At 36.8% G+C, this 59115-nt stretch overlaps 1 protein-coding gene across 1 annotated transcript; it reads right to left on the bottom strand.

The window, feature by feature from the left end:
* Positions 1-24033: 24033 nt before the first annotated feature.
* Positions 24034-58526, bottom strand: LOC148845042 (PHD-finger and DNA binding domain-containing protein). The gene is made up of 9 exons (XM_088955756.1): positions 56530-58526; positions 55799-56407; positions 40253-41498; positions 39843-40128; positions 39618-39742; positions 39045-39508; positions 36521-36549; positions 25176-26006; positions 24034-25035 (listed from the first exon to the last, which is right to left on the bottom strand). Exons 1-9 carry the CDS (start codon positions 58107-58109, stop codon positions 24335-24337), a joined length of 5871 nt encoding a protein of 1956 aa, XP_088811882.1. The 5' UTR covers positions 58110-58526; the 3' UTR covers positions 24034-24334.
* Positions 58527-59115: the final 589 nt, after the last annotated feature.

Genomic DNA, 59115 nt, shown 5'->3' with positions numbered 1-59115 from the left:
TATATGGGTGGTTTAAAAAATACCTGTTTTTCTTATAAAAAAACTGTTTAATTTGTCTTAAGTGACATATGCCATACATATATCGTCATGAAATTAGAGATACTGTAATACAATTCTGATGCCTTTGTATTTTCTCCCAATCTTAAAAAAAAAAAAATCATCTAATCACCCGTTTAATGACCCCAAGAACCAAATTGGTGGTATTCAACAAAGTTTTTTGTTTCATAAATAGCCATGTATGTGCATTTTAGAGTTAAACGCTATTTGGTTGAGTTTGCAGTAGTTTTAATGGGCCAACCATGTATCCTTCTTATTTGATGGAGGCCCATCACAAGAAAGCCCATCTCACCCCTAGGGGCGGCAGCTCTATGATAAGGATAAGGTAAGAAGTCAAGATAATGTTAAGTCCAAGAATTCAAGATAAGCAAGAATTGATCCAATATTAGCAAGATAAAACAAGACTCTTCGAAAATTATAAAGAAATACTCTAAGAAGCATCAAGATTAGCAAGATAATCCAAGATTCATGCATCTAGGGAGATCGGACGAAGGAGATTTCGATCCTATCAGATCAGATATTTGGATCTATCCTAGTTGTTGTTTCTTAGTTCTTTTCAATTTCCAAATGTATTATAAATACTGCTATTTTCCCAAAATTAGAAATCAATTCATACTTCATATTTTTTTCAGATTTTCTTGAGTTCTCTTCTTTTAGCTTTCGCCACCTTTTTTCTCTCCTAAAGAAATCGGTGTTATTCGCTAGGTGCTAGCAAATGTCCGATGCTTGCATAGCCAGTTCCAGTTTCCATTGCTTCCATGCTACATCATTATTCAATTGACTATGCATGTATTTAAAGATTTTGATTGAAAGAGGGAAGTAAATATTGGAAGAGTGTGTGTTTGTAGTAATTTTAATAGGTCCCACTATGTATGTTTCTTATCCTGTTGAGCATGCATCTATTAATTTGAAGATCTTGAAGTAGTGATTTTAGTTAACCACTTATGCATGTTTTTAAGAATGGATAGAGTTTCTTTAATGGGAGCTTCTTACTTTTCACGTATTTTTAAAGAAGTGTTATTGAATATGAGACACTTGCTTTAGAGAGCCACATATCTTAATGTTTCAAAAATTTAAATTTAAATAGAATTAGAGCAGGATTCTAGCTTGACGACATTCCTTCTATCTATCTATGGGCATTTGAATTATATATTTCTGTAAATTATTATTTAATGACATATTTATCATTTATGGAAACAAAAATATATCATTTACAAAATTAACGGTACTTTGATATTTTTTAAGAAGTTAGGTACATACCCATTAGCAAAAATAGTGAAATATAAATAATTAATTTAGTAACTAAAATATATTAATTGAATATGATATGTTTCTTGGACGCTTGGATGTATGGATATATATTCTGTAAATTAATTATATATTTATATCTTTATAAATTAATGAATTAATTAAATAAATAATAACATATTATTGACTTTGTACATGCTGCAAAGCTGTTTTATGATATCCACATATCCTATCATGTTGGTTGTAACTTATATCTTTTCTATAATATTACATTATTTGTAATTTATGTGTGTAACCCAATCAAGACTGGTTTGTCGGTTCTGAAAATTGGATTCAAATGCCCATGGAAAGGGATCCTGAGCAACAAATGAGGGTGAAACTTGAAATCAATTAAGCTCATTGATATGGTCTAGTTGGTCACTTGGTTGTAGTTGGGACATGGGTTCAAAGTGTGCCACTAACTCGGGGGGTTATGGGTTTGCTAGATGGGCTACCCAGCTACCCTCCAATCTCCATTGTGTAGCCCATTCGAATTCACCATCTCCTTCTCTCTGTTTAATTAATATTCTCATGTTCTTTTTCTCACTTCTCTTATTTGCAGTAAGTTAAATGTAAGTCGGGCATATAACTATACATAGAGCTATGTAGAGGAAAGGACCAACTTGAACAGGATGTATTCACACTGGCTCTCCATATAATGTGTCCCATAGAATATCCCTACCATGCATTGAGAATATATCTCCTTATGACAAATTGGGAGATGTTCCTAATGTATACTGAGATGTGCATGTGGGGTATACATACTACTCTGCGGAGCCCCCACCCTAACTCGGATAGGATTAACACACCATTACTGTAAACTCTAGGTTTTCATATCTAGAATCTTCTCCAATAAGGAGAAATTTGTTTCAGACTTTGGTGAAAGCGTCTCTAAAATTTGCATGAAGTGAAAAGGCATAAATTAAAAGAGGTATTAAATTGCAGTTAACTCGGTATAAGGGGCCAAGATGGTGTAGTGCCTAATTAATTATTAAGCAGTTCTACTTCAATAAAATAAAATAGACCCATAATCAAACTTATTAATGAGATATTTGGGTCTAACCCAATTATATATACTTGACCTTAATTATTATTTTGAACTTTATTTTTGATAATATAATTTTAATAAAAACAACAATGAATAGTAAATTATGTATATGTTAATAAAACAAGTGTTTTAACCAAAATTATTATTAATTATCATTTTAAACAAAATATAATAAATAGGGTTGGACTATGATATGAAAAAGATATTGATATCTGAAAAATGTCTGATTAATCAACTAGAATCATAAAGCCTGGTAGTCAATCAGATGTTATTTATCAAAATTCAAGGGTGGTGGTTTTGATTGGTCAAAAATCTTTTGATACCATGTTTTCCCGCATCATAGATTTTCTCTAATAATTGCAAGAAAAGTGACAACTATTATATATTATTACTAGGCGTAAAAAAAAAATTGGCATAACTAATTTAGTCGATTTTAAATTTTTTAATCCTCAAAATTTACTCGAGATGGAGGGGAGAGTTGATCCAATTACTGTAAGGGGCTATTTGTTTACGGTTTGAGACACCAGCTTTTATTTCCAATTGAGAGGATTCTGTGATTCAATGGCCATTCTTTAAGTATGCTTTGTGGTTTCATCCTTTATGCGGAGTGAATAGGAGAAATGCTTATCACACTTTGCACTCTTTCATGGTTGTAACAAATGAAACTGCGTTAATGTAAACAAATGTAGTTGTAACAAATAAAGTTAACAAGTTTAATTGATGATTTGGTTTCTAATACAACATTTATTCATTTATTGATTAGGGTAACCTTTCATCATCATGGAACGGTGTAACCTGAAATAGAAAAATAGCAAAACAATGAGCAACCAACTAATTATGAAACATCTAATATAAAACAATGAAAACTAATACCGATTAATTTCTAAAAGAATATTATATTTAACAAATAAAAAAAATACATAAATATCATTAATTGTTATCAAGGTTTAACCAAAAGTGTTACTTAGGCAACCAGTGCCCTTTGCCATGGGCATTTCTAGGGGTGCAATTTGGGCAGACTCAAATTGGTATTTTGTCAAAATTTGAATGGATCAAAATTAAATCCCAAATTCAAACTATATCCATACGTTTTATTTGAATATCAATGCTTATCAATATTATTATTAAAAGTGTCAATGAGAGTGTAAAAGTTTTGTTTGATTAAAATACCCTAATCTTTGCATTTGTTCATTCACACAAATATAATTTGAACATTCATTTTTCTTTGCATTCAAATCTCTTTTATTACTTCTTATATTTAAGATATTAACTCCAGTTAATATTTATTGATACTTTTTTTTTACTAAAACACCCCTATAAAACGGACACAGTTCCAAACATATATCCCCTTATTGGTTGATGATATGTAATACAAGGCCAGCAATAACTAGTTTATATTCACACCTTGCTTTTCAATTTTCCCAAATCACGAGACATTTGTATCCCTGCATGCATGAGTTTTGGAATATGAAGAGAAAGGCAAATCAGAATTGTTAATAGAGTTGCACGGTTGGGTGGTGTTAATTGCTACCATTAATTAATTGTACACAAAATTGAATTGATTGTAATTACTAGTTGGAGTTGGTTTTTTTCTTTGATAAGAATAATTGGACCGAGTTGGTTATTCTAGTTGGCTTTAGGAGTGGGGACGTACAAGTGGAGGTTCTAGGCAGGTTTAAAGCATATATTGGCTGAAGAAATAATTGCAATTAAAGCAACAATTAATTTCAGTTTCTGCACTAAATTATCAAAAACAATGAAATGAACTTTTGTGATGAACACAGATACATAAAGCAAATGTATAAAAACAAACATGCGTTGTGTTGATATCCTTTTTATTGTAGAAAGGTTCAACTATGATGCCAGCAGTAAAATATGATACCAGAAACTTATAACCAATTAACCAGCATCATAAAATTATTAACCAATCAAATTGTTCTCAAGATGAACTTTGCTGCTAGAAAGTTGAGAAAAACATGCAAGAGGTAAAGACAAAATATTTATAAAGCAGACCAATAAAATGCTAGTTAATTACCAGAACAAAATTTGGAGGAAAGGAGAGAGAAGGGGTTAAGTGTCACTACCCCAAAGTATAAAGTGGCTGTCTATAGTTCACTAAAAAGAAAATTTTAATGTTCAACTTGTCCAATTCAAAGAACGCATTGAGTTAGATGCTGAAGGAGACAGCCCCTTTCTGTGTGGATCTCACCTCAGAAAGCAAGAAGCCGCTGAGCACTAAAAGACAATTAGCTTTTGGGTCTATCACCAAAAGCTGACATACAATTTAGGGCAATTTTCTTACACAACTATCCCTACTGTTTGTAAAATTGATTAATTATAATCTTATTGTCTTAAACTATCTTTATTGTTTCTAAAAGTTGACATTTCCATTAAATGTCAAATTTCTCATTCATTATTCTTCAAATTTCAAAATAAAACCCAACTAATCAATACTTCTGATGATGATGCCTGATCCCTTCTTCTGTCAAACTATGTTTCTGGCCGCCGGAGTGAAGACAGTGGTGTTCCCCTACCCCAGATGTGCAATACTACCAGAACGCCACTGGAATTTCTCAGAATTCAGTTATTGTTCCCAGATGATGGATCCCCTATCCCAGGTATCAAGGTACCCCAATCCACATCGAGTTGAGGTCCAAGTGGGAGTTGATGGCAAGCTAAAGAACCCAGGGCAAAGGGTCACGCATGGACGTGACCACATCGTTGGTGGAGTTGGAACCCAAAAGCCGGTTGAGTGATGGGTTGTTCGGCGACAAGGGTGGCAAGTCGGATGGTGGGGACATCGGAGGAGATATCAGGGTCGATGTAAGGACGATATCATCGTATTCTTCTGAAAGTAAGAATTAAGAGCCTGACTAAGCGGTGATCTGTCATAAGACTCAGGCGACACCGAAGTTCTCGGACTTTGCTGGGGTAACACTCATAACTGCTCCAGTGTGTGGGCGAAAAAACAGACGCAATGGCGGGAAACTGGTCGGCCGTCGAGAATTTGGATTGATCGTCGGTGGCCCAAAGCATCGGTACTTGACTTTTGTAGACACCAAGAGGATAAGGAGAAACGATGAGGGGGAAGATGAAACCCACCTCACACAACACTGATCAATACCCACCCATTTACCGCAACAGATCTGAACGCCTGTCTGGATTTCCAACGCCCCGAGAAATTGGTCGAGATAGATGAATCAGCGTCCTCGAAAGTCATAATCAATAAAGCTCAATGGATTTCCAACGCCTCTAAATTTCCAACCTAATCGATAAAGTTCCATGTAAACATAATCATGAAAGTCATAATCTTTTCTTCTTCATCATGAATCAGCGTCCTTGAATCCTCGAAAATCAAAGGAGAAAAAAAGGCAGGTATGGAAGTCTGGAAGATTCCCGTTGACTCGAAGATCCAACCCCACTCCCACGGTTCTTACTCTCTCTCTCTCTCACTCTCACCTAACCAACGGTAATGACATGCTGAAACAGCCATTTTCTGGTGAGTTCGAAATGCCCCTAGGCCAGGGTTCTGATACGGGCTACGAGCTACGGCAACTGGTTGAAATGCCCCCTTTTCGTAGTGAAAGATGAGGAGTGGAACGGTTGCGCCACCGACAGCCGTCGGGGAGTGGTTCGATATAGTTGCCACTGGGGAGAGGGACAAAGAGATTGGGTTTTAATGAAAATTTATTCGTCACATGGTATCTCGTGTGTATAGATTTCGACTGAACAATATTAATGGATATTAACGGCTAGAAATAGTCAATTATCAAATTATAATTATATAACTAATCAATTGTTAGAAATAGTAAAATTATAGTAAGGATACAGTTAATTAATTAACTAAACAGTAAAGATAGTTTAAAAAATTTGCCCTACAATTTAATTCAACTATCTAATTGGACGATATTACAGTCGGCCATTGAAAATGCAACAGACTCATCCATTTCAATACATGATTGTCCAATAGCAAGAAACATAATATTTACACTCGGCAAGGATGCATCAGTGCTTTAAATAATATAATTTTAATTTTTTTAGTTTTCTTAAATTTATTTTTATAAATATTTTAATGTTATTTAATAAATAAAATAAATGAATTCCTAAAAACACCTTTAAATAATAAGTATCGATACTTAGAACTGAGTGAGTGTCGTTGAGGAGTAAGATGGAGCATACTCATCCCACCGGTGGATTGCTTATATATAATACATTTAGCCCACTTAAATATCCAACTCTGGTTGAATGAAAATAAAAAAAATGAGAAGTATAGATTAATGAGTGTGGGTACATAGAACAAACGATTGTTTCTCTTACAAAATCAAAGTTTCGAAACAGCCTGCCCACTTCATTTATTAAGACTACAAATTAATAGCTCCCTTTATTCCTTGCACTTCTCTCATCAACTCCATACATGCCTTTGGAAATGTGTAATTAACCCGAAACCAATAATGAACCAAAGTAATTGTTACAGACATATCATGAAAAATATTTACAAGTCATGGAGAATTGGATTAAAGAGATTGAGTCTTACTACTTCCACATTGGCTTCCTTGGGGAATCGGATTGCCACGGTACTTGGTGACGTAGAAAAACTTATCTATGCTTATCATCTGCTCCACCTCCTCGGTGATGTGTTGACATACACATGGAATATTAGCCTTCTTCACAGCATCACAACAAGCTTGCGATGGTGGAACCTGTGGCCCCTGCTTTTGAACGAATTGGTCACATTAATTGTTTCACCGGACCCTCAAGATCACCTTCGCAACCCTGTGCAGAGACCTGGTGCCGGAAATTACAACTCCGACAACCAACAACACTGCCAAGGCCAAGCAACCACTCTTAGAACCTGCCATTATCTCTTTCTCTCTTTCCTTTCCTCAATCTCTCACTCGATCGCTCTTTCTCTCTAAGTTTGGTTTTGGTGCAATCGTTGGGCTGCTCATGGCCGCCATATATAGAGCTTGGAAAGAGGACGTGGGTCAATTTTTCTGTTGGGCACGCACTGCCACGTTGTTATTTCACCATGAAATTGGCTCCACCTTAGTGAAACTTGTAATCATTGCATGTGACTAACAAGGCTAGTATTTGAGGGTTGGCATTGTTAGACTGAAAGGGAATGAGATTTCATTCCCAAGGGAAGGAAAGGGGTAAATTGAAATAATTACTGTTTTTAAAATATTGAAAACAGTAATTATTTTTGTAATTAAATTTATGGATACAATTACAGATACTTTTTGGAAATGTATGGATACGAACGGAAGATATAGAAATGCTTGGATACGCTAGTGAAATGCATACAAATCAAATAAATACATTAATAATACTAAACCAAAAGTTGAACTATCTATGAATAAGATATAAAGACATGAGAAATGAATGCTTCAATAGGTTATATGAAGAGAAATATTACAATAAACAATACCGGGACTCTAGAACATTCAAACATTGTACAATAATTATCATTCTTTCAATTTTATAATTATAATTTTCGATTTTTATTAATTTTTGGGAATATTTATTAATTTAGTATTTTAAATAGTAAATATGTTTTTATTTTTAACATATAATGTTTTTATTTTACACATAATTGTAAAATAAAACAGATAAATCATTTAAGGTAGATAAAATAAATTATAATTAATTTTCAGTTTTTATTAAATCTTTTGGGAAATTAAATCTTAAATTATTCGTTTCAGTTTTTATAATTATAATTTTCTGTTTTCCATTAATTTTGTTGGGCAAACTATTTATTTAGTATTTTTATATAATAACTATTTTTTCAAATAATAACTATGTTTTCATTTTTAACATATAATTATGTGTAAATATATATATATATATATATATATATATATATATATATATATATATATATATATATATATATATCATCCAAGGTAGATGAAATATATTATTTTTATAATTTTTAGTTTTTATTAATTTTTTTAGAAAAATTAAATCTTAAATTATTTATTTCAGTTTTCATAATACTATTTTTTAACTTGTATTAAAGATGAAAAACAATCCAAAAGTACTCAATCTACAATTTTGTCAAACTAGACACGGATTCACCTCCGCATCGATGTGCATCAGACCGTATCCACCGATACAAAGTGATACGACCCGATGCGGAGCCATATCGTACGGATACGCATGACTCATGAAATACATATATATATATCCAGACATAGCATATCCTATATCCATGGTCATGGATACGGATACGATACGCTCCGTATCGGGAATATTAGGAGTATCGTATCGATACCTTAATCCTTGAAAAATTCTAATGGATCTGATATATTTTAAATTAAAATTATATATTTCTGTAAATTATTATTTAATAATTTGATTTACACTAATTTATGACATATTTATTATTTAAGAAGTTATATACCCATTAGCACAAATAATGAAATATAAAGAATTGATTTAGTAACTAAAATATATTAGTTGAATATGATTGGTGTCTTGGATACTTGGATGTATGGATCTTCTACATTCTAATGGATCCAATATATTTTATAAATTAATTATATATTTATATCTTTGTTAATTTATAATTTAATTTAAATAAATAATAACATATTAATGACTTTATACATGAGTTGTTATATGATATCTACTCATCATGTTGGTTGTAATTTACATCTTCAGTATTTGTTATTTGTGTGTAAGCCAATCAGGTAAATTAAGATTGGTTTGTGGGTTCTAAAAGTTGGATTCAAATGCCGAATACGATGTCTATTGAAAGGGTTCAGAGCATCAAATGAGAGTGAAAATGTTTTTGAAAGCTAAGATTGGTTTATGGGTTCTAGAATATTCCTAGGAAACTGTTAGTAATAACTTTGGTCGCTTAAGGTAAAGAACCGGGTTCAAGGGGGACCAAGTACTAACCTGCATGGTTTTCCCATCTCCTTCACGATCCCACCGCATAGCATGATCTGAGTTCCTATACTTTTCACACACAAACTACTATTTTGTCTGGACTTGATCAGAGGTTGTATTTGGACGAATTATAATGCTCTAAATGGCAATGCCATGACAATCAATATATTTATTGTCTTAAAATGTATTTATACCTCCTAATCATTTCAAGCTTAGATTAGCTTAGATTTATTAACATAGGATTCGACTATGATGCCGGAAAGTTGTGATATCCAAAAACTTTGATTGGTCAAAACTCTTTCGATTTTCTGAGAGTTTTCTTAATATTTTAACATGCATCTAGGTCTTTGTCCTGTATCCATACATATCCAAAGGCCAAAACATTTTGAGATACCAATATTTTGAACATTGACTATTTGGCTATGAATTAACCAAATCCCGTAACTTCGTATTCAGACAGCAAATTCATAGATTGATCACTAGATGGAAATATTTATTTTGATTTATGATCCATGATGAGCGCCTAACGTCAGGCTAAAACAAATTTCGATTGCAGTAAATGGGGCGAAGCTAAAATGGTGATTCCGATTAATCAAATACTAGTTGTCAGAATGGGTCATTCATTTTTTTATTTTTTTAATTAAAAACCGTTCAGACAATTAGTTCCATTTTACCCCAATTATGGTCCCTAGCTAAAAATCATTGAATCGGTCAATGACCCATTGACCCAAGTGGTTGAACTGTCAACCAGTTGACCCGTTCAATGGTTTTTGGACCTTTTTTTTTTTAATTTTTGTTGTCAAAACGGGCTGGCCGTTCAAACCAAATGGTCAAACCTTCGACCCAAAAACCAGTGGCCAAAACGGTTTCATTTTCGAGTCATATGAGTCACACGCTCGAATAACATAACATCATGGTTTTTAAAGCTGACCCGAAGACCGAACCGGTCAGGGGTCCAGTTACAAGGTCAACGGTCGACCTGTTTTGACCAAAAAAAATAAAAAACAATCAAAACCGTTTGAACAGTTCAATATCTAGTTATTGACAATATTTATAATAACTATTATATATTTATATAATTAAATAATTATATATCTAATTATCTAACAATATTTATATAATTAATAGAAAATACTCTCACGTGGGAATCTATTCACACGAATAAATTCCATTTCCTGCAAGGAGAGAGCACCCCAATCCTATATATATATATATATATATATATATATAAAAGATTATATCGTACCCTTGGGAATTTGACCTCTCAAAGGTTACAGAACCTGGACGAACAGGGTTTTCGCAAATCCTTAGAATAATAATGGTTTTATCCCTAGACATCAGGAAGAGAACTTGCTTCAATACTTTCTGGTTTCTCTATTTATCTCGAGGGTGAATAAAAAAGAAAACCAGGCCTAAAATAATGTGGGATGAAATACAGATGGAAGACCTGATATCTACAGATTCAACATAACACAGCGTTGATGGATGATAGGATGCAAAAACAGGATTTGATAGCTGACCCCCAGAGGCTTTGTTGAGTCAATTTTGAATTGATCTAAAATTAAGATCATTTTTTGGTATTTAATCATACGGCCGAATCCCTATAGGGGACGTTTTTCTTCTTTTTTGAATAGCACAGCAACACATTACTAACTCTCCAAATTTGGTGGTAGTGCGAATTGAATCCACATCTCCGCTGGAACAAACCAGCCAACGTACCAACCGAGCTATCCCTCAGTTAAATTAAGATCATCGAGACCATTACATTGGCTACTAGTCCTACCACAAGTATCCTCCTATACTTTCATTCACCAACTTAGAAAGCCTTGACTTCACCTGGAGGTGTGAACTAAGATCACTGCGACTGTTGTATTATATACATCAAATATTTCCCCTTTCATGACCCAACTTGAAAGCCTTGGCCCTACATTCATTCAATGTTTCCTTCTCCTAACCTGCATACAACGCAAAGAAATGTTATTAGCATTTCCAATAAGAGACTTCATTGTATAAAAGCTCTGAGCGTATCCCAGATGCTGGCAATGTATTTTCAGCATCAGAGGTAGAGCATGAAAGATTTTGAAAAACACGGAGGAGACACTTATCCACTCCCTTGGATCTCAAAAGACAGTTGTCTCTGTACCAAGATTTTCTGATAGTCACCCATGTCATTTATGTTCTTGTGGTCTAACTTTTGAAAGATAGGTTCATGGTATGCCAAGTTCATCTGGTAGAATTTCTTCTAAAAGTGTAGCTTGGCCCAGTCTTCAGATAATGGCTTTACGACTGCTCACTTCCCTCAGCTTAGTAATTCCTGACCGCAAACAGCATAATCATTTTTCATAGGGATACAAATCATTCCATATACATATTATAAAATCGATCTATATACAACACCTAAGGATTAATGCTTTTTTATGGTCATCAAAGCATAATGCTATTCCTTTCATTTTTCACACCATATTATTGGGGAAACAACAATACTACTACTATGTGATTAACTTCATAAAATGTTGGCTTTTCTAAACTAAATTCCATACCTATGTAGCAAGAAAGAGTTTAAAAATGGTTGATGCAACTGAAGTTGGTGGCTTGGATTCCTTACTCCAGATGAAATAAGGTAATCACATTCTCCAATAATGGCTGGGCATCTATCAGTAAGTGCTTGAGAACTTCAACCCCTTCTCATAATTCTTTGTGTAGGGTATAGAATAAGGACCACAGTAACCTAATTCACCCATAGTATTTCTAACTTGCAACTTGGTTCAATTCAAACCAAAAGGCATCTAAAAGATAAATCATATACCTTATCAATTGGAACATAAAGACTCATTTGAAAATCCCAGTTAATCCAAAACTCTTGTTTAGCCTAGGTAAAATCAAGTCCTAAAAGGTCAATCCTATGTTACCTAGTACATCCCTATGGTTCCCACCTATTCCATGACTTCAATAGGTTCCTACCTATTGATAAATCACCATTTTAGCACAATTAAAATTTTTATTACATATCCATATTTTCAAGTATGTGACTTCTAATAAGCCACATATGTAATACCATATGAAGTGAAGCATCAGTCAAACAGACATCAACTATAATGTATCAATATTACTAGAGAAGGCTACCACCACTAAACCATCCAGGCAAACCAAAACTTGAACCAAGAGAATCAACGAACTAGGTACCTATGACAAGGATGCAGATGAATGTGAAGTCTCTGAAACAGCTATTTCAGGAAAAATAAAAGTAGATTTACACTGACAGTTTTGCTTTATTTAATACATTCTTCAAGATATATTTCTAAAAGACTTAGTCTATGTAAATGTGATAAAAGAAATGCATTTGGTATAGATAAATCACATAAAAGGTATTTAAGCAATAATAAGCATAAATTAGAGAGGCACATGACAGAAAATTTAGATATCCGTTTATGGTCTATTACTTCATTCCGTACATTCTAGTAAGATATATTTCGTAAGTATTTAGTCCATGTATTTTCCAAATGTAAAGAAATATATTTAGTATTGCATGAATGAAGATGCAGAAGAAAAACAGTCCAAAAGAATGAGAGGACTGATTTTAAAGTGTGAAAAAGGTTAGATATCAGCAGCAAAGAGAGAAGAGAAAAAGAACAAGAAGTCGGCTGCAATAGGGTTTTTGGAGATGAGTTGTTCGAACCTCACTCCCTTCCCTAATCTTTTCATTAAAAATAATTTACAAAGTTTCTATATTTACAAGGAGGCCCTTAATTGGGCGATTAACTTAATAAACATAAAACATAAAGAAGCATAAAGGCCCATTAGTAAAGGTCCATTAACAAATAGGAATACAAATCAGTGTTTTAAAAGGCGTGGGAGGCGTATGCCTGGCGGCACTCCCAAAACGCCCTGAGGCGTATGCCAGAGGCGCTAACACCTCTTAGGCATATGCCTTAGGTGCAAGAGGCGTACGCCTCATGCGCTTTTTTCATGAGGCGTGCTAGAGGCGAACGCCTCGTGCACATCTTATATAAAAAGATAGAAAGAAAAAAGAAAAAAGAAAAAAGGAAAAAAGGAAAGGAAATGAAAGGGAAGGGAAAGAAAAAGAAAGAGAAGAAAAAAAGAGAAAAGGAAAGAAAAGGAAAGGGAAGGGAAAATAAGATAAGGGGAAAGAAAGTGGTTTGCCCCCGGCCCCTCCGCTTCGACAAGACCCCCCCCTTCAACTAATGTTATGCAACTTTATTCTTCTCAATATAAAAGATTTTTATTAAAAATAAAGAAAAAATGAGATCCCCCTTCCTCCTAACCCCCTCCTCTTAAGGAGGCTTATGCCTCTTGCGTTCTGAACTACATCTCACGCCTCTAGGTAGTGGAATGCCTCACGTCACGCCTCTGCGTTTTAAAACATTGATAGAAACATAAAGAAATAAGAGCAGCCCATGGGCCATTCGGCCCATTCTCTCTACACTCCCCCTCAAGCTGACCATAGATGTCAATCATGCCCAACTTGCCAGTGTCATGTTGTAGTTTGGCCTTAGAGGTTCCCTTGGTAAGACTGTCAGCAAATTGTTCTTCAGATGTAATGAAAGGTAGACAAACTTCTCCAGAAGCCACTCTTTCTCTGATAAAATGCCTGTCAACTTCAATATGTTTAATCCTATCATGTTGCACCAGATTGTGGGCAATGTTGATGGCAGCCTGATTATCACAACATAGCATCAATGGATTATCATACTCAACACCTAGTTCTTCCATCAGGGATCGAAGCCAAAGTAATTCAGAAACTCCATGAGCCATATCCCTATACTCGGCCTCAGCTGAAGATCTAGTAACAACAGATTGTTTCTTGCTTCTCCAAGAAACAATATTATCTTCCACCATGCTACAATATCCCAAAGTTGACCTCCTATCATCAATGTTTCCTGCCCAATCAACATCTGTGTAAGCCCCCTGTTTCATATAACTATGCTTAGCAAAAAGAATGCCATTCCCAGGAGTACTCTTCAAATAACATAAAATATGTTCTGTTGCTGCCATATGTGTCCCAGGGAGCATGCATGAACTGGCTAATGTAGCTAACAGCATATGCAATGTCAGGCCAAGTCATACAAAGATATAGAAGTTTCCCTAGTAACCTATGAAACACTCCCTTATCCTTCAACAGTTCTCCATCAGAGGCAGAAAGTTTGTGACTCATATTAATAAGAGTAGCCACTGATCTTGCACCCATTTTGCTTGTTTCAGTGAGCAAGTCTAGCACATACTCTTGTTGAGAGATAAAGATTCCATCCTTAAACCAAGCCACTTCAATGCCAAGGAAATACCTCAACTCCCCCAGAGCTTTGATCTCAAACTCTGTATAAAGGAAAGATTTAAGATCATCAATCCTTGTCACATCAGTGTCAGTCAATACAATATCATCAACATAGACTATGAGATATACTACCAATGAACCTCTCCTCTTCACAAAGAGGGTATGAACATACTGAGTCTCTACGTAACCAAAGTTAACAAGATCAGCCCTAAACCTTTCAAACCATGCCCTAGGCGACTGTTTGAGTCCATATAGAGACTTCTTCAACTTGCACACTTTTCCCTCCATGTATGTCCCATACATCCTTAGTGGGAGAGACATAAACTTCCTTATGTAATTCTCCATTCAATAATGTGTTTTCCACATCCAGCTGATAAAGAGGCCAATCTGAATGAGCTGCCAAAGATAGCAGAACCCACACAAATGTCATCTTTGCAACAAGAGCAAAAGTCTCCAGATAGTCAATCCCATAAGTTTATGTATAGCCTTTTGCAACCAACCAGGTGCTTTGTACCTCTTAATGGAGCAATCAGCATGATATTTAATGGTATGCACCCACATACAGCCCACTGGACCCTTCCCTTTAGGCAAATCAACCACTTCCCATGTGTCATTCTTGTGCAAAGGATCTATTTCAGTTCTCATAGCATCCCTCCATTATGGAATATAAGAGCTTCTGATACTGACCTAGGTATAGGGTTAGAAGTAATAGAAGAAAGAAAGGCATAATATGAAGGAGAAAGAAGGCCATAGGAAAGATGTTTGGAAATGCAATGTGTAGTACACTTCTGCTTACCTTTCCTAATAGCAATAGGGACATCAAGATTTGGGAAGGGAGGCTGCAAAGGGATGGTATCAGTACCTATTGTCTCTTCAGTAACTGGAAGTGCAGGAGGCTCATGTGATGTAGAGGAAACAATCTGCTCACTCCTAGTCCTTTGTCGTTGGTACCACCTGGGATTAAAAAGAGGACGAGGAGGTAATGGAGGAGGAACAAGAATATTGGAAGGCCATAGGAAAGATGTTTGGAAATGCAATGTGTAGTACACTTCTGCTTACCTTTCCTAATAGCTAGGGACATCAAGATCTGGGAAGGGAGGCTGCAAAGGGATGGTATCAGTACCTATTGTCTCTTTAGTAACTGGAAGTGCAGGAGGCTCATGTGATGTACAGGAAACAATCTGCTCACTCCTAGTCCTTTGCCGTTGGTACCACCTGGGATTAAAAAGAGGATGAGGAGGTAATGGAGGAGGAACAAGAATATTGGAAGGAACAGAAGATGATTGTTCCCCCTGACTCATCAGGAATAGGAGACTCAACAGGGACAAGAAGGGGGAGTGCAATCAACTATGACAAATGCTCCCCCTATGAACAATGCCTCCCTCGAGATGAATCATAGAAAGGAGTGGACTCATCAAAGGTAACATCCATTGAAACATAATGAGTCCCAATGCTAGGATTAAAACAGCAATAACCCTTCTGTGTAGAGGCATAACCAAGGAAGATGGACTTATGGGCCTTTGGTTCAAATTTATGTCTCTGGGTACTAGAAATGTGTACATAACAAGTGCAGCCAAAGACACGAAAGGGAATAGAAAAAAGATCCTTATCTAGATAAAGAAGGTTAAAAGGGGACTTAAAGCCCAACACTCTGGATGGCATACGGTTGATTAGGTAGGTTGTAGTAAGAACAACATCCCCCCAAAATCTTGTAGGAACATGTGAGGCAAACAAAATGCTTCTTGCAACTTCAACTATGTGACAATTCTTCCTCCCAACTACTCCATTTTGTTCTGAAGTACGAACACAAGAACTCTGGTGAATGACCCCAAAATCAGTGAGATAAGAGATTAGGTTTTTCTCAAAGTATTCTTTTGCATTATCGGATCTGAATATTTTGATTCTTGTATCAAACTGGGTAAGAACAAATTCATGGAACTGCCTCACAAGCTTGGGAATTTCATCTCGAGATCTAATAAAAAATAACCAAGTGTGTCGAGAGAAATCGTCAATGAACAAGATAAAGTATCTATAACCTCCCATAGAGGGTAAGTGGTATGGCCTCCACACATCAGAGTGCACAATATGAAAAGGAAAGGATGACCTTTTATTACTTAAAGGATAACGGTTTCTACAATTTTTTTATAACACACATGACTCACAGTGAAGACTAGACAAGTTAATTCCCTTAAACAATTCTAGGAATAAATGACTCAAAGCAAAAAAACATAAATGACCCAAACGAAAATGGCATAATATGACACGACTAAAAGACTCTGAAGAAGTAGATCCAAAAACAGCTTTTCCAAGTTGCCCTTGGCTTTGTCCAAGAGTAACCAGCAGGTATATTCCATTCGCCTCATGGCCACTCCCAATCACTTTCTAAGACTTCAGGTCCTGAAAAACACAATATGAAGGAAAAAATGTTACACTGCAGTTTAAGGATTTGGTTAGGCTACTCATAGACAATAAATTAGTATTCAATCTAAGGACATGAAGGACAGAAGAAAGAGAAAGAGTTTGTAGCCTTGATGGTTCCCTTGCCAAAGATAAGAGCAAGAGAGCCATCAACTAGGGTAATCTTATCATGGCTAGGAAGCAAATCATAAGAAATAAACAGAGTGAAAAGGCTAGTCATATGATCAGAAGCACCAGAATCAACAATCCAAGGGATCCCACGATTACTTGAGATAGTTGCATGATTGGTAGTAGCACGTATACCTGAATGTGCAAATGCAAAAGTAGTTGGATTGCCCAGAGAATTGGAGGAGGCTACACTCTCAAGGTGACTAATCATCCTCCCATACTTCTCATACTCTGCCTTCATAACTGCTAACTGCTCATTAGCAGTCCTCTCATCTATGAAACACCTGCCATTATCTGCGACTGTAGCTGTGTTGACACTTCCTGACTTCCCATTATCAACCTTCTTTTGAAAACGAGGTGGAAGGAGTTCTGGATGCAATTTCCAACATTTATCTTTTGTATTTTTGGGTTTCTTGCAGTACTCACATATAACCTCCTCCTTCCCTGAACCACCTAAACTACCTATAGTCACCTTAGATTTCACCCCCATATTAGCAAAATGGTCACTTGGGATAGTCCCTTGAACATGGGCCAGCCTCCTACTCTCTTCACTACTCACCATGGCATAGGTCTCAGACAAAGATACATTATCCTTAGCTAGGATATTCTATCTAGTAATGTCAAACTCTGGATTCATCCCTGTCTAGAATTCAAATACCCTATTCCTCTCAACTAATTTCTTGTATGTCTCAACATCATTCGTGCTTTCCCAAAAAACAATTTCCATTAGATTTATCTCTTGCCACAAGGATTAAAGCATTGAGAAGTATACTACTAAAGGCCTCTCCCCCTGCCTTAGATTATTCACATCACTCCTTAGCTTATATGCCCTAGCCACATTCAGTTTTTGTGAATAAGTTTCAGCAACACTATCCCATATTTCCTTGGATGAATTCATCCATAAATAATGCTGACTAATTTGTGGTTGCACCGAATTCACTAATCATCCAATAACAGTATAATTCGCTTGCAACCATTTCTCATAAGATGGGTCATCTTTCAGTGGTGCTTTCTTGCTCTCAGAGATATACCCCCACTTGCCTCTACTACAAACATGTATTTTTACTAATTGTGACCATGCTAGATAGTTAGTTCCATCGAGCTTGATAAACAAGGAACTCTAAAAGAACTTTAAAAGAACTCTGCGCCACACTTATTTTCAACTCCAGAGACATCCATCTTCCTCAAACAACTCTAAAAGAACTTTAAACAACTTCAAATGATAAACAAGGAAGACAGGAAAAAGAAGACACCAAGTACCAACCTCTATGAAGTCGTATTGCCAACTGCATCTCACCCAGAACCCGAGAAAAATAAGAAAATAGCAGCCGCACGCTGTAGGCTTCACAGAATTGCACAAGACTTGGATCAGTCTTCAAGATAAAGAAAAAGAACCCCTTCAGTCACTAAGCACCAAGGTGAAGATCCCTGTGGGGCCCACAATCAGAATTCTCCAATTGATTAGGGTTTTGGGCAAAAAACTCCGAGGACTGTCAAAATAATGACCAAGACAGCATCCTTTTCTCCAAAAAACCACTGACAACTGGGTTGAATACTTTCTTCAATCACTCATTCAATTCAGCTCTCCATATACACTGTATATGGCGAAAAAGGAAGAAGGAGCCCGCTCTTATACTAAGAAGAAAAACAGTCCGAAAGAATGAGAGGACTGATTTTAAAAAGTGTGAAAAAGGTTAGATATCAGCAGCAAAGAGAGAAGAAGAAGAAGAAGATGTCGGCTGCAGTAGGGTTTTTGGAGATGAGTTGTTCGAACCTCACTCCCTTCCCTAATCTTTTCATTAAAAATAATTTACAAAGTTTCTGTATTTACAAGGAGGCCCTTAATTGGGCGACTAACTTAATTAAACATAAAACATAAAGGCCCATTAATAAAAAGGAATAGAAACATAAAGAAATAAGAGCAGTCTACGGGCCATCCGGCCCATTCTCTCTACAGATGCCTGATGAACCAGCGTTCCAATTTATGCATCAAATGAAGGTTCTATTGGCATCACAAGGCACTGTCCTCACTGATTTTCTGTATTGTTTTTTTTTCACTTTCAATGCTCCCAACAATTGAGGCTGCAGTGTTATGGGGTGTTTGAAATGAAAGAAATGCAAAGAATATTTAATGACAAGAAGGCAGAATACAATATCATTATTGACCTCAAAGCTGTAAGAGTGGTGCATTGATCATGAAGAGTTTAAAGGTGTTTACATGGACTCCATAATTAGGGGTTGGCAAGCACGGACAATAGAGGACACTATTGCAAGAATAGGAAGCTCTAGAAAGCGGGAGGACAAAGCTGAACTTCAATCAGTGTTTTTTATCCCTTCAAGCATGAGTATGTTATTAGAAACCATTAAGGCAGCATTCTTCTAAGCTTCTCAAGGCCAGCTGGTGAGGGCAACATTAAAAGATGAATTGCTTGCTCTTCTTCAAGGCCTTAAATTAGCCTATGCAACAAGCTAGATCAATCTTGATTCTTGATATGGAAGAAGATTATCAAGTACTTATTGGACAGATGCCATCTAATGTGCAAGGACTATGTCCTTTGAGATACATGCTGAGGAATACAAAGCTTTAGACACCCTCACGAACTCGTTCAAGCAGGCACCTCATTTTTTTTATTAATGATGGTTCTTAAAAATTCATAAAATTCACCAATGAAAGAGTGGAATCTCACTTCCCAATTCCCATTAATAGAAAAGTAAAAACCAATACAACAAAGTTCACAGTTGATTCCCTTTGTTATATGTTCACATTTTGTAACAAATCCACCCCCAGACCTGGAGGGCCTGAAACCAATTCAGATCCAGTTGAAGAAGCAATTCATATTCAATGCTCCTTATCTTCTCTTACCATATTTCTAAGAGTCCTGGGGTAAAGTTACAGAAATGAACTTCAACAAAAGTCTCATTATTTTTTGTGAGCATGGAGATGAGTTGGGGGCAAGAAACCCAAGGATGCTGGTGAACCTTTTTGAAAAAGGTGACAAATCTGAGGGTGAACTTCAATAAAAGTCTGGTGGAGGGATCAATTTAGCTCAAGAAGAGGTTAACCTGTGGGCTGAGGAGCTAGGTTGTTTAAGAAGTGATTGGCCACTGAAGTACCTAGGCCTTCCTCTTGGTGCAAATCCTAGAAATTTAGACTTTTGGAATCCAGTAGTGGAAAGGTTTGAAAAGAAATTGGCTGCATGGAAGAGAAATTATATTTCTTTGGGGGGCAGAATTACTCTCATTAAGTCTACCCTAGCAAACCTTCTAGTTTACTACCTCTTGGTGTTTTATATGCCTCAAGCTATTGGAAAGAAGTTAGAGAGAATAATGAGGGATTTCTTGTGGGAATCAGGTCAGAAGAAGAAAGATCATTTAGTAAGATGGGATCTAGTAAATAGGAGGAAAGAGTATAGAAGATTGGGGCTAGGGAGATTGAAGGAAAGGAACGAGGCTTTACTAGGTAAGTGGTTATGGATGTACCCACACGAAATAGACAAAGTTGTGGCACAAGATTGTGACTAGCATACACGGTCTCTCAGAGAATGGCTGGGATGCTGGAGTGTCTAGTAGGGCTTCAGCGCATCACCTTGGAAAGCAATTCACAAACTCCTTTCATTTCTTCTCAATCATGTCAGGTTTGATCTCAATTCAGGTAACAAAGTTAATTTTTGGGAAGATGTGTGGGTGGGTGGGTGACTCTTCTTTAAAGACCTTATTACCCTCAATTTATGCCCTATCCTGTCTTAAGGGCAAACCGGTTGCTGATTTCCTTTCCCCTTCTCCCTCATAGTCTGGTTTTGCTTGGAATCTGGGTCTCCGTAGAAATGTGAGAGATTCTGAGCTGGGTTTGGTGTCTTCTATTCTTCAATTGCTTGACAGGGTATTTATTGATCCTTCTAAGCAAGATACTAGGCTCTGGACTCCTAATCCCTCTAGAGATTTTAGTTGTGCGTCCTTTTTTAAAATCTTGATCTCTCCTCAATCTGGGGTACAATTCCCAGTCCAAGAAGTTTGGAGTCGCCCTATTCCCCCCAAAGTGGGTGCTTTCTGTTGGGAGGTCTACCATGGTGCAATTAACACCTGTGATCTGATGCAGAGGAAGAGGCCTGGATGGTGCCTTTCACCCAATGGGTGCTATTTGTGTGAGTCAAATGGTGAAACTGCTCTCCATATATTTGTCTCCTATCCTGTTGCTAGCTGCATTTGGGAATGGTTCTTTTCTCTCTTTGGATGCAGGTAGGATACCCCAGTGAGCTTGGCCGGTCAGCCCTGCCCCAATGGAGCTTCGGAGTCTGCCGGCAGCGCAGTTCTCTGTTTGATGCCTCTACTTTCAGATGACCAAAGGGAAGAAGCAGAACTCTGTGGAGATGCACACAGGCAGCAATTCTTTGGATGCTATGGGAGGAAAGAAATCTGAGAATTTTTTAAGGAAAGAAAAGGTGCAAGGAAATACTGATAGAAGGGGTTATGATAAAAGTGATATCATGGGTGAAATCTCTAGGATTATTCTCAGTTTATACTGCAGATGATATAAACAGAAATTGGAGGACTGTAGCATCCCCATCATCAGCAGAAAAAGAAGATTTCAAGGAACTGGGATCCCCCTGAATCTGGTTTTCTCAAATTAAATGGGAGCAGCTTTGCAACCCAGGTATGGCTGGAATTGGAGGGATCATAAGAAATGACAGGGGGAATGTATTGGGACTGTATTCGGGCCCTATTGGATGGGGAGACTCCACTACAGCTGAACTAAAAGCAGTGGTTTTGGGGATACAAAAAAAGCTGTGGAAATAGGTGTGAGAAAGATGGTTGTAGAAGGCAACTCCAAAGTAATTATAAGCTGGCTAAAGCAGAATGGAAAGACTTCATGCCTTCATGGGTGTTCAGAAATGAAATCAAAAAGCTTAATCACATAACCAAGGGCATGCAGTTATTATTTCAGTGGACTCCAAGAGCAGCAAATGGTTTAGCAGATCAGCTAGCGAAGCAAGGGGTTAACAGGGAACATTGTTTTTGGGCTCAGTTGTAAGGCTGTAAAGCAAAAGTTAATAGATGGAAAGGTTTAAAGTCTAATGGGGTATCCGAGGCTACTCAATTTCTGTACTATTTCTCATCTCATTTTTCTTAATAAAATTGCCTTTGCTGATCAAAAAAAAAAAGTTACAGAAATGAACTAAGAAATTACCACTTGTTAGTTGACTTCTACAACCAGATACCAGATTGTTGTAATTGGAAGAGTGAGCTAGCCTTAAACCTTGCAAAATGGCAAGCATTTATGCTTTCAATGAGTTTGATTCTCCCACTAGTCCTGGATTACAATAGCAACAGCCACCAAAATTCAGTTTTCTGTATCCCATTTCAGGGGGTATCCAAAGATGATGAGTACGTTGTCTTCTTTGAGAACAATCAACTACAATGGGCCCTCCTTTCAAGATTGAGTCCATAGGAATTCCCTTGGTTTCCTCCCTATTCAACCTAATAAACAAGTTTAAGAGCGTGTCCAGTTAAATATATTCTGCTAATGATGCTGCCTGCTATGTTTCACATAGTTCTTGAATTGTTCCTGCTACTAGATATTTTTCAGATAATCTTAAAATAGCAGGAGCTTTCATCTTTCTATATCAATAAAAATCCTATTGACTTTGTCATTGATAAAGAAAAAATAAGAAGAAAACATTGATGTTGAACTTGTATGCACACCAAGAATGTAATATTACATCATGTGAAACGAAGAAGATTTCTTTAATTTTGCATTAAATTATTATAGAATTTGGAGTTTGGACCCAAATGCCTCAGAAAACATGAAACAAGTAATAAATATAAAGTGCAACAAAAGAATAATACAACTGCAATCAACTCTTCTGCTTTATTTGTTAAAATGTAGAAAGATTATGCAGAAACAAATGATCCAAACGATGAGATATTCTGGCATGGTGTTGAAAGGGACAATCTTATTTTTGTCCAAATAAATATTCAGTAATATGAAACTCAATTTCATTGTACTTCGTAATGAGCATGGGCTATTAAAGCCAAAGAAGCACCACCAAAGACTATATGATAGTGAATTGAAGTGAACCACTAGAAAGTAAAAAACAAGACAAAATCCATAGTTGAACAAATCAGCCTACCAAGATTAAACAGCAGTTTTCAAGTTCAATGACCAAAAAAATTTCAAGCTCAGGAATTTACTTCAACATAGCTGATTTTGAACTCAACTCAATAAAAATGATAATAACAAGTACAAAGTCCAGATTCTCCTAAAAGGAACCTAACCAAGACACTCAGGTTTAAAAAGTAAAGAATTTGTATTTGAAACTGGGAAAAAAACATATCTTTAACCATTGCAGACTAAAAATTAAGATTTAACATTCTTGTGAAGAGAACGGAAAAAAAGTGTACATCTCTTAGAGAAAACTTTGTAATTAACCATAGCAATTTTTGCCAGGCTGTGACAGAGATATCTGATAAAAATATGGAAGGAAATAGCAAGAAGTCATGCTCACACATTTAAAAATCAAATAAAAATGTATCAGAAGTTCGTATTTGAGAAAGTTTTAAAGATGTCATATGGAACTAAGTCAAAAAATAATGTATACATCAAATAGGGGAAACTTGAGTCCTCTTTTCGAAGAACAAGATAAAAAGACCACATAACAAGGATATATGTAAGACAAGAAGTACTTACTTAGCATCAGATGATATCTGAATGATAATGAGCCTCAAAAACACCCATTATGGCTATATGGAACCACAGTTCCTCATAAAGATGACTCCCTTGAATTGTTTGCAATAAGTAGTCAAGCAAGACATTCTTAGACTAAAAGTTCAGAAGTTGAGAAACTAGAGGAGTGACACCACCTGGCTGAGAAAGTGAGCATGCTCAAAAGGCATAAAACAATGCAAGTTAAACCACTTCCATACAAGTTCCAAGGACAACATATGAAGGCATCAGGGCACCAAACCCAAATTTCACTGCAATTTTAGCAATGCTCCATCCTAATGGAGCAAAACTAGTGGAAGGAAATGATTTCCCTAAAAATGGAATGGAACCAAAGATTCTTTTCATTCTCAAATATAGCTCTTTATTTTGCAATTTCAAATGAATCAGCGCGGGAAAACTTTGCCCTTCTGCCTGCATGTCAACATTAGAAAATCCACAAATATAAACTAATCTACATATTGTCTCCTGTGTCTAGTAATTCAATTGATGACAGGGTTGTTATGCTATGCAACATGGTGGAATCACCAAGTGTTGAAGACACAACCGCCTCTGGGCTGGTTGTTGTCTCCACCGAGCCATCTTCCATCTCTTTACATCCCAAAGGTACGGCTTGCCTTTCTATTACATCCTCCTCAGATTTACAAGATTGATGCATCAAATCAACAATTGAATGAACAGTAACATGCCCTTCTGGTTCTGTTTCACAGTCCAACATAACAGTCTCATTAGGATCTGGAATAACCTCTGATTTCTGTTCCCCATTAACAGAATCTGGAATTTTATCTCCTTTCCACTCATTATTAACTGATTCAGACCCCTTTTCTGACTTATTCATGCACGCCAGCGTGAAGTTCTCTTTACTATCTGGAGATAGATCTATTTTCTGCTTCTTAAGAACAGGTTCATGCATGAAAGATGAACCTGGGAACTCTTCACATGAAGCTTTCTCCTTTTCAGCTTCCTCCCTTGGAAGGATGTCAATATCTGATACATCTTGAGCACAACCTTTCCCTGAATTAACCCCATCAATGGCCATATTTTGTCTATGTGGACAGTTAGGGGGGTTCCTCTTACGGCATTTATGGCATCTAAACCCAAGAAGACCATCAATTGTTTTGGCAGTAAGGCCAAATGCATCTGCATGAAACCAATCTGCACAATAGAAAAGAAGCATGTACTTTAGCAGATGAAAATCTTTAGTTACAAGGCCTTGGGAGAAAAAAAAAAAAAAAAAAAAAAAAAAAAAAAAAAAAAAAAAACTAAAGGTATTGAGGAACACCAAAAACTAGTACCTTCACAGTTTTCACAACCAACATAAGCCAAGGAAGGTGTATGTCCAGCCTCAAAACAAAGGCAGCATTTGGGTTGCACAAGAGTGTCACTTGAACTTTTGGATGGAAGAATAAGCTTTCTTTCTCTAAAAGGCAGCATGCGATCATCATTTGCTTTGCGAGAGAGATGCAGACCATTCAGCCAGTAAGTATGGTAAATTTTTGTTCTTTTCCTCTTGGGCCAACAAGTTTCCTTCTTAGACTTATTGGACATCCTCTTTTTTGTTTGACTTTTTTTCCCTTTCTTGTGTCTACCAATTTGTTTGCTTTGCAGAGACAAGTACTTCACTTTCTTGGTTAAACACTTTGGCTTTCCCTCTGCAGATGATTTCTTGCTGTTCAGTGCTCCTACCAGCTTTCCATTCTTGGAGGCTTTTCTACCATTTTGTGATCGTAATGGCTGTACCTCTGTAGAGACTTTCTTATTGAATCTAGATCGTAAAACCCGTCCTTCCATGGGGGGCTCCTTACTGACTTGTGTCTGTATTAGCCGTCCATGCATGGGGGTCTTCTTACTGGTTTGTGATTGTACTGGTCGTCTTTCCATGGAGATCTTCTTATTGGCTCGTAATCGTACTGAACGTCCTTCCGTGAGGACTTCCTTGCTAGACTGTAGTTGTCCTAGCCGCCCATCTGCAGAGGCTTTTTTGCTCTTCTTTGATTTTGTTTTTCCCCGGCGTGTTTTTCCCTTCATATGCTTAATATCCTGATTGATGCATTTGTGGCATGTATATATGCTTTCAGAAAAGGTGGTCCCTTTAGATTTCTTGACATGCCTTTTATGGAAAAAGCCTGAAAAGATGAATGTTTTAGAATAGAAATCAGACCAGGCCAATAATTGCAAAAGATTGGCAAATGTAACACCACAGAGAAGAATGCAAGATTATATCTCATGAATCATTTATATCAGTTTTTATGAAAGAGAACAAGGCTCCTTGTTCAATCTGCTTTGTATGACCAAACTTCTATGCATAAGAAGGCATTATCTGAATTCCAAAGTAGCCCTGCTATTTTAGAAAGATCAAATCAGTTCAGTTGAATTCCTCATGTTCCCACTAAGAACTAGCCACTGAAAAGGCTTAGATTCTAATATGAACATCACAAATTGCAAAATGCCAAATATCATTAACCACAAGGATATGTACCTTGATGTGAAACAACAAAGCAATCCAAAAATAATAATAACAAAAACAGAAGAGGTTTCCAATCCCAATCAGGAATTTCAGTGGCTCTTTCTTCATTTTTTCCTATGATACCAAGAGATTACTTGCCTATTTGATTTACTTAAGATAGTAAATTGATTTATTTTCAATTTCAAACTGCAGAATGGTCTATTTATGGTACATATCATGGCAAAGGTTCAATTTTGAATTTATTAAGTGTGTTGCATTTGTAATTTTATATTTCTATATAGGCAGTACTATTTTTCATTTGCCTGTCCAAAAAATGTACTTTATGTTTTTATCTTCTTCCAATGCTATAAGACAGATTTACTGTAGTAGTGCAATTCTCACTTATCAGGGAGATAAGAAAATTGGAGAGACAAAATAGTTATCTTTTTCAAAAAAAAAAGTTTTTCTTTTTTTACTCATAAAAAGAAAAAAAAAACAGGGAAAAAAACATTCTTAACAGTTATCCTGGAACTACACTACAGCAGTAACAGGGAAATGTTTGATCTGGACAAACTGATTAGAAGGGGATTTGACATATCAAATATTCCTTGGGCTCTTTGACAAGAGGTGACAGAGTCATCAAATCACTTGTTATGTTACTCATAACTGGAAATCTGGGGTGTTTGTATGAATATAGTTTCTACAGATTTTAGCAGTACAGCAATGCTTTCCAGACTCCTTTATTAGGCAAATTATATAGTCAGCAGATAAAAAGTTTAAGGGGATCAAGGCTCTATGGACATCTTTCCTTTTGCAATCTTTAGTTTCTGTTTGATATGGTAGAAACTTTCATATCTTTAAGCACCAAAAAATAGCAACAAAAAAGGCAAACACATGGTTTACCCATGGATATAGTGCTGCATGGGTACAAACATAGGAGTAGGAACCTGGAGTGAAACCAAAAGTCTGACTCAGCAAGCTAAAAATTTAAGAATTCAATTAACACACAAAAAAAGGTGTATGTGCATTATGTGTGTATATACTATACACATATAAGTACATAAGTATCTAAGTGTGTGTGTGTGTGTGTGTGTGTGTCTAAAGAAGGCTTTTTAAATATGCTTTGAACCAAAGAAAAAACAATGCTCTGGAGCTATAAAAATCAAATGATAAAAAGACCTTATAAAATTATTATAATTCCTTTACTTTGTTTTTCTTCATATAACACATCCATATAATAGAATCACAAATACCACTTTATGCATGTCACTTATACCATATTTTAGTAGTTATATACCCTAACTATGTTGTACATTTGGTCACTGTTTGATGTAATGTGAAATAAATATTTTTCTTTAATTACAAAAAAAATAGAACTGTTTCTTTTTACTTATTCTATTTGTAGTATAAGAATATACATATAAAGTAAATTTAAGGCTGTATAATTAAGCATGTAATAAATTAACTGTTGATTCATCTACCATGTTATGAGTTAATGTGCCTCAGATATCAGATCAGAACAACATAGCAGGAGAGAAACATAAGGAGACAACAGGATTCCCATCAACCAAAATATAAAGATGATGAAAGAAATTCCATTGCACATTGATTGGATACAAACTTTGAACATCAACACATAATAGTTATGACATGATTTATCAAAAAGGTAATAGTTATCGCATGTTCATCTTGCCAATGATTTTTTTGGTCATTGAAGTTATTGTTTCCTAAGATGTTTAAGTTGGTTTCCTTTTTTCAGTATACATTGTCAAATTTGTCAATTTTCAAAGCATTTAGAACTTCAGATTTTCCATTTGATACATACCGATGTTTCAGGACCATGCTATCTTCCAATTATCGGTGGTTATCAGTACTTTATCCTATTTACGGATGATTATTCTCATTTGATATGACTGCTTTCGTTACATTCTCATGATAAAGTATCTAAGATAATCAATAATTTTTATGCTAAGGTGAAAGTCCAATTTGAGAAAAAAATTAAAATATTTTGTTCTAATAATGCAAAAGAATTTTGAAAGAACCTTTCTTCTTTCCTTGAAAAGAAGGGGGTAATCTATCAAAGTTCATCTGTATATACTCCTCAACAAAATGGTATAGTAGAATGGAAAATCACCATTTTTTGGAAATTGCAAGAGCATTAATGTTGAGTCCCTACATCCCACTTCGGTTTTGTGGTGATATTTGGCAAACAACTGCTTGCCTTATTGACTGAATGCCATCCAGGTTCCTGCAATTTGCATCTTCTCATCAACTATTGTTTCATGATCAATCACCTTTTTCACTTCTTTTGAGAGTGTTCAATTATATTTGTTTTGTTCATGATTTGAGTCCAAGTCAGTCAAAATGTGATCCTAAAGCCGTAAAAGGGATTTTCTTGCAGTATTGATTTGTTTAAAAGCAGTACTATTGTGTTGACCCCACATCAAGGAAAAGATTTGTTATCAAAGATACGCCTTTCACTGAGTCCACACCATTCTTTTCTACTCATTTTTTCTTCAAGGGGAGAATAGTCATGAAGAGAGAATTCACTTTATCTCTTCCTATTGTTCCTGTTAATACTATTGATGCTCCTCTTGATGCTACTACTACTACTACTAAGTTGCCAAACAAGGGGTTGTAGGTATACTCTCATTAACTAAAGTAGATGGATTCCATTGCCATCTAAGACCTTAGACACAGCTTCCACTTCTACTATTATTCCTAAAGATATTCATTTATTTATTGTTGTATGAAAAGGTAGCAACAAAACTCAGTAAGGTTTTAAAAGGCTAAAAGCAGAGGCAAGGCAGTTCGGTGTCAGGCATAGACCCCTAGGAATTTTGAGGCATAAACTTCAAAGTGAGTGTGTGAAAACTCACTCATTCCAATACCACTTAGATTAAAAGGAAAATTGTATAAAACAGTTGTAAGGCCAGGTATGCTGTATGAAGCAGAGTGTTGGGCAGTCAAGAAACAATATGTTCAAAAACCGTAAGCATGGCAGAAATGGGCATGCTGAGATCAATGAGTGGAAAACTAGAAAGGATATGATCAGAAATGAAGTCATTTAAAAATACCTAGGAAAAGCTCCAATGGGTGATAAAATGAGAAAAAGTAGACTAAGACGGTTTAGTCACATGCACATAAGACCATTAACAGCACCCATAAGAAAAGTGGTTTGTTGCAAGTTGAAGGGGCTGGGGTAGACAAGAAAGAACATGGATAGAAGTAGTAAGAAATAATTTAAGCACCAATAATTGAACAATGGATTTGGCATTAAACAGAATGGAATGGCAACAGTATCACGTAGCCAATCAAAACCCCCTTATACTTATTAACCCACAGGTGCTTCTTCACATTCGGGACAGAGTTGACAGACCACTACTCCCAACCCCAACTTCCCACATTTCACAGTTCAGGAGATAGATCTTCTCAATCAAGCTATGGCTCAATTGAAACATGCTTCATTTGCCAAGACAAGTATAGTCTCTGCCTTCAATATTTGTTTATTCCTCACCTCCTTGTTCCTGGTTTATTGACTTTGGGGCATCAGGACATATGTCAAGTGTGTCTTTTTTGTTTACATCATATCACCTCACTTCTGGTTAAGATAAAGTGGAAATTACTGATAGCTCTATTTCCACCATTTCTAGGAAGGGAGACATTATCCTTGGAAAAGTCCTTACCTTAAAATCCATGCTACATGTTCCTAACTCTACCACAAAATCTATTGTCTGCATCTAAGATTACCAAGGATTTAAATTGTTGTGTAACCTTTTGTGTGTTTAAAGACCAGGTGATGAAACAAACGATTGGGAGTGGTCATGAAGCTAGAGGTCTCTACTTCTTGAGTTGTTGCTTTACAGGCGTCTAGTGGTGGTACTTTTGATAGTCAGAGTCAGTTACCAGAGTTCATTTGCGGCATGCTAGACTTGGCGATTTGTCTTTTCTTTCCTTGAAAAAATTTTTTGGGTAATATATTTATTAAAATAAAAAGGAAGATATACAAGGAGAGTGACCACAAGTCACGAGAGAGAGAGAGAGAGAGAGAAACAAAGCAAGCAACAGCTCCCAAAAAAGCCCATACTACAAACCCAAAAGGAACAAATCTGAGAAGACCAAAACCCAAAACACCAAGAAAAGAACTCGCTAAAACAAACAGGCCTGCAACATAAGACAAACAACCAAGCCCAAACACAGACTACAAGAAAAAAAAAAAAAAACCTTCAACCCAATTCCACCCTAAGAAAACTACCCTTACAACTACGACCCAGTTCAACAATGACAAAAAAAGACACCCCAACAAAACACAACCAAGCCCTCCTTCTTTGATGCTCTCTTGAATTTTAACATTTTCTTATTTGGTCCAACCCCAAGAAGACCTCAGCCTAGCAAAAACTTTTGAGGCCAAGACATCTTTATGTTTCTTATGTTTTCTAAATCTTTTAACTGCTAGAGCGTCCCTTCCAGTTCCAAGACAGAATTTTTCTGAAAAAACCTTACACCATCATCCACTATACTTTTTTCGTTAACAACTTCTTTGAATCTATCTGCACATGAAAAATTATGAGCGTCATCAGGCACTAAGGGGCACTCAAAAGTATCCCCAATGTCCTCCCATGCAGGCATTGGAAAAATGTTTTCCAAGTCCTTGAACATCTTTCTAGTATAATCTTCTCCCCAACAAAACAAAAACACCCAATGCCTTCCCACTTCTAATCCTGTATTTAGGATCTTCTCTACATCTATTGATTTGTCAATAACATAAGTCTCATATATCGGAATTTTTTCATTGTCTAAAACTGAATCCTTTTCTTCCTTCTCCATTCTCCCTTTCTAGAGCATCTTCATCATCCTCTTGTAGTGGCTTTGTTCTATACTGTCTCTTTCTCTTGAAAACCTTTGAAGAGGGAATAACTAAAGCTTTCTCATTTTCCCCCTTCATTACCCTCCTCCCTTTCCAAGGAACCCGTAGTTGCATTTTCTACAATCTCCATCTCTAAGCAAACTCTTTCCTCTCCCCTACCTCTCCTTCTAGCTTATCCACCCCTTTCTTTTTCTTCCATATGTCGCTTCTACATTGGTTTCTTTCTAGAGCTCACCTTCTTCCTGCTGTGATATACAACCACAATCATAGTTGTCAAGGCGACACCTAGGCGACAACGTGCCCTTGGAGGCTCACCTCGCCCGGTAGCCAAGCTGTTTTGTGCACTGTGTTATAAAATACTTTAAATATTTTTAATTTTTGACATTATAATTATAAAATAGACATTATTAAACTAGAATATTCATTTTATGTGTTTATATACTAATTTCTTTTTATTATTTTCCTATTTGTTAGGGTTTAATCAACACGAACATTGCTAACTTCTGTATTTTTTTATAAATACATTGCCAACTTCTGTATTGAACCCATGGTTCAAAGTATTGATACACATGTGTATCGGCAAGGGTGTATCAGTACTTATAACAATACTCCCCCTTTTTTTTTATTTCTTTGGTTTTCAATTTCATTTTTAAATATATATATATATATATATTTATTTAAAAAAATGGGTCCCCGAAAACACCTGAATTTTGATCCTTGATTGAACCCTCAATGATTTCAAAACCTGAACCAATAAGCAAGGGAAGAACTTAAAATTTTGTCTAATCAACACATTTTCTTCTTCTTCCACTTTTTCTTTTCTTCTTTTCCTATAACAAGAGTAGGGGTTCAGCCCCTATATTTTTTGAAATTTCCTTCCTTTGTTCTTTTTTCATCCCATAAAATGTTGATTTTCTAGACTTAAACATGAAATTTATACTTCTCTTATGAAAATTATGGATAATTATTAAGGAAAGATGGTTATGGAACCTAGGGAACTATCCTAGGATATATGGTTTTACATAACGCCTAGGCGACTAGGCAATAAAGCGCCCCCCTATCGCCTAGCCTCGCCTTGGTGCCTTGAAAACTATGACCATAATGAATAGATGAAGCAACAATCCCAGCTATAGCCACATCCTCTTTACTCTTGTAATGCCTCTCTTTTGTTGGCAACAACTTTTCTCTAGGTCGGAATTCAAGGCCTACATTTCCAATGCATAGACCTGAATCCCCACACCTCAAAGTTGGAGAAACCCCAATTTCATTATAGAAATATTTTGTAGTTCTCCAAAAAAAGTTGTCGGTGTCCTACACTTCTGTTCTTACTGTCGTAGTTTCAAAATTACTTTTTAACTTAGATGGAGACGAAGACGGACCCATATTCAGGCCTGTCGACCACTCCTCCCTAAACGGGCCCACTTGCTTTGAAATCTTAAAAATGTCGATTCTAATAGTTCCAATCGAGCTAGCTTCTAAAGGCTTCACAAAAATATGCCCAAGATAGTTTAAATCCATCCTCTCTTACAAGATCCAAAGTATCGAAAACACCAAGTGTATTGGAAATGCAATTATAAGAAATGTATCAGGATACGCCTTGGATATTCATGTGTATCAAAGAAAAATGAAGATATGCATGGAAAACTAATAAATACTTCAATAAATCATAAAAATACATAGTTATTGGGTTTTAAGAAGAAATACATTGTAGTCAATTATAATTTTCATTAAAAAAACCCTATGCTTAACAATAATTTATAGATTATAATTATTGTTTTAAGGATGGGAAAAGCCCAACTATCCTATCCAACCATAAAACATGCATTGGCACAACTTCTAAGTGAAAATATAATTAATAATTATTTCTTATTAAAATAATTATTATCTATTTTTTAATTTCAAAAATTACAAAAATCAAAAATAAATAAACATTGCACAATATATTCAAAAAATAATTATTGAAGAAGAAATTTCAATTGCTTTATGAATTGCTCTAGCGCTGTTACAAGGTCTAAAACTCACTAAGCAAGCAAACTTTCAAAATTTGGAGGTAGAAGGGGATTCAAAATTGGTTATCTCTTGGACTACTACAAGGTGCAACAGTCCCTGGATATATAGAGACACACTAAGAGAGATAGAAAGTCTGGCAACGGAACTCAATGTTTCATTCACTTGGATCAGAAGGACTGCAAATGGAATGGCTGATTCATTAGTTAAGCAGGGGGTCCATAGGCAGCAGTTGTTTTGGGCACAACTATAGTTTCTTTTGTCATTGATAATAAAATTAATTCTTCTTTGCTGATCAAAAAAATACATTTTCAATTTTTTGTTATTTTATGTTTTTCCCAAATCTCTTTATAAAATTTCCATAGATCTACTCATAACACCAAAAAAAATTGTAATTTTCAACACAAGAAATGTAGATCAACATAGATTTAAACATTTTTAAGCGTTCAAGCAAAAAAACAAAGAAATCACAAGATATTATCAAAAAATTGAAAAAAAAAACTTACCTATTTTTGCAATATTTTTCAGAGCTTGGAAAACCTTCAAAAACCTTGATGGTTCACACTTGTTTCTTGTGTTTTATTGCATATCTAGCACTCTAGAAATGAGATTTGGAGTTTTAGAGTTATTTGGGGTGAAAAAAGGCCATTGATACACCACCTTTTTTACCCCCTTTTTTTCATTTCCTGCATGTATCTTTTTCGCAACATATCAACTGATATGCCATTGATACACCACCGATACATGTCCAATACAAGTACGATAAGATGGGAAAAGATGATACCACCTATTTCCCACCGTATCCCATATCAAGCTTTCAAAGAAACAATACGATACACCCTGTACTAGGTGTATCGAGTCAAAATTTTAAAGTTAGTTGTTTGTTCTCAGATTCATCATTTCCATCTTCTCCTTTTGATCAGCCTTTCTGTCCTGATCATCCTCCTTGTTTTGATCCTCCTTGTCCAAATGATATCCCTACGACTCCTACTACCACTCATTCACTTGTACAAGATGGGAAGGCAAATGACATTGAGGTGAGTGTTTATAGAAGAAAGACAAGGAGGGAAGTTTATCATCCCTTTGAAAGAGATCCTCTAGCTAAAGGCTATGACCAATCGAGTGTCTCTCAACCTGGCCAAGGTACTATTTCTCACCCTAACATGGATTTACCTATTACCTTGCTTAAGCCAATCCGCTCATGCACTTTGCATCCAATATCTAACTATCTATGTTTATCTCATACACTCACCTTTTTCCTACCTATTATTCTTTTGTGTCTACCTTGTCCTCTACTTCCACTCCCACTAGGTACTCAAAAGCTATTCTAGACCCAAAATGGAGAGAAGCAATGAATGAAAAAAATAAAAGCCTTATTAAAGGCAGGAACGTGGGAGTTAGTGCATCTACCAAATGGGAAGGAAACTATGGGTTGCAAGTGGATGTACACTATTAAACACAAAGCATATGGGTTTGTGGAAAGATATAAGCCAATGTTGATTGCTAAAGGTTTTATACAAAGGTAAGGCATTGACTATAAGGAGATGTTTGCTCCTATTGCAAAATTAAATACCATACATATCCTTCTCTCATTAGTTGTATTTTGTAAATTTCCCTTGGGAATTTCACCAATTAGATGTCAAGGAGATATTCTTAAATGGAGATCTTCAAGAAGGGGAAGTTTATATGGATCGTCTTCCTAGATATGACATGAAAGGGAAAGTGTACAGGTTAAAGAGAGCTTTATACAGCTTGAAGCAATCTCCAAGAGCATAGTTTGAAAGGTTGTGCAAGGCCATGAAGAATGTGGGATATAAGTAGAGCAATGTTGATCGCACACTATTCTGTAAGCAGGCAAATGATAAGCTAATGACATTGGTTTTGTAATTTGATATGGTGATCACTGGAAATGGCTCAAAGAAAATTCAAAAGTTGAAGGATTGTTTTAGCACTAGAATTCGATATTAAAGACTTGGGTCTTCAAAGGTACTTCCTTAAAATAGAGGTTGTTAGGTATATAGTGCAGGGATATACATTTGTCAAAGGAAATATGCCTTAGACTTGCTGAATGAGACAAGAAAGCTGGGAAGTAGACCTACTAATATTCCTATTGAGTATAGCCATGGGCTACAGGAAAGTGATGATGATAAATTGTACACTAATAGAGAGAGGCATTAATGCTTGGTTAGTAAACTTTTCTATTTGTCCCTTACCAAACCTGATACTGCCTATGCAATACATATTGTAAGCCAATTTATGCATGAACCTAGAATCTCCCACATGAAAGCTATTGAACCACTTTTAAGATACCTTAACACATGCCCAAGAAAGGATTGGGCAGAGTATATTTGGGATAGGAGATCCACAATTGGATATTGTACTTTTGTTGATGGGAATTTGGTTACTTGGAGAAGCAAGAAGCTACCTGTTGTTGCTAGGTCCAGTGCTGAAGCCAAGTAAAGGGCAATGGCTCATGGTGTAGTTGAATTTTTATGGATTAGTATTCTGCTAAAGGAGTTAGGGATCCAGATTGATGGCCCCTTAAGGTTGTATTGACAATCGGGACACCTATGCATTCCCTACTTGCCTTCTGGAAAACAGCTAACTGATGTTTTTACCAAAGGATCACCAGAGACAATATTTCATGACTTGTTGGGCAAGTTGAGCATAATGGATATCTATGCTCAACTTTAGGGGGAGTGTTCTAAGACATAGTGCTATTAGGCTGCGCTCATCAGTATATTAGTTTTCTTATTTTGTTATTAGGGCTTGTGGGCCTAGGCTTACATGTTTTAAACATGTCATTTATACCTACCTACTGAGGGGTATTTTGTACTTGCACCTTTCTTTACAATTTAGTTTAAATACCAATTAGGGTTAGGCAGAAACTAAGTACTGCCACTCTTCTATTCTCTCTTCTCATCTCCTCTTTTCTCTATCTTTTTTCCTTTCTTTCTCAAAACCTTCAAGAAGCTTCAAGATCCATGTAAGTGGCTTAAAAATAATAAATTTGGGGTCATACATAATGCAGAAAAAATAGAAAAATTACTTTAAACCTAAAAAACAAGCCAAGCAAGAAGAATTTGAGTAAAAAATAAAAGTAATAAAGAAGATGGTCCATAACATTCATTGCCAAGAAAAATTTGCTAATTTGGTCAAGCAAACAAATAACAAATATTTCCTTCTACTCTATTGACCATGGAAAAAATTGTATCATCCCTCCCCCACCCCACCAAAAAAGGATTATCATAAAAACAAATGAAAGGAATAAAAGCAAACAATAAAGTATGACCAAACTATGAAAAATATCAGGTACTTGCCTTTGCAATGCTGACAGTCCACCGCTTCACTGCAAATAGAAAAGGGGAATTAATATGTAAATAGCATAATGTAACACAGTAAAGTCAACAAGAACATAAAAAGGTTAACACGAGCATCATAAATTTGATATGCCATATGCTTTCCATAATCCAATTGCTAAAGTAATATGTAAATAGCATAATGTAACACAGTAGAAGTAAACAAGAGCATAAAAAGGTTAACAAGAGTACCAAAAATTTGACATGCCAAATGTTTTCCTTAATCCAATTGCTAAAGTGAATAAAAGCTAATCAAGAATTTTCCAATAGTTTGAAGTAACTCAGATGCAAGGGAAAAGAAACAATGATGCCAAAAACATAAAATGCTCCAAATGGAAACATAATTACAAGTTGTTAAATGTAATTACAAAAATGGAATAGAGTATAGGAAAATTATCCTTTAAAGGTATGTACGCATGTCCTCCCACCAAAGATTTAGTCCTATCCCAATATAGAGTGTTGTATCTAATGAAACATAAAAGCAAAAATCTATGATGCAAGAAAAGTGCAAGGGGCTTGTCGCACCCAAGGCACAAGACAAGGCAAGGCGGACTCCTTTTTGAAGCAAGGTGCGAAATTTTTAAAAACTCAAAAAATATTAAAAATATTAATTCAAAAAATGAAAAATTGAAAACTTAAATTTAAAAAAAAAAAGTGTTTTGAAAATGCTTATTGGATCAAATCAAAATGCATAAGAATAACAATTAAAACGTATTAAAAATGAAAAATTTAAAAAGAAAACCAAACATTTTCAAGCACGCAATAATTCAAGCATATGGAACTTTCAATCTGTTTATTTCTCTCCCAACTGCAGTACTTCAAGTAGCTAATGTGATGTCAACCATTTTGCATTCTTAATTCTACAAGCCGCCTTTGCACCAAGTCCCTTGAAGCAAGCCCAAACAAATTCAGACTTCAGAAAAGGGTCTTGAATTCTTTCCCCATATTGATATTAGTTTTGTAGTTTTAGTTGTAGTTCCTTATCATTTAGGATTATGAATCAAATGTTGTTTGATGAAGAATGTCTTGTATAAAGAAGAATAAGCAAATACTAGCAAACAAACAGAGCCCCTAGCACAACCACTATGCTTGAAAAGGTGCACAAATTGACTAAGGCACACACCTGGGCTGAGGCACAAGGCACACCAGATGCACACCGTTTCAAAGGGCTGCACCTAGGCCTAGGTAAGGCGAATACCTTGAAATGCACCTCACCTATGGCCTAGGCACACCTTTTAAATCACCGGATAATAAAAAATATCCATTCTAACCACTGAACACAATCATCTTAAAAAAGTAAGGAGAATAAGACTTCTAGAAAGCAATAGCCCGGACTAGATTAATTTACACACTACATTATGTATGTATGATCAGCAAAAAACCTTTTTTTGAACCACTCAGCAACAACAATTAACATATATATGCATATTGTTTGATCATGTGCGTATGTTGACTGCACTAGTGACAAGGGTTAACTTGATGCAAGTATTAAGGCTCTAAAAGAGCAAGGGGATAGCAATGAAAATGCCAGCTAAGAATGGTAAGAAATTATATGATTCACAATTTGGCAAAATATTATATATATATATATATATATATATATATATATATATATATATATTTGTGTGTGTGTGTGTGTGTGGCTCTTGATAGAGTATAATGACAGGACAGAATTTGTGTATCCAACTCCAAATAGTTGGGGTTAACACTGGGCTGAGTTTAGTTAAGCACATTCATGCACAGTAAATGGATTGAATTTCTTAGAAGTTAATCAAATTGACCAGAACAATAGATTGAACATTTCCACCATGGTACCTGACCAGCATGTCCTTGTTAGCAATGAAAATAGATTGAACAATGGATTGAATTTCTTAGCAATGAAAATGCGAGCTGAGAATGGTAAGAGTAGAAATCACTATTTGTAAATCAGGATGAATTCCTTGTAAAGAGAAAGAAGAAGATGAAGAGTTTCAGCAGTAGAGAAGAAAAGAGAGGAAAGAAAGAGTGGGATGATAACCAGAATTGAATTAGTTCTGGCCGCCAACCCCTCATTATATTTTATATTTAACTTAAAAGAATGAAAGATTACAAGAATGCCCTTAGTAGGGTGGCTACTAAAGTAGCTGAACAGTCACAACTTTAAAAACATAAGCTAATGGGCCTAGAGCCCAACAACTTCCTAACTTAACAACTTAAAATAAGAACAAAACAACTGGGCCCAATAACTAGAAATTGGCCCAACTCAACAGTAAGAAATGATATGATTCACAATTTGGCAAAATATTTTATATGTGTGTATGTGTGTGTGTGTGGCTCTTGATAGAGTACAATAACAGGACAGGATTTGTGTATCCAACTCCAAATAGTTGGGGTTAACACTGGACTGAGTTTAGTTAAGCACATTCATGCACAGTAAATGGATTGAATTTCTTAGAAGTTAATAAAATTGACCAGAACAATAGATTGAAAATTTCCACCATGGTACCTGACCAGCACATCCTTGTTACAGTGCCCACACTGGTAGTTCTCAGATTTTTCTCCTTTTGATATAAGGTAGGAAAGTCCAATTCTTCTGGAGTGCTTCTTCAGGACTGTGACAACTGCATCGTGAAGCTTTGCAGAATTCTGCTTATTGGACGTTCGAGATAATTTCTTTTCTTCAAAGGCCTTCAAGATGTTCAAAGGAACATGAGACTCATCCAACCAATATTTCTTCCTTTCACTAGAGGACACTTCAAGCATGACCCCATGCTTGAGAACAGCATCTGGGATGGTTTTCCTCTTGCCAAAATCTAGAAGATACTTCACTTGAGCTCCTTCCATACATTTCCTCCTTATTGTCACCTTCTTGAATGGCCTCATTAATTTCCAAAGTTCCTTAGACATCTTAAACAAGAGCATATTGTTTTCCAGGTCATCCCACCGAATATTTGAGTCTAGCTCTCTAACCTGGAAAATATGACATCATAGAAGTTAAGGGGATTTTAATAACATGAGCCTTATCATTGGAGTAGTAAAGACAAAATTAGAAAAAGGATGGACCTTAGAAGATTAATACCTGAAAAGCAAGTTGTGGAACACTTATACACATCTCAAGTGCAGCTCGCCAGGCAATGTATTTACTTCTCTTAGCTAACTCTGATCCATCGGGATACAATATGCCAGGTATCTTTATGCATCCAGCTGCAGAAGTTCAAGCTTAAAACATGTTTAGAACCATATTAATAAAACTAAAGCTACAAAATTTCATATATTACAATGAAACCAAAGAAAAAATGCCTACCTTGTCTGCCAGCTTTGTATGCCAAGGTGTGGGGTAGAAACATCCAATGGTATACTTGACGTGAAAGCCTTCCACCCCTCCACCAAAAGATACCTGAACCAGCAGTATTTGAAGAAAAACTGGAATCAGCATCTGAAAATCTGCCACGTTTCCTGCCAATCCCATGTTTTGAAGGCAGGTTTACGGAGGTGGTCAAGACATGAGAAGCTGATCCCATTGTAAAAACAGAATCCACCTGTTTCAACCATTCTTCTGAAAGTGCAATGCGGCGCAAACTCGACTCTAACTGTAAATTGTAGTTATATATGTAAATTAATCACATACAAAGCAGGAAAGGAAAAACAAAAGACCAACTTTTGACAAAATGACAATAGTTGTAATTCATAAGTTCAAAATGCAGGACTCCTTACAATGAGCAGCAGACGTTTTACTGATGCAATATCAGATGCTTTAAGGACACTTTTGCGCCACTGCATGCTATAAAGGGGATTCTGCCATGGACCAGAGAGAAGCCCAGACAAACGATGTTCAATGGAGAGAATATGATGTATAACATCAAAAAGATGGTTTTTCCTGTTCTTTTTAGAATGAAGGCCAACTGCACCACTTTTAGGACCTTCTGGAGGATGCTTCTTATTAAACATGTTAAATAAGCAATTCCCACTGTCAGTGGGATTTTTACATGAGAAGCACCACCCGCAATTTTCTTTCTGCAGATCCTTGTAAAGATTCTGAATATTTGACCAACAAAGCTTTGTTGACTTCTTAGAAATGACCTTTAGCTGTGCTGAGACTATCTCGTCAGCAGATGAGTTAGGGTCTTCATTTATCCGTTCTGATGACTTGTGCAGTAACTCTTCTGCAACAGATGCCGCTGTCTGAGCAAAAATGTAACAATTAACATAAGAACCAGATTCAAACTGCATTGGAGATGGCACCACTCGTTTAGTATTATTTACTGGGGATGTATGAATGGGAACAGCAGGTGCTAAACCCTTTTCTTGTTTGTCATTTAAGTCAGCAGGTTTGGATAATTGCTCCCCAATGAAACCCTCTTCTTGTTTAACACCCAAGTCAGCAGGATTGGGTAAGTCCTCTCCAATGGCAGATTGGAGCTTCACAGGGATTTCAGAGTCCGCACTTTGAATTAATTTATTGGAACAATCAGCACCATTTTTCTGAGATGTTTGCTTGCCTGCATTGACCTGTGAGATATCAGCAGAGCCTTCAGAACTTGCAAGTGGGCTTGCCATCTCCATAAACTGGTTCATGGTTGCTGAGTTGAGCCTGCTAATAGAATCTGAAATCTTGCTGTTTTGATGGGCTAAACCTTCACTTATAACAGAACCTTCATTTGGCCTTCCTTCATTAATTGCCTCATTTTTAGCTTCACCCATCACTGAAAGTGGCACCATTGAAGAAGAAAGATGGACAATGGAGATTTGTCCTCCCAAATCTATGTCTTGGGATACAGTATGAGCATGAGACTCCAAATTACCTGCTCCAGTTGAATCACTAGAAATGCCCCAGTATGATGAGATTGTACTTATTATTTGACCATAGACAGTATCTGATGACTTTAGCACTTCCAGTACAGCATTCAAATCATCCTTGTGGTAACAGTAATAAGAAGATTCTGAATCACATGAATCAGACCTGCAAATTCAGCAACATAATAAAAACTCGGGCAAATCAGAATCATAGTTGTTAAGGCAATGCCTAGGCAATAAGGTGCTCGTGGAGGATTGCCTTGCTTAATCACCAAGATATTGTTCACATGGTGCTCTTGGATACTTTTACATTCTTAATTTGAGATTATAATGATAAAATAGACCATTTAACTAAATTATTCAGTTTAAGTTAAAATACTAGTTTCTTTTTATTATTTTTCTCATTTGTTAGGATTCAATCAACATACATACTGCCTTCAATCCCCAAAGACTTCAAAACTAGAACTGATAATCATGGAAGAACTCAAAATTGTATCCAAATAACACATTTTTTTATAAATATCCAATCAACACATATCGATTCTTCTTCTTCACAATAAATAGAGGCTCAACCCCTCAATTTTCTAAAATTTCTTTTCTTAGGAAAAGAACACCCATCAACTAGGCAGACTAGGCGATAATTAACAGTGAAAGATGGGTTGTATTCAAAAGAAGTCACCTAGCCTCACCTTGACGCCTTGAAAACTATGCCTCTAGGGCCCACTGCCTTACTTTGACAATCAAGAAATACAAGGATAGCTTAACATGTGGAGCAATGAGTTTGTATGATGACAACACTTTCTTTTGACCCTCCAATAAAACATAACATGCTATCAACAAATCACCTAATGAATGCTTGCCTGGGTGATTTGGTTTTAATGTGTTCACATGGTCACTACACTTACTTGTGCTCCTCTAATAAAACACAGATATGTTATTAATCAAGTGAAAAATTAAATCATCCAGTGTGTGCATCCTTTTGTTGCTACCCCAAATGACACATTAACAACCCACTAACATATGAAGAAATAGAGATTGCCTCTAGGGTCTAATACCTTCCTATGACAATTTAGAAATATCAAGGTAGCCTAACATGTTTTTTTTATAATTGAATAAGTATTTTATTAAATAGAGAAGAAACATTACAAAGGGTAGCCTAACATTTTAAGCAATTAGCTCAAACAACCCCAAATCACCTAGTGAGTGCATGCCTAGGTAATTTGGTTTAGATGAGCTCACTTGGTCACAACACTTTCTTGCAAACCTACAATAAAACACAAACATGATAACAATAAAATAAAAAATAAATCATCAAATGAGTGTATGCCTTTTTCCTACCCCAAATGATACAAAAATAACCCACTAACATATGAAAAAAATAGAGACTACCTCTAAGGTCTACTACCTTACTATGACAATCAAGAATTGCCAAGGTAGCTTAACTTGTATTGTGATGTGTTCACATGGTCACAATGCTTTCTTGTGACCTTCCAATAAGACATTAACATGCAATCAATCAAAGGAAAAACCAAATTACCCAATGAATGCATGCATGGGTGATTTGATTTGGATGAGTTCATGTAGTCACGACACTTTTCTTCTGACCCTCCATTGAGTCATGAATATGCTTATAATCAAATTTTAAACAAAATCACCTTGTAAATGCATGCCTAGGTGATTTGCTTTCAATTAGTCCACATGGTCACAACACTTTTTCAACCCTCCAATAAAACATAGATATTTTTTTGCTCAATAACTAGATAAATTCATTCGTTAAAAATTAAAAGAAGTACAAAGAAAGGGAGAGATAAACTCTCTTAACTCTCCCCAGACAGCAAACAAGGTTACAACATAGCCCAGAAAATTTAATTCCTTCCTACCCCTTGTTTAGCCAATGTGTCTGCAAAGCCATTAGCTTCTCTTTTCACCTAAATCAGCTTCAGCTCCATACCTTGTGTTAGCCACTTAAACTTCCTATTTTCATAAATATAATCCCACCAGCCCAGCTCCTCCTCCTTTTGAAGCCCAATAAAACATAGACATTTATCAATCAAATGAAAGACGATACTACATAGTGAGTGCATGTTTGTTGTTGCTACTCCAATGAATACATGAACTGGCCGCTATCATATGATAAAATGGAGACTACCTCTGAGATCTGCTACCTTAGTAGGAATATCAAGAAATACAAAGGTAGCCTCTAAGAAACCCCAAGCATGCTCTAAGTCAAAGGATAAGCCAAATCACCTAGTGACTGCATGCTTGGGTGATTTGGTTTTGATGAGTTTACATAGTCACAACAATTTCTTGCAACCATCCAATAAAGTACAAACATGCTACTATCAATCAAATGAAAAAACAAATAGCCCAGAAAAGACATGTCTAACATTGCTACACCAAATGATACAAGAACAGCCCGCTATCATATAAAAAAAATATTACCTCTATAAGATGCTACCTATGACAACTAGGTAATACCAAAGTAGCTTAACATAACAAGTAGAGAGATGCCTAGGCGATAATGCACTCATGGAGGGTCACTTCGCTTAATCACCAAGATATTTTTTACACAGTGCTCTTGGATACTTTTATACTCTTAACTACTTCTCAAAAAACAGATACTTTTATATTCTTAATTTCCAAGATTATAATAATAAACAATACTTGGGAGAATTTACAAAAGAAAAGGCCTTTTGGTGTTAATCCCCAAACTAGTGTGTTTTGTGCAAATGTCATAGTGAGGACGGTTACCACTTACTAGTTTCTTGTTCCTTTGCTGCAGCTCACTGGGATTGGATATTTGTTTTTTGTTTTTTTGTTTTTTTTTTTGATAGATAACAGAAACTTTTATTAATAAAGAGATTAAAAAGGAGGATACAACAGGAGGGAGGGGTAAATTCTCTTAACCCTCCCAAAAGTTTACTTCAGATTACAAAGTTGCCCAGAAAAAAATAGCTCTTCCCACCCCTTGCTTAGCCAAAGAATCTGCCAAGGAATTGGCACACCTTTTAGTCCACTGAAACTGAACTTCCATGTTTTGAATCAAATGCTTAATTCTCTTTTTCTCATTTAGGTATTTCCACAAACTGAAGTCATCCTTCTACAACCACCTAATAACCAGGCTCAAATCACCTTCCACCACCAGTTTTCTGATATTCAGCTGACGTGCTCATTTAATCCCTTCCAAGACTGCCAGTATTTCAGCCCTCAGAGAATCCCCCATCCAATAGGCCCCGAATACATTCCAATAATTTGACCTTCTTCATCCCTGAAGGCTCCACCCATACCTGAAGGACCTGGGTTTCCTCCACTGCTTCCATCAAAGTTCAACTTAGTGTAGCCCAAGGGTGGAGGAACCCAAACTGGAGAAGGGGCAGTTCTCAGGGGAGCTGACCAAGCCACTTCCAACCAGTTCTTAATGATATCTCCTGCTGTGTAATCTTCAAAGAGCTTCAAGGTCTTAACCCTATGAACCACCCTAATGGAAATTACTTCAATGATAGCTTCCTTATTTCTTTCTTTCTCAAGGAATATTCTTTGATTTCTTTCCTCCCACACTGTCCAACATATTGCTGCTCTTACACATCTCCACAGAAATTTACCTCTCTTTTTTAACCCTCTCACTAACGAAATGTTAAACAACCTTTGCACACTTGGAGGAGAGGACCACCTGCAACCGAAGAGAGAAAAAAACCAGCACCAGATTTCTGATACAAAAGGACAGGAAACCATTAAGTGATAGCAGCTCTACCCATTCTCCTTACATAGGATACACCAGTGCGGGGACAAACACCAATTTGGCCTTTTCCTTTGAAGTACGTCACAAGTGTTGTACTTTTCCAAGAATGCTTCCCAGCAGAAAGCACCCACTCTGGGAGGAAATGGTATACCCCAAATTTCCAAGACTAGGAAAGGGTGTCCGAAAGCCGGTTGAGACTGGGTTAATTCTTTGAAAAAGGAAGAGCAAGTAACTACACCCGAGGAGGAAGGAACCCAAATCCTATTATCTCTTCTAGAGGGATCAATAACCACCTCATCTAGGATCTTAAGCAAATCAGAAATGGTGTTCAACTCAGAGTCTCTAAGAGTCCTTCTAAAACCCAAGTTCCAAATAGAAGCAGACAAAGTAGGGGATAGAAAGGTGGAAACAGGCTCATTTTTAAAACTCGATAGGGAGAACAAAGCTGGAAATTGCACTTTCAGAGGTGAGTTTCCTACCCAAGTATGTTCCCAAAATTTCACAAAATTATCGGAACAAACGTCATACCTGATGAGTGGAAGGAATGAAGGTAAAATAGCATGGATGGACTTCCAAGGGGAAGCTCTTGTAGCCCTAGATGAGACTCCAGCATCCCAGACGTCCACTGCTTGCCCATGAATACTTAGAATTACTTGGATGTTTGTTTTGTTTGGATGTAGGTGAAATCATTCAACAGAGGTAAAATTATTGTTTTCCCCATCTACCTTTGTTTTCCCAACAAAAAGAAGGAGCAGTATGTGGAGAGCAACTACCTTATAGACAATTTGGTAAAAAATAAGTGCTAGAATTTTCCAAGATAAGGAGAGATCCCTTACAGAAGTGAAGGATTGTATTTTAACTAGGGCTATCCACTGGCTGAAATCCTTGGCTTCTTTGAAATCTTTCTCTTTTGATGATATTTGGAGGAATTGACTGCAGTAGCACACGCTTTGGTTAGGAAAAACAGAGCTGCAACAATTTGGGTAACTCCTCCAGAAGGGGTTATTAAATTGAATTTTAACGGAAGTAGTGAAGGCAACCCAAGACCGTCTGGTATAGGAGTCATGAGGAATGAGAATGGCAACATCATATCCTTATTCTCAAGCCCAGTGGGGAGAGGGGATTCCACAAGAGCCGAGTTGTAGGCTGCAGTACAAGGGATTCAGATCGCTAAGCAATTAGGAGTGGAGAACTTATTAATTCAAGGGGATTCTGAAGTGATTGTGGGATTCTAAAGTGTAGATTCCAATGGGTGGGTAGGGAGGCAAATGCCTTGGCTGATTCTCTTGCTAAACATGAAGGGATGAGAAATCCATCGTATGGACGTCCAAATCTTGCGGAATAAGGTGAGCGAATTTCAAAAAAATCTCTCCCTTTCAATTGGGAATCGAATTCCCTATTTAGAAAATCATATTTTCAAGGATCAATCTTGAACCATAAACGGAACCAGATCTGAACAAAAGCAGTGGAAGAGAATTATACCTGATACGGAGAAGTAATATCTCCCAATGGAGGTGTTCACGCCCAATGAAAGATTCAAAGACTGCTCCCACTGAAGATGGCGCAGTGCAGGATGGAGCAGAATCAGCAGTGTTCTTCTCCAAGAACCTATTCCTTCGCAAGAAACAGTAGGATGGCATGTGAGCACAACTTCCTATCAGTCCTTTCACAAAAAACTGATATCAAGATCAAATCTTGACTTCTCCCTCAACTAGAGATCGAACTAGCAAGGTAGGCGGCAAGAAGAAGGAGGCAGCAAAAAAGAATTCTGCAAAGTTGCTTAATTCTTTCTTCTGTGATTTCAGCTCTGAAGAGGATGTGAGTATGTGTCTTCTAAAGGCTGTCGCCCCTTCCTTCTTTTGTAACCCTAAAAGATCAGCTCCTAATCCAATTAGGAGTTGCTGATCCAAATCATATTTTGATCAGACATCCCTTTAGGTGATAAGGATAAACCCTTATCTTATCTACAGATTAGATCAGCCTTCTCCTAATCTCATTAGGAGGTTTCTAGATCTGAATCACATTCAGATCTGGACTCTCTGAGTGGATAGGGTTAAGACCCTATCCTATCTGCTAATCCATCTCAGAATTCGCCCCATAATTAACTCATTAAATTAACCCAGTTCGAAATGGGTTTAAGGCCCCATTAAGGTTATGTGCTCACTTAGTCTTCCTATCTGTTGCCCAGTTGGGCTTCCTTGTATGGCGTGGGACCCAAGCATTGATCTACACATCAGCCACATGGGTTCGGCCCAGCCTTTGTTACAAGGCCTGGCCGAATACACTGTTATGTACAGTGCACCCCCTGAAACCCATCAAATGGGCTCTATGGGCCCAACACTTACCCTAAATGGTCATTGGGCCAAGCCACCTTATAACACCCAGGGACTGTGGGCAGATGCAAGATTAGCCCATCAGGTATTATCCTCAATGGTCTTACACTCAACCTCTCAGCCCATAATGATCATACACTGCCCAACAAGAGAGGACCTCTCCCTCGGCTGCAAGGAACAGTGTTGCACTCTCTGCTTATATGGATCCCGGGAATTAAAACCTTTTGCAAACATTTTAGAAACCATAATATACATACCTTTATATCTCATATAAAATATACTTTGCAAAACAAATCTCAACGATTGAAATCGGCTGCCGGCAGTCTTGGTTTCCATCAGTGAGAGTGCATTCCTGATCATTACCTTTGTCCGACAAAGGGGCTGATCCTGTCATTATGATCACCCACTCAGATGAATTCTCAGACTGTCCCAACATACCCAGGTTTTGACCCTCGCTAAGGATCTCACTGATTGGTACATCAAAGACAGCCCAATCCGACACCTAGTGCAATATCATAATCGAGTCTAGGGGTCGGGTGTAACTTTCCAGTTTTGCCCATTAATCTCCAAGGTCCAGGGCAATACTGGAAATCTGGTCCAGTTCAAAGATTCAATTAATCCTACACTGCATGTGCCTAGGGTCTCACCATGGCAGCTGAGACAGGCCACCCAAACCGACTTGGTGGCACATCAGTGTCAGCCTTATCAGGATAGGTCTCCCCAGACCGACCCACTGGCTGTGAACATTCTAAACTAACACGACTCTCATTAAGTGTCCAGTTTAAGGGTATTACACAGAAACATACCAAGGGAACATGAATCAGATATGTACTTTTATTCATTTACAATAAACTCATAATGTACATCATTCTGATTGAAGCTAAGGGCATACAAAACTGTCTAACAAAACAGGGGTCCTCTAGGGATCAGTTATTTTGGGCAGCTTTGTAATTTTTTTCTGATCACTTGTAATGCTTAGGGGAGGCTGCATCTCATGCCTCTCCAAGGGTTGATTGTAAAGCTTTATTCTTCTTGTTTAATGAAACTAATTTTCAATTATCAAAAAAACATTATTAAATTAAATTGTTCAATTTCAATTAAAATACTAGTTTTTTTTATTTGTTAGGGTTGAATTAAGATGTATACTGTCTTGAACCATTGAAGACCTCAAAACCTGAACTAATAAGCATGGAAGAACTAAAAATTTTGTCATCCTTTCTTTTCTTTTCTTTTCTTCTTTCTTTTTTTTCTTCCATTTTTTTCATGATTATGTTGATTTACTTTGTTTTAGAAAAATTTTATACATTTTTTATGAAGATTATAAACAATTAATGGTGAAAAGTGGTTTAAAAATAGTAAAAGATGATTGCTGCTTACTGTGGAACCAAGGGAATTATCCCAGGATTCATGGTTTTTATTCAAAAAAAAATCCCTTTGTCTAGGCAACAAAGTAATCACGTAGCCCCACCTTAGTGGTGAAAACTGTGATCAGAATCACATGAAAGGTCCAAATACAAGTAGGAAAAGCATGTAAAGAAAAAAGTATGTTATCAAAAGATTACCAAAATGATGAGTTCAGAAAAAAGACAGACAATAAAATCATGAAAAATTATTGAGTTACTTTGCACAGGGCCATGCAACAGTTGGAACTTAGAAAATGTATTGAAAACTATTTATGATGAAGGCAACAGCTATGACATCACCATGTGCTTGTTTTGGACATACTAATGCATCATGCATGTCTTTGAGTGTGCTATTCTGAGAATAACAGTCCAATAGAATAGAGAATTGATGGTTGAATTAGAAAGAAAGTTTGAGGTCTAAGAAGTAAAAGATGTTGTATTTTCAATGGAAACATCTAAAGCCCCATGTCCAAATGGCTTCACAACGGCCTTTTACCAAGATCGTTGGGATATCAATAGGAGATGGCTTCGTGGAGGTGTTTACAGAACTCTTTGAGAGAGGAAAGATCAATTTGAGTGTTAATGCTACATTTATAGCTTTGATTTCTAAAAAGGTGGATGCAAGTCACCCAAAGGATTTTAGGCCCATAAACCTAATTGGTAGTATGTATAAGGTAATCTCTAAGGTTTTAGCCTTGAGAATCAAAAAGGTACTACCATCCCTAATTTCTCCGAACAAATGAACCTTTGCATCTAGAAGACAAATTATTGATCAGATCCTTATTGCCAATGAGTGTGTGGATTACAGAAAATGACAAAGAAAAAGGGGCCAATTTGCAAACTTGATTTGAAAAAGGCTTATGATTTGGTGGACTGGGGATTTTTGCTTGAAGTTCTGAGAAATAAAAGGTTTGGAGAGAGAGAGAGAGAGATGGTGTAAATGGGTCAAGGGTTGTGTGTTTATTTGCCATTACTCCATTTTGGTTAATGAGGTAACTAGGGGCTTTTTCCCCGCAAAGAGAGGACTGAGACAAGGGGACCCTCTTCCCCCCTTCCTATTCACTTTAATAGCGAATATTATGAGTGTCCAGATTTCTAGAGCTGACTCCAAGAACTTAATTAGAGGGTGGAGAGTAGGGAGGGAAGAAGTAATTGTCACCCACCTACAATTTGTAGATTATTCAATTCTTTTTCTAGGGAGAATAAGAGGAGATGGATAACCTAAAAGTTCTGGGAGAGAGTTTTGAAAGGGCCTCCAACTTGAGAGTAAATTGGAATAAAATGTAGATGGGATTAATAGGCAAAAGAGGAGGTGGCTTCATTGGCTAGAACCCTAGGTTGTGAGATAAGTGAGTGGCCTTTAAAGTATTTAGGCTTACCGTTGGGAGGAAATCCAAAGTCAGAAAGTTTCTGGTACCCAGTGTTGGAGACATTTTCTAAAAGGTTAGCAGGGTGGAAAAGGAACTACATCTCACTAAGGGGTAAAATCACCTTAATTAAGTCAACACTAGCAAATTTGCCAGTGTACTTCTTGTCTACCTTCAAATTGCTTGTTAAGATTGCAGATCAAATAGAAGAATTAATGAGAGACTTTCTTTTGGAACCTAGGGATTCTAAAAGGATCATCAGGTGAAGTGGGAAGTGGTTTCTAGAACAAAGGACAATGGGAGCTTAGGAATTGGAAATTTCAGACTAAGAAACATAGCATTGTTAGGTAAGTCATTGTGGAGATTTCCCAAGCAGCAAGAAAGTTTATAGCACAGGGTAATAGAAAGTATCAATGGATTGGTGGTGTTATCAGGCTTGTATTTAGTTAAATAAATAAAAGGAAACTTTTAGTATGAGCCTAGAAGCAGAAGAAGTCGAACAGAATAGGGCTAACCAGTCTCTAGAGAGAGAGAGAGAGAGAGAGAGAACTGCCACCCTATATGTTTAATTCATAATGAAAAGTAAAATTACAATATTACCCCTATATACAGAGACTAAGAACAGAGACAAAACACTAATTTAAAGGAAAAGACTAAAATAACCCTAGAACAAAAACTATATTTTAACACTCCCCTTCAAGTTGAAGCATATATATCATACAACTCCAACTTGTTACAAATGTATTTCATCCGAGCACCACTCAAGCCTTTGGTAAATAAGTCAGCTAGTTGATCTTCAGACTTCACATATGGGGTAATGATTTCTCCACTAACCACCTTTTCTCTAACAAAGTGACAATCCACCTCTATGTGTTTGGTCCTCTCATAATATACTGAATTGAAGGAGATATGAATGGCTGGCCGGTTGTCACAAAATAGCTTCATGGGGGTTGTAACTAATATTCCCATCTCCTACAATAGTTGTTTCAACTGCACCAACTCACATGTAGTGTGGGCCATGGCTTTGTACTCGGCCTCAGCACTACTCCTAGCCACCATATTCTGCTTCTTGCTTTTCCAAGTAATCAAATTTCTTGCCAAAAATGTGCAATAACCGGTTGTTGATTTCTTGTTAGTAACCAACCCTGCCCAATCAACATCTGTGTACCCTTCCAAGGAAAGTTCTCTTCTTTCTTATACAACAACCCTTTACCTAGAGCACACTTCAAATAGCATAGAACTCTAACAATACCTTCCCAATGGGTTGTCCTTGGGTTCTGCATGAATTGGCTCAATAATCCAAGACTAAAGGAAATGTTTGGTCTTGCAATGGTTAAACAAATCAGTTTTCCAACTACTCTCCTATACCATTCAGGATCAGCTAAGGGCTCCCCCTCAGTACTAGATATCTTCACATCAGATCTATAGGGGTATCCACTGGCTTTGCCCCTAAAAGACCAGTTTCTTCCAACGAGTCAAGCACATACTTCCATTGTGGGAAAAAGATTCCCCACTTTGACCTTGCTACTTCTATGCCCAAAAAATATTTCAAGTGCCCCAAGTCCTTAGTCTAGAACTAGCTTTGTAAGAACCATTTGAGCTTTTCAATGCTATGTTCATCACTTCCTGTGATAATAATGTCATCAACATAGACTGCCAATACAATCTTCCCATAGGTAGTATCTCTGTTGAACACTAAATGATCAACCCTACATTGTGCCATCCCAAACTGTTGTACTACACTACTGAATCTCCCAAACCAGGCCCTCAAAGATTGCTTCAACCCATAAATTGCATTCTTCAAACGACACACCTTACCTTCCTCCCCCTAAGCAACATACCCTAGAGGTTGCTCCATATACACCTCCTCCTCTAGGTCACCGTGAAGAAATGTATTTTTAATATCCAACTGAAACAATGGCCAATCAAAGTGTGCAGCCAAGGAAATAAGCACCCGAACCAAACCAATTTTAGCTGCAGGTGAAAAAGTATCAGTATAACCAACGCCATATATTTGTGCATACCCTTTGTCTACTAAGTGTGCTTTATATCTCTCCACACTACCACCAACAAGATGCTAACAGTGTAAACCCACCGACAACCAACTGCTTTCCTTCCATGGAGGCAAAGAAGTGAGGTCCCAAGTATGATTAGATCCTCATCCATGGCCCTCTTCCATTCCGAAGAGAGAAGAGCATCCTAAAGAGATCTAGGAACAAACACAGACGATAGAAGGGATACAAAATTCCAATATGATGGAGATAAATGGCCAACTGAAACATAACGTGATATAGGATGTTCAATACAAGCACGCTTACCTTCGCAGAGCACAATGGGGATATCGAAATGATATGGATCCGTCAACGGAGGAGCAGATGATGGCTGAGATGGAGCTGGAGAAGGCTGAAACACAATACCATGAGGGCAGCATACACTCGATGCATTGGAGGGTAACTAATATAAGAGTGATACATTGGTTGAAAACTTTGGATATGTTTGCAGATTTCTCAGTAGATGATTTGCTAAGGAAGTGAAAGGAAATTGCAACATCGGCCCCCACAAAGCAGGCCTTAAGTTCTTCTTAGATCCCTCTACCTCCCAATTTTACTAAACTGAATTTTGATGGAAGTAGTATAGGCAATCCAGGGCCCTCTGGAATAGGGGGAGTTATAAGGGACTAAAAAGGGAATCTAATTGCCATGTTCTCTGGTCCAATCAGGGTGGGAGATTCCTCGAGGGCTGAGATACTTGCAGCTCTAGAAAGGGTACAAAGGGCTAAAGACATGAACATTAACAAACTGATCATAGAAGGAGACTTTAAGATTGTGGTGGGCTGGCTAAAACAGGACAACACTAGGCTTTGGAACTACAACAATGAAAAGAGGAAATTTAAGTGGCTGACTAAGGACATTGAAGTTTATGCACTTAGGTAAAAAGAAGTGCAAACTCTTTTGCAGATGGACTAACTAGGCAAGGGGTGAACAGGAACTCTATTTTTTGGGCTCAGTTGTAAATGTTGTTATGGTTTGGGTGCATGCTGGCTGATTCTAGGAGTTAGATATTTTAGCGCCCTTCCTTTGTAATTTTCTTAATCAATTAATGAATATTTCTGTTATTGATCAAAAAAAGGGCAACACCTTAGCCAAGATTTTATAGATGCTAGTCACCAAACTAATCAGCCTAAACTCTTTAAGGTCTCACATCCATCTTCCTTGGGATCAATGCAATGAAAGTAGCATTGACTCCAGGGCTCACTATATTTTTATCTGCAAATTCCTAAAACACCTCAAAAAGGTCATCTTTTACCACATCCCAATAATCCTAATAAAAAGCCACATCTGAGCCAGGTGCTTTAGATCTGTAAATTGAAAACACTGCCTGCCTTTCTCAAAATTCCTTTCTAACCAACTTACTTACTTACCTACTCCCAAACAAATTGAACTAATCAATTCCTTCCACCCTTAGCCTATTCTTCAATGGCTTTCTAAAGATTGATTTAAAATGATCCACAAACATCTTGGCTATTTCATCTTGATCTGTAACTTCCTCTCCATCCACTTCTAGTTTGGCCACAAAGTTCTTTGTCCTCCTCCCATTGGCCTAGGCATGAAAAATTTAGTGTTCTCGTCCTCTTCCTTGTTCCATTTATTCGCAAATTTTGCCTCCATGAAATCTCCTCTTTAAGGAGTACTTTAAATTTCTTCTCAATTCTCTTTCTTGCTCATTCATAGTCCTTTGAGATCCTTTAGAGTCTATTTCCTCAATCTTAGACAACAAGGTGGATTTTTGTTCCTCTATCCTTTTTGTTTTTGATTGAAAACAGTAACTTTTATTAAGAATATTAAATAAACATCTTACATTGTCAACCACTCAGACAAAGAGTGTTGACCCCAAAATAACAACAAGAATTACAATACAACCCAAAATAAGTTTTCCCTGAAGGTCCCCTATCCTTCCAAAATGCTCCCTGCTCCACTCCTTCATTTTAGATCTCAATCTCTTCATCTTTTTGTGAAACCTAATTGCCTTCCATTGTGAAACCCCTCTCAACTCTTCAATCCACCATTCCCCAACCTTATACACAAAGCCTAGGTGAGTTAACCACACTTCTCAAATCTAAGGGTCACCATCCAAACCCTAGAGGTTCAGGGCCTAATTGGATGGGGCAATGATCAGAAGTAACTCTAAGTGGAGCTCTAGCCACAAAATCCCTCCAATGATTCTCCCACCCTACATTAAATTGGAATCTATCTAGTTTCAAACAAAGAGGGTTTTCCTAGAAGTTAGACCAAGTAAAATTACCTTGTAACAGAGGTATCTCCTTTAACTCACAAGTATTAATGAATTCATTGAACTTCCTCATGCTAGTTGTAACAATGCTTTGGGGGTTTTTAGATTCATTACAAAACCTAATTACATGAAATCCCCCCTCCACACCAAGGGCCATCCAAATAGCCTTGTATTCCATACAGCCCCTCCCACATCTCATTCATTTCTCTATAATTGTTTGGCCCATATATATTAATTAAGACCCATGTGAAACCACCCTCCAAATTTCTGGATTTTAAAGGCACATAAAACCTCCCTATGAGTTCCTCCACTGATTCTACAACATCCTCTCTCCATAAGGTAACCAAACCTCCAGAAGCTCCCCAAGAAAGAGTCAAGGTCCAACAGACTCCTCTTGATCTCCACACACTTCTCACCCATCTTCTATCCAATTCTCCCAACTTGTTTCCTGCAACATTACTATATCAGGTCTGTCTCTTCTTAACAAGTCTTTAATTACCCTTCTTTTTCTTGCACTCCCCAAACCTCTCACAGTCCAACTAATAATTTTCATTGGAACACACCCTTCAAAAGACCCTTACTGAGAGCCTCCTCCTTAACCAGGGACCTTCCTTCTCTCCCACTTCTGTTTTTTCACTCGAGATGCTGGAGCATTTGTTTCAAGCATAGAAAACACATCAGTAACCAAAACGGAATTGAAAAGAGTACCCATGTGGTTAGGGACCAAGGGGATTGCTTCAACAATAGGAGAACCAGCATCTGGAGTCAAGCCTAAGCATGTTTCCTACGTTCAAATTTGCATTAGATGTTTTTTAGTGGAAATCAAAACCAGTGTTTTTAGTGGTGGGTCAGCAGTTCAACCATCTAGGTCAAATGAGTCAACCATGGCATCATAAATTATAAACGAAAATATTAAAAATATAAAAAAATAGATAAAATGCAGCAATATATATATATAGAGAGAGAGAGAGATGCTCACAAAAATATTGGTCCAAATTATTTGTTGCCAACCGTCAGCTTGAAATTCAAACTTAGTTGTATTATTGTGCTCATTTCATCAACAGAATGGACTAGTCAAAAACAGAAGGCAACAGATACAAAAAAAAACTTCTAAATGCCATAGTTTTTTTTTTTTTAAATAAGGCCACCCTATCATGAATATACCACATCTATGATAGAAAAAATATGCTTAAGACAATTCTCTAATAAACTGAAAGTGAAGATAAATCATGTAAGAAATAGAAGTAATAATAGCTGGAAAAACGGAGAAAAGTTGAAGGGACAAAAAAATCAACAATAGAAGCTTAATACTTAACCAAAAAAAGCATACTTACACCAGAAGATAACCAGAACTGCCAAAATATAGTCGCCCATAAGGATCAATTCCCAGAAGTTCTGCTCCTCGGACAGACTTCGTTGATTTCATCTGCATGTTATTTTTGTCTATTTCACATTCCGGGCAGTACCAATCGCCCTCTGGTAAAAGATCCTTGGAAATACCTACACATCTTGAATGATAAGCTGCTGGACAGCCATCACAACATATTAAGCTCCCATCCATCTTACAGAGACAGCATTCATCACTATTCCAATCAATGGTTTCATCAACAATCTCTTCAGTCAAGCAAGAACCGGCTGAGTCATCCATGGGATCCTTTTTCTTTTTGTAAATCTCCAAGTTTCCTATCTTATCGATATCCATGTCAAGGGCACGCATTCTTCTATTAAGCTCCAACCTTACAGCTTCCACCTCAATGACATCATCACATAGACATCGAAGTATCTCAACCTTTACAGTTACAGATTGTTTATAGTAATCGCCATCCAAAAGTTTCAACTGACTAAGATCGAAACCGGATTTCAATCCCGAACCACGAACAAGTAGGTACTCAACCAGAAAAACAGGCCATGTAATTGGATCCAACAACTGCCAGTTAAGAGTCCTACACCAACAAGTTAATCCAAAACCATGAATAACAAAAATGATCAGTATCTCAATGGCCCTAAGGAGCTTTGAAGAAACAAAAAAAAATAATAAAATAATAAAATAAAGCAAATTGTATACCTCAGGCAAGCAGAAGCAGATTGAGAGCCCTCATCAGAAAAGAATTCTAAATGCATCTTCAAAGTGCGCAAGATAGAGAAGTGTACGAAATCAATTAAAGAATTAGCAGACTTGCATTTCAATGCTACTACAAAAGCTTCCACACTAAAGGGACTTAAAAATAATAAAGTGCTGAAAGACCTTAAACAAGCATAAACAGAGAAGAGGTCAAAAATAGGAATCCCATCTAAATCCAGAGTTTTTGAAGAAGGGGGGAGGGCCAACTTCGAAGGACTACTTTCTTGCCCTTCAAATCCAACACAACCTGAGCCAATGGATTTCTCCTCTGATAGAGAATTAACTGCAGGGGATGTTGACACATTGTCAGCTGCAGAAGATTTCTCTGTGCTTGAGGTGTGACCCAAAGAAGAAATTTGGGATGATGTTCTGCGAGCACTCCTCCTCAGCACTTTCTCCTTTGTAGATTTCAAATTGTCAGAAAGCCGCCTTCTTTTCTTACAACTATTTTCATCCTTATCTGGGGTTCCCATTTCAATTCCATTCCCCTTCACTGCAAAATCATCCTCATAATTGACTTCCTTCAACTGAAGCTCACCACAACTACCATCCTTAATGCAGGTAGCTCTTCCAACCTCAGGTAAAGCATTTCCCTGCAAATCTCCGCAAAGATCTCTCTCATCCTCTTGACTTTCTTCAACCATCCGTATACAAGCATTTCCCAGCTTGCCCTCACTAAAACCAGAACTATTCTCCTCTTGGGTGTATGTATTGGATACTGAAGTATCTTCCTTCAAGCTTCCATTTGAAATACCATCCTTTATTTGAGTTTCTTCAGCAACTCCAACCGTACACGTTATCTTAAAATCTCCATCAGAGCCGAATTCCTTGATCTGGGTTTCTTCATGCATTTTAAAAGGAGCACTTTCTTTGAAATCTTCCCCAGAATGATCCTTCTTTACTCCTGCTTCTTCTTCGTGAATACTATAATTCAAAAGAACACCATATCGTTTCTCCGGACTTTCTTCAGCAGACCCAACACAATCATTTCCGTCCAAATCCCCATCAGAATCAGCATTTTTCTTCAAATTTCCGTCAACAGGAACATTTCTATTCAAATTAAACCCATCAGAACAACCATTTTCCCTTAAATACCTATTAACAGAGGCATTTCCCCACAAATTCCTACCCAACTCACATTCCATCTCTAGGGTTTCCGAATATACTCCATCAGTCAAACCATCCTTCACTTGGGTTTCTTCATAGCCCTTTTCGAAACATAAATTGGTCATCACACAATCAGTAGACTTACCTGAATCACTGCGAATTTCCTGCTCTGGCTCTTCCAGGCGCCGCTTCTTCGGCTTCCGCCCATGGCTTTCCCTCTCGTTTAAATCAGCTGAACCAGGCTCCCCCTTTCCCTCCAAAATCGAAGCAACCTCGTCAAATTCAATCTCCTCCGAACCACCACCTTCGTAAGAGATCTTGAAAACCCCAGAAGACTCGTCGTACGATTCTACAACACCAGCTAAGTCCTGAACCCCTCGAAATTGCTTCTTCAGAGTCCTGCCCACGAACTCCATTACTTCGAGAGAAAACTCTCCAGAAGATGCGAAGAAGAACAGACCGTGATCTCTAGCATAACAGAGGAGAAAAGATTCTTCTATCCCCCAATAACGCTAATAGCATGAAAAATCGAAGCTGGACAGTGATTGTGTTGTGATATTTTGGGAAAGAAAAGTAAAAGGTGCTGCCAGAGTGCCAGAGAGAAAGAGAGAAATACTAGGGGTGCTCAGGATAATAAAATCAGGGATCGTAACGTCTGAGCTACGAATCTGAAAGAAATGGTAGTAGAAATGCAAAAGTTTAAACGGAAGAAGGTGGCAGTCAGCACCGGACGGCTCTGTTATTTTGGTTCGGGTTCGGGGATAGAAAGTTGAAATTTGCCGTTGTAAAATGCAGGCGGAAAATTGTTTCATTCTTTTTCTTTTTTTGGTGTGTGGGGGGGGTGCTTAGGATAAGGAAATGAATACAAGTACATGTATAAGTAGTAACCGTAGGATAAGATAACAGGCAGTACAGGTTAACTGCCTGATTACAATAGTAACATTTCTGTTGACTGTTCTTGGGAGGATGATATGACCCTTTTCTACCTGTTTTCTGCTGTTTACTCTTTTTTTGTTATTTTGATAACTGTTTTCTACACAAGTTTTTCTCCTATTCATATAAATTAAGATGATTAAGATTGAGATTAATGATGATTTTGTTTGTTTGACTTGTTTGACTGATTACTTTGTATGTTTATTGATAATTAATGTTAATTTACAAACTCGCTTTTAAAATTCCTCAAGTCATATTTCTTTCATTAAACATTTTTTATTTTGTCGTAATTTATATTTAATATATCAAATGGTTAAGAAGTATGGAAATGTGTATGTTAAGATGGATGAAGAAATGAAGTTGGTCAAAAAGCCTATAAATTGATCAAATTGGTGATAAAATTAGGGAAACTTGCATGACTAAGTGGCAACAAACCGAGTTCGGCTTGTGAAAAGCTCAGCTCGGCTCGGTTTCAACTGAGTTCGAGCT

Source organism: Nelumbo lutea, chromosome 7 (assembly GCF_056320005.1).
Source record: "Nelumbo lutea isolate HS-2025 chromosome 7, American lotus-T2T, whole genome shotgun sequence".
Lineage (NCBI taxonomy): Eukaryota > Viridiplantae > Streptophyta > Magnoliopsida > Proteales > Nelumbonaceae > Nelumbo > Nelumbo lutea.
This window is presented reverse-complemented; position numbering and strand designations above follow the sequence as displayed.

Coding starts and splice junctions, on each gene's coding strand:
- LOC148845042 (XM_088955756.1), bottom strand. CDS start 58,109: ATGGAGTTCGTGGGCAGGACTCTGAAGAAGCAATTTCGAGGGGTTCAG. Junction 39,743..39,842: donor ATACAAAGCTGGCAGACAAG/GTAGGCATTTTT, acceptor GAACTTCTGCAG/CTGGATGCATAAAGATACCT. Junction 39,509..39,617: donor TTCCACAACTTGCTTTTCAG/GTATTAATCTTC, acceptor CATATTTTCCAG/GTTAGAGAGCTAGACTCAAA.